The sequence below is a fragment of the Arvicanthis niloticus genome, chromosome 4 (genome assembly GCF_011762505.2).
Source record: "Arvicanthis niloticus isolate mArvNil1 chromosome 4, mArvNil1.pat.X, whole genome shotgun sequence".
In the NCBI taxonomy this organism is placed as follows: domain Eukaryota; kingdom Metazoa; phylum Chordata; class Mammalia; order Rodentia; family Muridae; genus Arvicanthis; species Arvicanthis niloticus.
The window spans coordinates 103422037-103494125 of record NC_047661.1 but is presented as its reverse complement, the minus strand read 5'-3'; the positions used below and the strand labels follow the sequence as shown (position 1 = coordinate 103494125).

Genomic DNA, 72089 nt, shown 5'->3' with positions numbered 1-72089 from the left:
CTTGATTGGGTAGAGGCAGTGGGTAGTTTGACCTCAAGACAATGTGAAGGTAGGATGGGTTTGAGGTCTCCTAACATACTGAATTTCAGGGACTGATTTTGGAGTAGTAAAAGTATATTCTCAGCTGAAGCACGTTCCATCCTCATAAACTACTGTAATGGGTTTACTAAAATACTAATGTTATTTGTAAGGTCCAGGCATCCATGCTGTTCTTTCCTGGCATTATCATAATGAGTTTGTTCCATGGGCAATGAAGTAGCCTCCCTTCTTAAAGTGTTCATAAACTAAGGTGGGTTCATTTCATTCTTTTTTAAATAGTCACTGGAGTTCATCACTGAAGCCAATCAACTTGAGGGTCCTTTATGGAAAGAATTTTAAAGCTAAACCTCAGACACTTAAATTAATATGAGACAGTTTATGTGGACCAGTGCCTCCTCAGGAGCTTTGGAAGCTTATCTCTCAGTAAAGTTTACGCAAGTTGTCAATTTAATTTTCATTAGTTTCTCCCAATACTTTGTTATTCTTTCAGCATCCGAAAGCCTCACCTCTAACCTTCTTGTTGCTCATTTGTGACTTCTTTGATTTTTTATGTCTGACCAGTCTCTCTGCACTTGTCACAGCTATTGATCTCACAGCATTCTGTTCCATTGATTTTTCTCTATTGTTTTTCTGTGTTCCATTTTATTGATCCCCTTGTTCCTTTGTTATTTACTTTCCAGCTTAATTTGGATTTAATTTCCTTTCTTTTTCTTTGCTTTTAGCTGAATTATCCACTGAACTGTTTTCTAATACAGACCTTTACTTTGAATGGCTTTTTTTGGTAAGCAATGATGTGTTATCTACTACCCACATACATCGTGTTTTTATTTTCACTTAGATAATGTATGCTTGCTTATTTTTATTGCAAGTTTTGCTTTGGCCCTTGCTTTGTCTAGAAGTCTGCTATTTATTTTCCAGATGTTAACAGTTTTGTTGATATCCTCAAATTTATTTCTAATTCAATTTGTCTTTATTGTGATTTTGTTGCAGTTTATAGCAATTAGGTAAGTAATAAAGATTTTATACATTCTGTGAAACTGTTATAGATACTGTGTCAGTCTTAGTTTTATAAGAAAACAGGAACGTAACATATAAGTTAGATCATGCATACATTGTTAATTTTCAAGAAATATGGAAGGTGAACTCGTAACAGAAAAAAATGATGTGAATTCTAGAAAAGCAATGAAAATATGTGAGTTTCTTACCACATGTAAGCAGTTGACTCATAAATAATTTAAAATTCCTTTAGAATCCTCTTTTTTTGTCTCGTGTGTGCACATTGCCTGGCTAAAGACAAATATTCCATGAGAATTCTCAATTATAAATCCAATTAATTAGATGATGAAATATAATCTAGGAAAATAGCTTATAGGCATTAAGGATTTAGAGAAACAACAAAATAAGATCACTTAAAATCTCTCTTCAAAATATCGTACAATAAGATAAGAAATCAACATCTCTTTCTTGTCCTACCAAAGGCTATTCTCCTGAGCCTTTATAATTTAATGACCATACTGTAAGAAACCCAATAAACCAGCATAACAGATATCTTAGTCAGTTTTCTATTGCTGTGAAGAGACATCTTAACCACAGTAACTCTTATATAAAAAAGCATTTAATTAGGGTTTTCTTACAGTATCAGAGGTTCACTCTTCCATCATCATCATGGTGGGGGCATCGCAGCACATAGGCAGACATGGTGCTAGAGATGGTGATAGTTCTACATCCACAGGCAACAGGAAGAGAGAAAGCCACTAGGCCTAACTTGGTTCCATGACCCTCAAGTCCCATCCCCAGTGACACACTTCTTCCAAAGAGACCACGTCTATACCACAACTCCTAAGCCCTCTCAAGTATTGCCAATTTTTACCAATCATTCAAATATAAGAGCTTATAGGGGACGTTTTTTTGTTTGTTTTTTGTTTGTTTTTTTTTTTTGGTTTTTTCGAGACAGGGTTTCTCTGTGTAGTTCTGGCTGTCCTGGAACTCACTCTGTAGACCAGGCTGGCCTCGAACTCAGAAATCCACCTGCCTCTGCCTCCCAAGTGCTGGGATTAAAGGTGTGCGCCACCACCCCCACCCCCCCCCCCCCAGTTTTAGGGGACATTCTTATTCAAACCAACACAATAGACTAGGTACTATAATGGTTAACAATACATTTAAAGTTTAAAGTTACTATGAAGGAGGAGAAGGAGAAAAAGAAGGGGGAAGAGGAGGAGGAGGAGGAGAAAGAGGAGAAGGAGGAGGAGGAGGAGGAGGAGGAGGAGGAGGAGGAGGAGGAGGAGGAGGAGGAGGAGGAGGAGGAGAAGGAGAAGGAGAAGGAGAAGGAGAAGGAGAAGGAGAAGGAGAAGGAGAAGGAGAAGGAGAAGGAGAAGGAGAAGGAGAAGGAGAAGGAGAAGGAGAAGAAGAAGAAGAAGAAGAAGAAGAAGAAGAAGAAGAAGAAGAAGAAGAAGAAGAAGAAGAAGAAGAAGAAGAAGAAGAAGAAGAAGAAAAGAAGATTCAGCTGCCTCAGAATCTCTGAATGTAAGTCTCCTACTGTGTACTGTGTGCTGTATCCTAGTGGTCCACTTCCTATTTTTCTTAGATATTGAGGACTATTGTTAAGCTGATTGATACTGTAATTTTTTTTTGTTCCTACAAGATAGTAGTTTATAAAGTTAATTGTTATTTGTGCCTTTGAAATCAAAATTGTTTACTCTCTCTGCTCAAAAGAAGATTTGGACAACTGCAAGACATATATGTTAAAACTAGACCCTACCATCTTGTGGATTTTGCCTTCATAAGCTACGGGCTGATATGGCTAAGGCTGAATTTTGGGAGTACTCTCAGGTACATTCCTGGCCACACATTTAGTGCCAGAACCTAACTGAAAACCTCTTTTTATTAAAATTTATTTATGGTCATTGTGAGACTCTGAGCAACTCTAGACCTAAAATCTTACAAACACTGCTATTTTTCCCCACAGTGCCCTAGCACATGTCCGAGTATTTCTTTTAGTTGAGTTATTGAACTGGTCTGCATATGCAAATTGTATGCTGTGCAAAAAGCACGCAATGCTTCACAGTTTCCCCAGTTCACAAAATAACAATCTGTACATTTAAAAAGCACTTCCATGGATAAGTTCTTTTTGACTCTTGAAATACTTCTTAATTTTAGCAAGAGAAGCATCACCATCTACTAAAACTTGTAAAAGTTGTTTCATATTTTGCTATAACATATCAGAAATATTAATTTAACCCCACATTTCTAAGTTATGATTTTGTGAGTGAATTGACTTCAACTTTTTAAATTTATTTCTCAGCTTCCCACTACTAATTCTGAGTTATTGGTCCTTCTCTGATAAATTACAGTTCTCTCTCTATTTTTCAAGCTTTAAAACATCAGATGAACCCGTTTATAATATATTTTTCTCTAGAGATGGCTAGCAAAGCTGACTGCTCTCTAGATCTTTTGATCAAGTACAGCTTACAGTTGATGAGAGCACAAAGAAAAAAATCAATCAAAAGAAGCAACTGCTTTAAAAGAATTTTTATATGGCTTGCATATCTAGGTATAAAAATTATTTCTTAAGTTTTTAAGCTAAAGATTTTTAACTGACTTTTTTTGAGAAATCAATGTCATTGTAAGGTTAAGAACTAGGCTGAAAATGCCTTGTGGAACTTCATGGATTGTGCTTGTTTTGATAATAATTATAAATGCTAAATTTTAAGGTATGAATAATAAACGAAAAATAAAATTGAACTCCTAGAGTAAATGGTGTCTAAATGAATTCTAAACTTAAATGATAAAAAAAACAAGGCCCATATTAATCTTTACTGATTAGATACTTTAGGAAACAATGTATATATAAAGCCTTTGCTATTCATAACATTGCCAGATTTTAAGGTCCATGAAGAGTAGCTTTAATAAGATAAAGATATCAAATTTTACATGTATTATTATATGTGACCTTGAGATAATGATGAATAATTACTAGACTATTTTTATTAGAACATTTTTGTTATCATTTTCTGTGAAATTGAGTTCATTTTACATGCCATTTTAGGGAAAGTATTTGGCCTTGAACCTTGGTTCTCTACCTTCAATTTTATAATAGCAGATAATGACCAATTTAGTGTGTATGGGGTATGTTGTTTTTAGAAATGATGTCAATTCCCATCATTAAATTTTTCCTACAGACTGGCTTTGCTGATTGCATTTACTTCAGCTGAGGTTGAGATGACCTTCTTGGGTACACAGTTCCTTCAGTAAGCCTCAGTCTGTTTACTGTGTAGCTGTAAAGGTTTGTATTGAATTCATAACATAAAAAGAGTTATTTGCTAAGTATTTTCCAGAGTCCCTACTGTCAGTTACCATTACATAACACCAACAGCAGGATGAGAAAATAAGAACATTATAGGAGAATTTCTCATAAGACATACCTCTAAAATAGTGAGACAAATGTTTTTGTGTAGGTTTTGTTCTGCTTTGTTTTTGTTGGACAATTTTCTAATGGAAATGGCTTGAGTTTTCAAGACTGTTATATAACATAACAAAACATTACATACACAAACTCTCATAAAAACAGAGTGCACAGTTTCAAAGATTCATGGACCTTCCTTGAAGCTTAAGGTAGATCCATGATTCCAGGTAAAGATACTCTTTACTGAAGGTATTCTAAGGTATATTAGTAACCTAGTAGACCTACATTCCCAAGCATGTTTGGCTCTCTAATTAAATCTCTTATATTATTAGTTGTGTCAACAGTTTGTGTTTATTCTTGTAGATGTTACCATCAGGGTGTGTTCTATTCTAAATCATAAATAGAGTCGATTTTTTTAGACTATGACTTGATTTAACAGACTCCATTTTACAAGCAGCGTTTAAGGACATTTTGAGGATGAAGGGTAACTCTGCACCTTGATAGACACAGAAACACCAGAGTCTGTCTGACATCACCCATATGGCACAAGCTGATAAACAATTTTATGCCTTGAAGTAGAACATATACTACCCTATAAATTCATCAAAGTAAATCGAGACTATTGGAACCCATGGGTGTATTAAAATCATATCAGAAACAAACACATGCCTGAGAACTTAACAGACACATCAGAAAAACCCACACCAGGGTTCCAGGAATGGGAGGATACCTGTTACTGTAATAATAACATCTCTAATAAGCTGTCATCTGCCTAGCCAATGGCTGTGCCAAGGGACTAACAGTAATGGAACTTCTAATAATCCCAAAGACTTCATCTCACCATGGTCTCTGCTATTGATTTAGTATACTCAGATTCCCTTCATCTATCTATATGCTTGTTTGTCCATCTGGCCTTACCATCCATCTTCCTATTAATCTGTCTAGAACCAGGCCTGCACTTCCTCTCTCCATCCTACCTCACATCTCACTTCTTCCGCTTCACTTTGACTTTGTAATCTGACTCTATGACAGCAACAGCAACAAGAGGTTCATTATCTTCTTTCTGCAGAGGCTCTCTCTCCCTTATGAGTTACTTCTCTTGCTATCTGTGATAAAAAAAAAACCCAAACAACCAACCAAACAACAACAACAATAACAAACATGATCAAGAGCAATTTAGAGAAGAGAAAGTTGTATTTTGTCAATTTTTTGTTACTTAATAAATTCTGACACAATGCAGAGACAAAGATGATGTTTGTCTTTATTTATCACATAGGACATCTGCAATAGTGAGAATGCAGTTGGGCACAGTATTAGTTTGTTCACTCTCTTGAAATATCCTCAGAGAAGAAACTTCTAATTTCAGAAACAATATATTATTATAGACAACACTAAAAATACAACTGTAACTCTCAGGCATTTGATTATGATTTAGTTCTAGAGTAGTTCCAAGACTGACTTCCATTATGCAGATAGTCATTCACTCAGTGTTTTGAACTTTGCCTCATTCGTGATCCCATGCTACATGGACCTTTCCTTTTCCGTTTCCTTTTCCACATTTCTTTCACCACTTCTCACTTGGGTACAGCACTGTAAATAGAAACAGCATCCTACACCCCATTTAGAAATGATATTTTCATTTATAAACTGGTGATTTTACTTTATTTTATTTATTTACTTTTGAGGAAAATAAGTCAGCTGTTTTCATTTTTCTCACTAAGCATCAGAACAGTGGTAGGATGATGATGACACAGATGATCTGGGTTCAAACATCATCCTCACCATGTTTAACAATCCGTAGAAAATTCCGTAATCTCTGAGAGTTCCATTTCTCAACCATTAAGTGGAGGAAAAAACTCTGCTAAATTTCTCTTACTCACCACACGCATGTTCCAATTCTTTGACAATCTCAAAGGAATTTATTAGGCGATGCTATAATTGTAGACCTTGATATGCTGAATTGTTAATAAACTTGGCAAAGAATAAAATGTTACAGGTTAAAATCTAGGCCCAATTCAACTCTAAAATTATCCACTATTTTTATTTAAGACATACTAATTTTTAATAAAAATTCATAAAAACACATCTAGAATAATATAATATATACTATTAAATTAAAATTAACAAGTAAATACAAATTAATTAGTAAGACTCAGAACTAAAAAAAAAAAAAATGTGTCCTATATTTAGGAATGTTTCCCACTTACGGCCATCATTTTCTCAATTTAACCAGGACCATCCATGCTGGGAGCATAATATTGTGGGAATTTTTATGAAAATAACACTTTCCTCTAATTTGAACATGTACAGTGCTTTCCTTTCTGTAAACAAATGCAATAGATTAAAAGAATTTCCTGTAAGGCTAGGTAGCTGGAAAGTGAGAAGTTGAGATTGTGTTTTAGCCATTAGTGTTAGTCTGAGCTCTTCACAATTTTAAAGCACTGGAAGAGAACAGAGGAAAACCCATCTCTCTGGGGAATTCCCTTCTGATAGAAGAAATAAAGTGTTCTCTCAAGGTTGAACCCCTTGTGTTTCACCTGACGCAAGGCAAGATATCACCCAGGGCTCAGGCTTCACCAGGGTCCACAGAAATATGGATCACTGATATATTGTGTGAGACTGGTAGTTGGGTGAAAGTATGTGTTTCCTTTCACCAAAGCAGACAAACAAATAAAAAACCAAACCAAAACAAACAGAAAAAACAGAAAACTTCTAATGTTAAGATTAGCTGCATAGGGGTGAACTTATATGTTGACAACATTAAACCCACAGACTGTAAATGTTGCTTTTATTTCCTCAGAAGAAGTGATACAATAAGTGATTTATAAATACATGGATAGGGCTGAGCCCAGAGTTTTTCTCTCTGATTATTCCTAAGCCTATGCTTGGAAGTTTCTAGCTTCCATGCAATCTAATCTTCTGCAAATCCAGACTTTGAAGGTTTCAGCTTCCAGCCTCTGTCTGTTTACCTAGGCCTAGAATATTTCAACCCCTGAGACTTACTGCTCCATAAATTCATTCTTTCTAGTTCTTTCTGAATTCTGTCTGGGTGGTTCAACTCAGCTGTTCTTGGTCAAACTGACTGATTCAGTCTGGCTTCTCTCTGCTTCTCAATGAATTGAGCTGACTGAAATTCAAAGAAGTTATTAATCCTTTGATAAGCCAGTGTGTAACTGATCCAGAAGATTAAAAGCATGAGATAACATGAGGAGTGTTGAAGAGTAGGGTAATATGTTTAGTCAGCAGTGTTAGAAAAAAATTAATTAAAACATGGAGGTCCTTGCTTGATGCAGCTTTAGACCCTAAAGTGCATACTGAATATATGTGTTTGGTTACTAGCTTTGGAACTGATAAGAAATAACGGTAAGAAAAATATGTAAAAATATCACTTGTAAACGAATAATTATAGAGCAATTAGACTATGCTTGATAAACATACTTATTCCTAAAGAAAAATTTCTGATGCTCAACATGCCAAGTTGCAATGTTAATTTTTAGCTATATAGGAAGTGGAATACATAAAATTGCCTTCTGTATTTGAAAATTAGGGTTATTCTCACATGTTTAAAATCCTTACACTACAGGAAGTAGACATTGATTTCTGCTTATTGAAGTAAGAACTTTGAGATGTTTTTGATGGCATCTTTTGAAAAAAAGGAATGGTACAGAAACCTAAAGTTTACAGATGCCTGAAATGATTATTCTTGACATGTTAACAATTCATTCCTGTATTCATTAAAACACAAACATGGAAGAGGGAGTCTAAAGGCAAAATAAAACGAGAAAATGAAACAGGAATGCTGGTCACTCTATTAGAAAGACCTTATATGCTTATTGTTAATATTTTTAGAGAAATTATTTTACCTTTCAATATTATAATAGAAAACATTCCATTTGTTGTTTTTTGATGAGCTGGACACTAGTAAGTTCAGACATACAGTCAATTTCAAATATCACTTTGCTCTATACATACAAGCTGAAGTTTAGGAAGTAAAAATAAAGAAGTAAATAAAAAGTATTGTGAATCTTTATATAAAACTTTAAATTTTAGATTTTTATCATGAAATTAAACACTGAGTAGTTAAAAGGCAAAAAAAAAAAATTAAGGGAATAAGTGTAAAATTCTACAAACTAGAACACTTCTAGCACAAGCCAAAAAAAAAAAAACAAAAAAAAAAAAAAAACAAAAAAACCAAACAAACAAAAAAAACCAATAACAGGGTGTTTTTACTCTCAAAACTAAAACATAAAATTTCTTCACTGGTTCATTATTTTGTAGGGCCCTTCATTCTCATTACATGGATGAATAATCAAATGTTCAACCAACATGTCTTAAAATATTTTATTACTTTTTAATAACTTTATACATTTTAGTTTGAACACATTTCTCCCTTTCCCTCCATTTCCTCTCGGATCCCCATCCCCATTCCATACCTATTTAACTTTGTGTCTCCATTTATTTTTTGAACCCATCATGCTCCATTAGTGCTGGCCTATATGGTTTTTGGTGCATTGGCATGCTCTGACGTGTATTAGACGTACAAGGAATAACATTGACTTTATATCTTAATCTCAAACTCCAATTCTGTTTCATAAATTGCCCGGTTCAGAAAATCTTTCCAGTGTCAAAACCACAAGTCCTTGTTTGACCTGAATCAAGACCCCTAAAAGCACAGGGCACCTCCTTACGGTTGCTGAATGTGGCAGTGTTGGAGCTATGTCTCTGTCACTTCACCCTGATAATGTCACCAAGAATCTCACAAGAAGAAAGCAAGCTATTATTAACATTAAAAGCACAAGGATTTCTATAATGGCATCCTTGAAATACTTTAGAGCTAACATTAGACCAATTTCAGTATTTTGTAATAATGCTGACCATAAACTGTATGACAAGCATCCTCTTTATCCTGGAGTCCTCCAACTGGGTGTTGGTTTGTTTTTAGTTTTTATTTTATTTATTTATTTACTAACTTTCCAAGTTCAAACTGCTAGAGTGATACCACCAAAGAAGTAAGACTGAAGACAGCCCTGGTAGTGCAGATGTGGAGCATAAACAGAGCTTTGAACAGACTTAGGATAAACACAGCTTTGCGCTTTCAGAAATTAAAGAAACAAGATTATATAAACAAGAATGTCATACCTGACTTTACATTTCCCCAAGTTTCCATAAAATAGCCAATGAAAGTTGAGCTGTTAGAAAGACAAACAAACCTCTGAGTAATAATTGTCCAAATATTTTCCCTCTTCCCCCAACAATTTCCATTTAAAATACATGTTGGGATGCCTAGTTGCTGTACTTGCATAAGCCACTGTACAATGTATTCATGCCCTCTCAACGAGTTGCTGTGAACCTCCTATAAGCCAACTCTTAGAGTAACCACAATATAGTCTCTTTTTCATGCTGTTCAGTCTAACAGAAAAATCATCAGAACAAATCTTAAGAAAACATGATATGTTAGATGGAAAGAAATACAATAAACCACAGCAGCAACAAGATAAAGCAAGCAATGTATTTAGAAACCAGTAGCCATAGAGTGCACTACTTTATGAGGGCAGTAGTGAAAGCTCGGTGCTGATGACGTTTTATGAGAGGCCCGGCAGGTGTGAGAAAGTGAGTCAGGCACATTTGGAGGAAAAATACTATTCATAGAGAATTAGAGGAAGTTCAAGTTGTTTGGCATGCTGGAGCATGCATAAAGAGGTTAGCTGATGAAAACAATATATAAAAAGTCATTCGGAGTGGTGGAGAGTGGTGGGAAGGTCAGTAGGAATTACAGACTTCTCAGGGGCTTTGATTTGCATTGTACAAGTGGTGGTAAATATCTAGTGCTTGTCAGGGAGGAAGTAGTGGTCCATCACCCAAGTTGCTACACTGAGAGCAAGCTAGAGTTGCCAACGTCAGTGGGAAGAATATTGAAACAGCTTTAGCAAAGATGGCAGCAAGTTCTTGAGGTGTAGGTGGGCACTTGGCCTGGGAACAGCAAAGGCAGAAGAGACAGAGAACAATGTTAAGGAGGAGTTAAAGGTTCAGCTAAAGCATAATCATAGTTTTAATATGAAGTATGAAGACAGAAAATATGAGGAATGTGGCTGAAAATTTTCATCCTCTCCCTCCCCAAACTGTGTGAAGAAAGCAGTATTTTAGTAGGATAAAAGAATGTGGATTTCGGGGTAAAGCGGATCATTAAATTATTCTGATTCCAGCATCTCAATTTTAAAGTACCCTCTAGTAATAATTAAAAAAAAAAGACAGTAGGAAGGAGATAGAAGTCAAACAGCAGTAATGCAAGGCACCAGAAGGATCACTGAGTATATGGAACATAGGAAAGAAAAAAAGGAAAGAATAGAATTTTAAAGTGATACAATTAAATCACTTAAATATATTAAATATATTACTAGTCACAGAATTGCGTTAAGTTCAAAGTACCTTCAAAATATTTGAATAAGCATTAACTTTTATGAACATGGATACATGGTTTATACTACAAACCTGTATTTTCAAATTGTGAAAGTTAACCTCCATAAATTATGGAGGTTAAAATTTTATGGTTAAGACTATAAAAAGACAGAGAATGTCCTTACTTTGGAACTATTACTTCATTAGCTCTTATAGTTCCTTGTAAATTAAGCATACTTAAATGAATACACCGCTTTGTCAGTTAATAGTGCAGAAAGCAAATTAAATCATTATTTCAAAATTGTTCTTCTGTTTAGCCACTCACAGGATTTTACCTGAGAGTTTCCAGAGAGTCAAAAAGTCCTCTCAGCAAAATCCAACTGAGAGCAATTAAAGGACAATATTTTCCTTATAAACTTGAAAGAATCTAGTGTTAGAACTACCATGAAACCCTGTCCAAGGGTGTACTGAGTAATATTTATAGAAAAGGCACACTAATTTTTCCTGAAAAGAAACACTGTAAAATAATTGCATGCTTATACCTAAGATTATTTGTTAATGACTAGAAAAATGTAAGAGAAATATCAAGTTGCTGGACCTCTACATATCTAAGCAAGTAGTCAGAAATGGCCATAAATATAAGCCCCTTTCATGGAGGGTTATTTGGAGATAGGTTTTTAAACTAGATTTAATAAGAACAACTTTTTTGTTGTTGTTGTTTGATTTTACCTTTTATTGTGAAACATCTTCAAAAACATGTAAAGGTAGCCATTACATAAACCCCAAGTACATGCTCCCATACTCAACAGCCAGCAGCACCCTTCCATCAGTGTTTCCCCTATGTCTCCCAACAGTCTCTGTGCTTTCTCTTTTTTTCCTTTTTTATTATTATCAAATCATACTTTTTACTTTTTAACACAGGAGCTATAAACAGAAAAATGCAGGATGTGGGGAAGGGGATGACACAGGAGCATAGGTGAAGAACAAAGTTTTAAAACAGTACAAACATACACCATGAATTACTTTGTTAAGCTATAAGCATACTTTGTTCCCATAGTAACAATTAAAACCAATACAGAGAAAAATGAATAGTTTCAGAGCTTTGGTATGAATTTTCTCCCCAAGTAGTTCAATGCAATTTGCAGTACTTTTTTAGATGTAAATACTAAAGTGAATGATATTGGTTAGGATGTCTCCTTTTCACAGTTAAATACATACATTCATTTTTCAAGCTGCCGCGGTTTAGGGAACATCTGAGAGAAAGTTAGCACTAACTAGAAACAAATCTGTTCTAAGAAGAAAAATGTGCAACTCATCATCATCTCAAAAAAGCCAGCATCCCAAGTCGTTTGTTTCCTCAATGGCCGGTCTTAGGGTTCAACTTACATCAGTGCCACAGTGTGCCACTACATCATAGAAACCTACTTGTCAGATGAACATTAAATGCATATTAGTTGGAATAACCCTCTGGATGTTCAATTTCTCAAAGGCAAGAATAGCCATATGGCTATATATCTACTGGACTTATATATTTCATAAATTCTTTTGAGACCTATAAAATATTCTTGGAAAAGTTCCAAAATTTATATTATGAGAATTGTGTGTATCTCCCCAGTCTTGGCTTCATGGGATCTAATATAAAGAGTGCTAGACATTTTCAAAGGGGATGAGGAGTTCTAGATAATTTCTTACACCATGACTTTACCTTCAATTATAAGGACATTTTGTAACATTCTAAATTTACTTCCTAATCTCTGCTTTGAGTGACATCACTGGACTCAGTAGATGGAAATGATAATTTGAGAGGAAATCATTTTACATGTAAATGTGAACCTTCTTGCTCTATGCTATGATCTACAGATAAGTGTACTTAGAAGTGCCTGGATCATGCATGCACGTAACTAGTCAGTAAATTCATGACTGGAAATTTTCAGCATACCTGGACATAGCCAGAATCAGAAAAGTTTGTTCTTGCAGTAAATCTGAACCATCACAGAGACCCAGAACTGAACAATGTGCAGAGAGTGAGAGACTTTGGAGCACTCAGTCCTAAGTGAGTGGCTTCATTAAACCTCTCCTCTGAGGACTCAGGGAGCTGTGTAGAAGAAGGGAAAGAGCCGTAAGAAATGGCCAGGGTGGGTACCAGTGGGACTAACTTACATATAAACTCATAGAGACTATGGTGGCATGCACATAACCTCCCCAGGTATAAGCCAGATGGGGTCTTCTTACAAAGGAAAAATGGTGTTTCACTGGGAATTCTAACCAAACGGTGGACAACCCCATGCCCAGCAATAGGTGGCCAACACAGAATGTACTCAGTGGGATTTTTGTAGACTTTTTCTCTCATATGACTTTGAGTTTTTTTTTTTTTTTTTTTTTTTTTTTTTTGTCTAACCCACATTTTGTTTGTATATTATGATTTTATGTTTTCTTGAGCTTTGGTTTTGGTATGTTTGTTTTATCTATGTGTGTCTGTGTTTCTTGTGCTTTTTCTTTAATTCTGGTTTTTGGTTGGTTTTTGTTGTTGTTGTTGTCATCTTTTTGCTGGCCTATTTGTTTTCTTTTGTTGTTGTTTTGTTTTTGTTTTTCGAGACAGGGTTTCTCTGTGTAGTCCTGGCTGCCCTGGCACTCACTCTGTAGACCAGGCTGGCCTCAAACTCAGAAATCCATCTGCCTCTGCCTCCCAAGTGCTGGGATTAAAGGCGTGCACCACCACGCCCGGCGGCCTATTTGTTTTCTAAGATAAAAGAAGAAAAGGCAAAGAGTTAGGTGGTTGGAAAGGGAGAAAGGCTTCGGGAGGAATTGGCAAGGTGTAGATATGATCAGAATATATGAAATATATTGTATTAAAAAGATTTCTTTTCAATATAGACATAAAGATTTTTCAGTATGAAAAAGTGCTTTTCTGCAAAAAATGACACTTTGAAAGTGAAGAATCAGAAGCAGGATGGATAGAAAACCAAAAAGAAGAAATTAGATACATGCTACTCCATTTGCTTCCAAATAAACTTCTATTGTAAACACAGTTGTGAATTCAAAATTCCCCAATAAGCATTCACTGATCTAGGTGTTTGAATTGGCTCAGAATTATTTCAAGGGACTACAATGTTCATTTAGTTTTGAGGATCTGTTATTGGGTTGTTTAGTTATAAAGCATATTGATCTTGTTCTAAATAACATATTTCAAGGAAAAAAAGGGAATGGCATTTTTTGCTGCATGTATGAATGTTTCCTTTTGAATCCACCAACAGCTTGAGGAAGGTAAAAAAAACAAAACAAAACAAAACAAAACAAAACAAACACCCTAAGTACATCACATCCCGCCATTCTGGGTAAGAGAATTTCCTGGGAATTTGTTTTTTTTCTCTTGCTTGTCTTGTCTTGGTAGCCAGTACAGCTCTCTAACACTGAAAACAAGTAGCTGAAGATTCTGTAAGAAACAAGCAAGCACTCTGCTGACTGATGGGAATAAATGGATAATGAGGAGGGCAGTCAGTCAAGGGACAAAAGCAAAATCTAGGAAAAGGATAAAAAATGGGTTAGCATCATACCATGAGGATGAACTGGTCCTGAGGATAATAAGCATAAAAGTATTCAGGTATAGCATCTTTGAGAAAGCCATCAGTGCTTCTAAGCTAAAACTGTTGCTCTTGGCATGGAAAACCCTAAGCTTGTGCTCAGCCATGCTTTTCAGAGTGAGGGAAAAATTTTCCACACCCATTTCTCTTTTGCTACCTTCTATTGTCGACACTTACACTCATTGCCTCCCCAGAGTATCACCGCACGTCTGGGCATAATGTCATTCAGGAAAATAACAAGGCCGATATTTCTGTGTGTTTGTAGCTATGTTATCTGTAGGAAAAATAGAAGTGTAACTTACCTTGGTTTTATGGCAACTTCTGTCTATACAACAAAACATTGACTTACTCTAATTTTAATTAAATCATGACTTTGTGCTTATTTCTCTACATTCAAATACAACTTAAATATGGATAGACATAACACATTATTTATCATTAATCTTTTATATCCCCTTTCTAAGGCAAATATAAATGACAATCAACAGAAAATAAAACATCGTAAAATACAAAGATGGGCAAAGAACATTATTGTTTGACTATTTATTGTATACCAGGTAGCATCAAAGACTTTACATAGGATGCTTCATTTTCTCTTGGCATGAGCCTTTACCTCTACCTTATAGGTAGGGGTATTAAAAACATACGTTTTTAAGAGAATCCTTAAAAGTCAACCTTTAGCTAGTAATAAGAATAGGATTTGTATAAAGGCCAGATTTCAAAGCCATGTGTTCATCCATGCATTAAATGATTCTCAGTAAATTTGAGAAAATCTCCAAATGTTAACAAAACCTACTAAATTAGAAAACATAAAGTATTCAGAAGATATAATGCTTTTGAACTGGATGAATCTTTAACTTCTACTTTTGTTTATTTATTTAATTTACTATGTATGTATGTATGTATGTATGTATGTATGTATGTATGTATGTCTTGTAGTTTGGGTTTTTATTCCTGTGAAGGGTCATCATGGCCACAGCAACTCTTATAAGGGAAATATTTAATTGGCGACAGCTCTACAATTTTAGAGGTTCAGTCCCTTATCAGCAGGACAAGAAACATGGCAGTACATGAGATTATCTGATGCTGGAGGAGGAGCTGAAAGTTCTACATCTTGATCTACAGGCAATAGAAGGAGAGTACGATCCATAATGACCATCGTTTGAATGTATGATACCTTAAAGACTGTCTCCACAATGACACACTACCTTCAACAAAATCACACCTATTCCAAAATGGCCACACCTTCTAATACCGCCAATCTCTATGGCCAAGTATTCAAACCATGAGTCTATGGGGGTCATTCCTTTTCAAATCACCATAGTTTGTATGCATTTTCTTATTTGACAGAATCTCACAAAGCCCAGGATATTACAAAACATTATGTAGCCAAGGCTGACCTCAAACTTCTAATCTTCCTTCTTTTACCTTCTGAGTGCTAGAATAGCAAGTTTGTGCCACACCCAACCCATATCCATGCCCAAATGGCAGCTACTATTTGTAAAAGATGCTTTTCATTAATTTTTATTTTATTAAATATTAAAGAACTTTCTGAATGTAATAATAAATATCAATTTCTTATTTATTCTTGTGTTCCCTTTGGTAAAGTAGTTAATCTTATTCAACTTTTATTCCTGGATTTGTTTAGCATTTTTTTTATCCCAGATTGAAAAGTATTACTATTTCTTATTCTCAAAAGGCCCCTTCTGATGCCATTCCTGTGATAGCTCAAACTTTTGTTTTTTTTACCAAGTGATTATGCAAGAAATGCCTGGTTTTCAAATTGGTCCTATTCCAAAAGGTTTTTCTGTAGGTCAGCTGGAAGCTTGGAACATTCTCACCCTTATAAATGAGGATGTAAGTAAGAGCTTGATTCCCAGGCCAGTTATTAAAGCCTTGAGAAGCCATCAGAAAACTGAATTACAGTATTGTACTGTTGGCTTGAGTTCCAAGTCACTGGAGCAGATCATTAGTGATTCAAAGCAGTCAAGGAAAAAGGACAGATGTAATTAAGGGGAGATATAAGATAGAGCTTCTCTATCCACAATAAGAACTAATACATGAAAGTAACCTTCAAGGATATTATTCAATGTAAAGTAAGATGCTGGATTCTCTGCTCTTGTTATAAATTCTGCTCAATACTTGCTGCAGCTTCTGACTTCATGAATACGGACACCTGCTTCCTGCACACTATCCACGGCAGAGATGGATCAAGACAGGAGCATTATGTATAAACAGAGAGGTGAGAGGAGGGCTGTGGTGGGCAGTATGGAAGACTTTATCCACTCAACAGGTCCCTTGTTTGTGAAAGATCTCCAGAGCTTAGTGTGCATGTCACAGCAAGGCTGTGACCCATGGGAAAGGGGTAATTCTACCTACACCCCCTTTTTTAAAGCATGTGAAGCTGGAATGGAACTCACAATAATTTTAGCTTCCTGAATGCTAGAATTACAGGCACGTAATTATATGGCATGATGCCCAGGTGGAAGTTGAAACTCACGTACCTTTGGTTAGCCTATGTATTGGAATTAAAGCAAGAAAGTAATTAAGCCCATTTATTATCTATACTCCATTGAACACAGATTACTAACTTGGTCTCTCTTTCTTTTATATGTATAGTCTTTGAGGGATGGAGGGAGCAAGGGGAGTCAGCAGTGGTACTCTCTTTTAAAGTGAACTTTTGTTAAAATAGGTTTAGAGGACATGATAGAGAATGGCGAATTTCTGCAAAGCAAATGCCGTAGATCAGTAGACTAGTTTCACCAGCTGCCCAGAAGCCTTCTTGGTGCATTTCCTTCAAGTTGAATTTAATTGAAAACTGAATAACTAAATATGTTTCAGACAAGGTCATACAGATAATAAATGAATTTGAATATTAGGAAGTAGGACATAGCTTTTATGATTTTGCCACTGAAAAATCTTAAAATTTAAACAAACTAACAAGCTAGTCTAACTTATTAAAGGCTTTGCAAATTAGTAGGTTTGGTAAATTTTTAACGTATGTGTAGCTAGTGCAAAGATATGAAACTTAATTACTTTCAAAAATAACTAATTGGCTTGAGGAAGCATAAAACATATGATGGAATTTTTGGCAAGCATGATTTATCAAGAGGAGCAAAAGAGAAATAATTTAATATAACAGGGTCAAGATTTATGTATCTTTGTAAGATATCTTCATCAGCTATCAGTAAATAAAACCAAGCACCAAAATGCTCTGAACTCAAATGTTCTAGTATCACCAAGAAATGGTGTTAAATCAAGGGTTATAAAGAAGTGACCAATCATATTGCTCTAAAGGTGTTGTTGCTATTACCTCACTTGAGCATATTTATTCTGATACACAGCGAACATGTGAAATCCAATAACTCAACAATATTCCTATGTTAGTTCATAGCTGTATAGAGTTGCTTGGCAGAATTCTTTGTGCAGGTCACCAAATCCTTTTGTTAAGCTGATAAATCTCCATTTGGAGAACTAAGTTTATTATGCTGGCAGTAGCTGCAGGACTAATGTCCCATTTCCTTACAGGGCTACTCTTTCACTCCACAGACACCTGTATCCCATGTAAAGTAGCCTCATCCATCTTGAAGCCTCCAGCTGCACAGTAAAACCCTCCAGTTATCTGAATCTGACTTTCTATTAATCAGAGAACACCTGTGCTTTTAAAGAGCTTATATAATTAGGTCAGGCTGGGCCTGCAAACTTTAATTTATATAGTAATTTAATTTATTAGTTTGTTATTCTGATATATTACTTCATATATTTAAGTTACAGAATATTGGGAAGCCTAAGATGAATGTACTTTTCCAATAATACCCTGCCTTTTTAAAAAGTTAAGTCTTAAAAGTGTTTATATGCAGAATATGTAGGTTCAAAAACAATATGTTCCCTGCTAGTCCTTGATTCTCATAGTTAACCTGTAGTGTGTTTGAGTCTAGTATACAGGTAGCATTTTCTAGGGAATTCTTTCAGGTCTCTTTCTTCCACATTCCAACCCTGAGCTTGCCTATATTGTTCAGTAAAATAAAGAAAATGTTCCATCCAGAGAACTGTGTTCCAACTAATTCTACTCCCTCAATAGTCCCATTGTTGCCACAGGTTAAAAGAGACAGTCAAGGGGACCTTGGTTCAAGAACTGTCCATTTGAAGTACCTCTGGTTTACCATATCATATTCTATTCTGAAGAGATCTATTATTAAAAAGTCTTGAAAAATATTTTGTTTGTTTTCTGTCCAACATAATTGTACTTAGGAACATTCCCAGCATTGGTTGACATGATTGACATGTAAGCAGCATGAGAGTCAAGTTCGTGCTACAAATACCTGAGGTAGCATCCTAGAACTCCCATTCTTTGTCAGCCCATAATCCTTCTGCAGGAGCCATATTCATGAGTTACAGAAAGGCTACTTGTCTGTTCTCTAACCTATCAAGTAGCTCATGAATACGAACCATCACCCAAAGGTCATATATTAGCTACATAGTCCTGAAAGTGAGTTCCATGTGGCATTTGTCAGCGGTAGTCCTATTTTTATACTGGTGACATTGGATTTGTAGTACTTGAGTTAGCCATAATTAATTCACATTAATTTCTCCTGCATCCCTCTGCCAACCTCCATTCCTAGAGTTATTATAACCAGTGTGATGTTTCAGCAGTCCTTAGTACAGTTGACTGAGGAGAATCTTGTTGACCAATCAGGTTTAAGGATGTGACCCACCTTTGTTCTCTGGTGGCTTAAATACAGGATTCTCAGCCCTTGGTTTCATACTAGTAAGAAACTTCAGTATGGAGAAGGTCACCAAAAATAACCAAGAGCCTAGTACAGATAGGACCCATGGAACACAATTGCCAAGCAAGAAAGAAAAGCAGTACCTCATGTTGAACCAGGTTTCATGCTGGAAGGAAACCAGAAGTCTGCTTTTTGAAATGATTTCCTTCTCACTCCCTATTCTTCTCTGGCCTATCATAATCCTCTCTCCCCAAAACCTACACCTTGTCTCACAAAACCTACTTCATGAGTATACTGAATTTTCTCCCAAGACAAGCCTTTATGGCCTACTGGTATAGTCTTTAGTGATGAAGAAAGAGAAGAGACCCTTAGAAAAATGAAGAAAGAGAAGAGACCGTTAGAAAAGAGTACAGTGAGGAAAGCCTCTGAGAAAACCCATTGCTTGCCATGTGTTTTATTCTTAAATGAAGAAGTGGAGGGAGATGGTATTGTTCCACCAATTGCCAGGAGCTGAATGAGGAGGCGAAAGTGCAAGAGTCCTAGCTAGAACTAAGAAATTTAGAAAGCTCCAGCTTTTCTACCAACAAGTTGGCCACCTCCTGGCTCAGTACAACAAAGAATCAAAACTCTGTTCAGGGATCTGGCAGTGGAGTCATGCCTAGTAACAAGGACATTGAATTTTTATCATAGAGTACTTTTAGGTTAACTGCAGTAAAGTCAACTGGTGTGTGGGGCATATTTTCTTCAGCCAAACAAAAAGAGAAACAGCACTGGATTCAATGTCATGAACAAACCAGTTTTCATTTTATTCAACCCGATGTTAGTGTATGTCATTCACAGATACAAAAAGAATGGCTTCCATTTTAATGCACACCTTGATTGTGTTGGAAAAATACTCCAAGGATCTGAGAATACTTTGTCACTCAATAGCACAACGCAAATGCACATCCTGAGGTGATGGGCATATCTGCACTATCCAGTGCAGTTCCATCCATGTCTGTCAACACTTGAAACATGGACAAACAGACTGAGAAATAGCATTTTAATTTTATTTCATTACAGCCAACTGCATTTCTATTTAAATCATCACATATAACTAGTCCCTAAGGAAGGGCCCAGCTCTAGACAAAACCCAGCAAGCAACACTCTGGTTTAAAATCTACCTCAAAATGATTCATATGCAGAGATGTGAAAAGCTTTTTGTTGGTTTCCAGTTCTTACTTTATTCTCTTATTCCCAGCTGGAAGTGAATTGCTGCCATAGAGTAACTTCAAAATAGTCCCTCAATCTGTTCTAGCTAATGACTAATCATACCCTAGCTATAGTTCCTGAATGGATCGCAAGTGTCCTAGAGAGAAGCAATACCATTTTAATATATATCTCTAATCTCCCATTTTAGAGACTTAAATACTTAAATACTTATTGCTAGATTTTTTTTTTTGAAAAAAAAAAAAAGCATGACAGGCATTTAAACAAATAAGGATAATTTAGACCAGAAAAGTAAGTGTGCATAGTACAAAAACAGAAATGTAGTTTGTAGCATACATTGCAAGTTTGTCCTTCTGAGGCTCTGTGGAGTTTGTGGTTCTGTCTCTGTGTATCTGCATGTCTCTCAGTATGTTTATGTATCTGTCTGCATATATTTCTGTTTTGTCTGTATATATACACGCATCTGTGTGTTTTTATGTGTGTCTATGTGTCTCTGAGTATGCCTATGTATATGTGTTTGTGTCTCTCTGTCTCAACATATTTCTGTGTGTTTGCATATGTGAAGCTGTGTAACTGAAACTTATATGCCTCTGTGTTTGCATATATGTTTGGTGGCATGTGTGTGTCTTTGTATATGTATCTATGCTATGTAGGTATGTGTTTATATTTGTCTGTCTTTGTGTGTGACTGTGCATATTTATGTATGTGTGAGTGATTGTGTATGTGTGTGTGTGTGTGTGTGTGTGTGGACATGCTGTTAATAAACAGCGGTTCACAAGAAGTAGACACTTTATGGAGACGCCCAGATATTTTTCTAGGTCAGGCAAAACTCTATGAGTATATTGGTGCTTAAAATGGGCACTGGGAAACATGGGAGTTTCATATCAAAATCAGACATCTGAAATAATTTTGAACAACTCATGAAAACACTGTAAGCACAACTAATAAAATAAACATTAGTCAAAGTGCATCTATTTTAGTTAAAACAAAAATTTATTGCCTCTTCTTTTAAGATTCATCTCTCCAAAGGAATGCTTTGTTAATCAGAACTTTAAGTGAGCTACAGTACTTCCCCTACCATAAAACTAAAGGTTTAACTTAATCCTGCCAGGGTGCAGTGAGTATTATCATTCTTTTATGTCAGTTTTGCTAGGAAGCAGCAACAGCAGAGTAAACAGAAATAAAAGACACATGAAAAGGGAAGACACGCAAAGGCAGTGGCTGCTCCTGAGCAGCTGACACTGGGCTTCAGATATTTTGCATGAACTTCCTTTGTTTAGGTGCTCTGTACCACTCCTGATGCAAAACAGGAAGTACCTAGAGCAATGCTTCTAACCTTCCTAATGCTGCAACCCTTTATTTAATACAGTTCTTCATGCTGTGTTTACCCGCAACCATAAAATCATTTTGTTGCTACTTTATAAGTAATTTTGCTACCGTTGTGAATCATAGTATAAATATCTGGTATGTGGGATATCTGATATGTGTCCCCTCTGATTGTCACACTCCACATGTTAAGAACCACTGGTCTAGAGGAAGAACTTCATGCCTTATGAAGCTTTATAATAGCTACACAGACAATTCAGTCTGTTTATGCGCAGTATAGCATTTCTCTGAGTATCGTACCACACTCCCACAAGTAAGGCTTGTGCCTTCATTTAGGCATTGCTCTCTGCTATCTGTTGGGGCTGCCCTATTACATTGTTGCCAGAATTCTACATCCAATAAAACCTCCATTTCCAAAAGCATATTCTCTATGACTAATGTTATTAAAAGCCATTATGCAGGTCATATGGAATGTTTTTCTTACATTAGTAATTAAAGATTTTCTCACGCACATATAAAACATATACATCTTTGGTGGTATGATTAAAATTAATGTCCTTATAAAAGAGACTTCAGAGAAAGCTCTCTCTTTTGCCTTTGTACTTTTCTGACATGTAAGAACAGAGTCTACTCCTGTGCAGGGTGGAAAAAGAGTGTTCCATTTGGAAGCAGACAGCATCTCGCTCTATAGGTATCAACAATGATATGTACTTCCACCCTTCAGAGATGTAAGGGAATAAAGATTTGTTGATATTAAAGAAAGAAAAATGTGTAATAACATTTAATGTTTCTTTCTTATTAAAGAAAAATAATAGTCCACAAAATACACATTTATATCTTTTGGGCAAAAAATATAACCTACGGGTCTTATCTTTGACAAACATTTTGGATAATGTTTTTTCTAAACTAATTTATATTACTATATTACTAATTATATTACTAATTTATATTCACAGTTTTATAGTATCAGACAAGGAACTTAAGAACCGAAGTGGTTCCCCCTTAACTTTAGCTCATGTTCATATTTTATGTTGTATAACAAGTGACTTTTTTGAGAAAATTCAATTCTTTTCCTTGAAATACATTTTTCTGATAATTTACTTGTCAGTACTCACTAAATAATTAAATTAATAAATTATAATAGCCAGTATTATTATATTGACAGCAATTACACTCTTATAAATAGCCAGCCCATTTTTAGGCAGAAAGGCTTTTGGGCATTTAACATATTAATATCAAGTCAGTGCTAGTTTAATTTTGTAGTTAAATATTTGACAAGTCAACAAGCCAGACATTTCAAGTATACACACGTTCAAGACAGTAGACTGAATTGAACTGAGGAGCAAACCTAGGTTCTGAAGTTCTCCGGTGTTTTATGAAGCAGACCATTAATGTCTTAATATTGCTACTGACCATTCATTGGAGGAGCTACTGAATTTTCTTGGGTCATGGCTTGTTCAACTAAAAATTTGTCTTGTTTAATTTGCTGGGAAATTGTATTTGAAGGAATGGTGTCTGAAATCTCCAAACCCGTTATAGTGTTGTTTTGAGCTGCTGTTTAATCAGGATATTTTCCTCCATCATATGTTTTGACCCAATTTGTCATAATTGAGGTTGGCAGAAATATGGCTTCAGTATCCTAATAGATCACTTGGAAATTGCCCTCTGGTAGACAAACTACAGTAACTTATAGGCTGTCATCAAGATAGCCGAATCTGCATGAACCCCTAATTGTTCTCTAAAAGGATAGCTTCAGACCTACATTAGAAAAAGTTTTCTTGGATTCTGCTTATTTGAGTAAAAAAAAAAAACCATAGTAAAATATTGTGTTGTGGTAAATATTATTCTGAACTTTGGTATTTTACTTAGAATAAAAGATACAAAATACTTTAGGTTTATCATAAGCATTAAAGCAGTAGTGCTGAGCCGATATCAACACTCTATGCTACTTTGTCTACTTCCCTGTTAATAAGTCCAAGATATCACTTGCCATATTTTGCCTGGGCTGCTTTTCATGAGGCCAGCCCTCATGGCCATGTGCTCAGTATCCATGCTACCCTACAGTGACTTCTTTACTCTGCCTTCCTTCATGGTTCCTGCTTGAGACTCCATGCCAGGGATCTGAAGTCCCACACACCTCTCTTCTGCCCAACATCAGGTTGTAGGCATCTTTATTAACCAATCATGGATAACTTAGGTGGTAAGGTTTACACAAGAAAAGTTGAGATTCATGACGATTTTCTTGTCTTGGAGCAAGCAGATCTTGGGGTATAGAATTTAGCAGTGGAATACAAGCAGCATCAGACCAACCCCCTACAGGCTTGAGGAATGGGGAGTTGAAATGGTGATAGTTTCATCACGTATAATAACTGCTTCAACAGTTTCTATTGAGAGTCAGATGGACTAGATACTGTGCAGAATATGGAACACATATTTCCATAAAACTGACAATAGGGAAGCAATAAATAGCAGATGCTGAGTGCTTAATTATTTCAAATAGTGAGGAAGAATATATATGAGGGAATATAAAATATAAGTTAAGTATAAGTCATGTCCTTAAGGGAAGGAGAATATGAAGAAAAATTTCTTCTTGTTTCTATGTATTATGAACTACACAGATATATGTACCCTGATATATATATCATGTGTGTATATATATATATGATATACATACATTCATGTTACATATGTATGTAAAGAAATGAGACAAACAGTATCTTTCTGGAGTTACCAGTAATTCAGTGTCTCTTGAAACTCATATTTCTAAAGAAGCTGTGAGACCCAGGCTGAAATGGTGGAGCTAAGAAGCAGATGGCAGAATTGCTTTGAATTTTGCATCGATTTTTAATTTTATTTATGGGAAATGGTGATAATTGGCATGCTCTACACACAGTGACGAGGTTTGTAAGTGGCAGGCAGCTTGTATTTTGGTACATTAATCAATATCTGACGTGCAGGCAGAGGAAAAGTAGTATGATCTAAGAGGAGGCAGAGTTAAGTTGATTGCTCTATTAATGCGGAGACAAATAGATGTCATGTAGGAGCATTTTAGATAAATGATTGGTAAAATATTTGAAGTACTAAATAAAGCTAAAGAAAATAAAAGAATCAAAGATATACCTGGGATAATATATTGTCAGAAGCCATCTAGGAAAGACTAATGCATGCATATGAGTTTTCTAGAGATGGCCCAACAGTTTGCATGGCCTGAGACAGGTGTGTTCTGTGATGCAAAGTCACCAGAGACTTCATCCCAGGATCGCATTTGCTTTCCTGTCACTATTACATACTCTAATGATTCCTGGGCATTAACCCACCCTATTCAGATCTCTTACAGATCATTATGAAGATGTACTCTCATTGAATAATCCTGTATAGATGAACTGATAAGTTCACAACTCTTGATAATGATTTTATAGAGCTTTTAAACTACTACAAGTAATTGCAAGCCCCCTACAGAATAAAGCTGAAAGTAAAGCTCTGAAAACTTCGATGTATCATGGGCAAATTGCACTAGGAGAAATAAAGTAGGCTTGAAACAAATTTGTGATCAAGCTAAAAGATTCATTCTAGGTCAGGTCCAAGGATAAAGCCACAGGTGGTCACCATGATAAATCAAGGCCACATGAAACGTTTACTTTTAATGTATAGTGAACTTATAGAATAAAACAAATCTTTAAACTTACTATCAATATTTTTCTGTAACTCTCCTTTTGTGTAATATTTCATCATAAAGAACTTTGGTCTAAAAAGGTATCATGCCAGAGAAAAGAAATAAAATCTGGCTCAGCCTGATCTACCAAATATATATATATGCCTGTAATATGCATGAATACTTGTGAAATTGTTGAGACAAGTAGTCAAGCCTAGCCAAAGTGTGTGTCTGTGTATGTCTATATGTGTGCTTGAATTCTCCCTTTCTTTCTTTTCACTATGGCTCACAAAGAGTTAATGGACTCTGAACATCTCGCCTGATCATCAAGAGGCCTGAGAGTCCAAGAACAAAGAGTAGTTAACTTTTTTTCTTAATACCTTGCTGCCAACAGCAGGAGTCAATTGCCAGAAACCAGTGGATTTTAGCCACAAAATAGCAGGAAATAGTTAAAATTCAATAGGCCATCAGCTTCTGACCACCAAAACAGTAAGAGAGAGCTTCAAGGCCAGAGATTATTAGTCTTTGGCCTTTGTCCAATGCTGTATCCCACCTCAGTACTTGTGATGATAAGAAGGTCCCTGGCAATATATTAGATAGCTTTGGTAAATGGGGACTGTCAACTCATTTGCATACCACATTTAAGATCTCAGCCTAGCCAGGTACTCTACAACTTATATCAGAGTGTGGCCAGGTGAGTCTCCCTGATTTTCCCCTTTGCACAGGTTCCCTAAGCCCACAGATCTATCCCAGAGCCCATGCACATTGTCCCACCCTAGTCTTGGCAGCTCTGCTCATATGGCCTACAATCCATGGGCACTTGTTGCACCAAGCCAACCATAGCTATCCAGATCCTGTGCTCCCCGAGCCTGGGAATGGTGAGGTGAATCTACCTTGCCCTCCTCATTATGACTCTCCTCAAATCCCAGATCTGTTCACAGATTCCAGGCTGGGACCAGGATGCATATCCTATGTATCAGGCCAGCCAGATGTGTCCATATGGCTTCATTCCATGTAAGGTATTATATCCTCGGCCTAGCTCAAACCTCCTATCTTATGTTCTGTCACAGCTCTTGCATCCAGTTTAGACACAGAATAAACACACGAAGTCAAATGCCCACATCTCATTGCAAAAATACAAACACAAAAGATCTAGGCAGTACTACCACCAGCCCCAAATCCACCAGTCCTTTAGAAATATTTTCCAATGAGAATTAGCTAGATAAACCCAGGGTACAGAATTTAAAAGAACAGTTATAAACCTTATCAAAGAATGCAGGGAACAGCTCAATAATGGTACTTCCTCCACAAATGTCATTCATTCTCGGTGACCCAACTGAGTTTCTTTTTCTCATCCCTGACATTTGAGATCCCTCTAAATAGAGAGACTGTCACTAAGAAACATATCACAATCCCTGCTGAACCTCATAAACTAGCAATTATTTCTCAAGTTCTCCATGTTGCTTCTGTATGTGAACAGAAGGCAAGAAGTGAAGCTAGCATATTTCCAGGTTGTTTATCACTTTTTTACTGGACAACATAACACAAGGAGACATGTAGAAACATATATCATGCCTCGATAATCACTTGATCACCTCTTGGAAAACTATCATGTTCCACTGTTATACTGTAACAAAATACCACCTACTATACAATTTCTAAGCATTAGAAATTTGTTTTATACAATAATGGAAGATGGGAAGTCAAAGATTAAGGGATCAGAGCTTCAAAGTCTAGTGGGAGCCAGTCACTACTTCCACAGCCAAGCCTCTTACTATCTTACACATGATTGAAGGTGGAAGACACAAATAGGCCCAACCAATTTCCCATAGATTCAGTTCTGTATCATCTCAATGTCTCAACATATATCTATAAGAATGCCTATGAACCACAGCTTACACATTGTTGGTTTGGATGTTCAATGGAAAGAGGTAGTGCCCTTTTTCTGGGAAGGTCATGGTAACCAGGCTTTGATAGCTAGAGTCTTCAGAGCTAGTGTTACATATTACAGACCAGAAATGATGAATTCATCCTTTCAATTTTGTGAAGATGGCCAGTATGTTTCCTATTGTCAACTACTATCAGATTCAAGAAACCACAACACTCAATCTCATCCTTCTTCCCTTCTTATCCAATATTTAATTACACAAGAATGTAGAAGTTCATTTTCCTTTTCCTACTTTAAGACAATAGCAAAAATGATAGTGTATGGACAATGAAGCCACCTAAAGCTACTGATGTTTGACATTGTTCCTTCTACCATCCTGTTTCCTGAACTCCCTTTCCTATGCATTGACTCCATGGCACATCTTAATTTGCATTTGTCCCCAATACTCGACCTAAAAGCATAGAGTATCCCTTTATAGTGGAATCTATTCTTCAAGGCACTTATTGAACTGGTGCTACTTCAGATATTCTGGGCATGTGCTGTATTCTAGCAGATAGGCTTTTCTTTGTAAATACTAAGGAATTCTGGATTCTAAAAAATGTTTAGACCCCTAGTTTTTAGGTAGATTGTTGCTCTTTATTTACCAAGCAAACTAAATAGACTTGGCAAGGACAAGACTATGGTTGTCGTCAACAACCACTCCTTTCCATTATGCATTCACTCTTCCTTTAAATGCTTAGCTTTTCTCTAACCTATGATTGACCAGCACATCCTGCCAGAGATTTACTCTTCAAGAAAACTTGCCCTTCTGTTCATAATATTTGCATAAATATCTTAAAGGTATAATTTCTATCCTTAATTTTTTTTATCAATTATGATTTGTTATACATTTACCATTCAAAGTGAAGACTTGACTCGGGAATTCCAGTATCCTCATGAAAAGGTCAGTGTGGCAGTGTATACTGTAATCCAGAAAGACAAATGACTCACTGGGCCTTGCTAGCCAGCCAGTCTAGCACAAGTGGCTAGCTTCTGGTTCAGTGAGAAATTCTGTCTCAAACAATAAGAAGAGCAACTAATGAAAGTTCCCAAGACAGACTTTTTCCACCTACAGGCATGCACATACATAATCATTTGTACCAGTGCTCACATATAACCTCACACACATGACTGCATGAGCAATCACACTCTAATTAATGTAAAATAAAGCAAGCTATCCTTTATATTAGTCCAAGATAATTTAAATTTTCTTTGTCATGCCATAGCAATTGCTCAAAGGAAGAAGAACGTGATCACTGAAAAAAAAAAAAAAAAAAAAAACAGTGACTAGGATAATGTATTTTGCCTACATTTCTCCCAAGGACTGTTTCTGTGAAAATAAAGTGGGTTTTAAAGTTATCTGGCATTATAGCTCCATCAAGTGGTAAAGTTGACGAGAAACTTTCGTAATTTTCTTAGTTCAAAAATGCCTTGTTTAATTTTTATGCTGCAGTTTTTCTCAGGGCCAAATCAAGTTTCACTTCATTTATGAGCCTCCCCTGCGTACTATTTTATTTGGAAATTCTGAGCACTTCATCTATGAACAGATACTATAGATTTGTATGTGTGTGGAAATGGAAGAAAACCTGTTGTTTACCTTTGGATTCTTTGAATATCTGTAAGCTTCCATTTGCCAGTGGATGTGTTAGGGCTGAGCTTCGGATCTTTAATGACTTGTGGCCAGAGGCATCAATTCCATGGCATCTGGCTTTCTCCAGGTGGCTGCTCATATGAAGCGTTATGGCATGTACACAGCATCTCTCCGAGCAACAGGCTGAGGCAGAAAGACTGAAAGAGGAAGCACAAAGTCCAAGTCTGTTATTTTGTAACTTAATTACCAAAGGAACATTGTATCACTTTCCCTGATCTTTGCATCTGTTAGAAAATAGCCACTTTGTGCAGCCCACTCAGGAGGTGGGATCATTGGAGTTGTCTGAGAGTTATTCTACAGGTTCTCTTCCTAAAAAGAATACACAACCTCTGAAATTAATTTACCTTAAAATTGTTTACTCTAAAAATAATAATCTTATAATAAACAATACAGTTTAGTATGTTCAAGGTAGCATCCAAATGTTACCTACATTTATACACATCAACTAATTAATTCTATAGTTTCTGAAATCTTATTCAGTTAAAAGTATTGCTAGTCCTTTTTTTTATCTTTGAGAATTTTCTGAATGCAAACTATGTTTTTGATCACATTCTCTCTCTATTATTCCCCTGTAACTTCCCTGTTTCCTCCTCCTGTTCTTCCAACTGAATACACTCTTTATAATCCAGTTAGTTTAGTAACTGCTGCCTATGTGGCCATAGGTTTAGGGTCATCCACTGAAGCATGAGCAACTGGCTATACATATTAAATAAATTTAAAAATTTTAAATATCACCATGCATTTGACCCACTAATGGACTAGTCAGATTACTTAGCTAACTCCCACATATATGTGTGGGAGTTTATTTTATTTTAAGCTATATTTATTAATATTTTGTTAAACAGCTAAATTTCTATAGCATCAATAATGCATATTAACTTTTAAAACATGCAAATAGTAAACATTAAACACTGTTGAAACATATTAGGAAATAAATCATTGAAAAACATCAAAAAGAACATTCAAGTTTCCAAATAATACCATTGCAATAAGAGTGATTTTGCTTTGATCTATAACCAGAAGAGGGCATTAGGCGACTGTCATAAGAAGAAAACCATTTATGGAGGGACTTTTGTCCCAGACTAATGAATTATAGCATACAAGAACTATATGCTGAAATGTCTTAAAATTTATCAGATTAGTCTACTTTAAGCCTGCAGTTTTCTTCCAAGCTGAGAATTTCATGACCAAATGGTTTAATTTTACAAATAGCCCTGTATCTGACAACAACCAAGGGTGTAAGACAGAAGAGTGATTCATTGTCAAAATTCACAGTGTGTTAAGACAATTCTTCGGACTTTCTTCTAGAATTATTAGGAACAAAGTTGGAACCATCAAGTGGCTTCTACTAAGGTTGAGTTCTCTTCTATTGTCCTTTTTGAGACCAGCTTTCTCTCTTCTCAGCCTTTCTTATGTCATAACATAACAGGGGTGCAGAAAGGGACATGATGGCTACTAATTGACATATTAAAACCATTGCAACTTAAATTTTTTAAAAAGTATTTATCACATTTTACAATTATTTGTATGTTTATGTGTTTTGTGCATGTGGGAAAGAGTTTTCCCATATCTGATGGTGTCCATGGTAACCAGAAGAGGGTACCACATTCTGCTGGAGCTGGAGTTGTAGGAAGTTGTGACCTACTTGACTTGAATGTGAAAACTAAACTCTTTTGGAGTATCAGGTGCTCTTAACCACTGAGCCATCTCTCCAGCCACATAACATGAAAATTTCTATCTCAAATAATGTTTCTGGTAAATATTTTTCTCCTTTTCCAAATGAAATCTAAATGACTTTCACCAGTACATCTTCACTCTATAGCACCTCCCCACACCACACAGTATTAGGCACACACACACACACACACACACACACACACACACACCATAAAAGTTTAAACTTTAAAAAGACTTAAACTTTTAAAAAGCAGACTGATACTAGAAAAAATTGATAGAAATCAATAAAATAGAACCTAGCATCCATATATTAACTGCACGTGGTGACAAGCACCTGTAAGCCCAGTACTCAAGGGCAGCAGTAGGTGGGTTGCTGTGAGGTGGTCTAAAAGAAATAGAAGGGAGAAACAAAATAGAGTGATAAAATGTTTGTGACGAAGAAGTAAGAACAGGTGTCAAGAGGGTTCCACAGATAAACACTCTTGTGACAAAGCCTGAAAACCTGAGTTTGATTGCTGACACCCACATAGTGGAATGAAATAATACCTCTGTAAATTTTCCTCTGAACCCCACACCTGCTCTATGACATGCACATGCATATGTATACACACACACACACACACACTAAATTGTTTTTTTAACGAAAGACTCTTTTGCATAGTTAAGAACATCAGGGTAGGATGGGAGAGGGCTATGTGAATAGTTGAACAAACTATGATGATGCATATTATGAAATGTCACAATGACACCTGTTGTGTTTTAAAATTAAGTAAGATAGGAGAGTAGAATACTGTATCTGACTACAACCAAGGGTTTAAGACAGAAGAATAAATTATTGTCAAAATTCACAGGGTCCTAAGAGGATCCAAGTAATACTGACTTCAAGTCACAAAAAGCTAGGACATGGCAGTCCATTTTTCTCAGATATAACATTTCATAAATGAATCCCAGGACTTTTAATATTAGCTGGTTACCTGAGAGAGACAGAAACTTGGTAAATGTTAGCATGGCTGGATGATGTAGGGTCTGTGGAAAGTAGAGAGTGGTGCTGACTTTCTTCTCTGGCACTACGGATTCTAGTCATGACACTCATATAGGTAACAAGAGAATTAGCCAATGGAGTTAGTGTTGCTATCATTGACTTTCCTATAAAAGTTACCAGTCAGTTTTGATTAACCACATGGTCTGTTAATACTATTTTTTAAAAGATAACTTGTTTTAGCTCTGGATATAAGAGGCAGTGAGTGGGAAAGGATTGGTGATATATTTCAGTCACTGTGTATCTGCCTATCACCAAGCCCAAAGTCCATCTTTAGCACTGTGGCCTGAGGAAAGAGAAGTCATCAGACTGTTGACAGCAAATCAACAGTAATCACAGGTCAAATCTGCATTTCCAAATTCATTCTTGAAGTTTTCATTCTGAAGATTTTTGTTGAGGTAGTCTCATTTAGTAGAAAAGAACTATTTAATGAGAACTACTTATCACAGAACAGTAGGTTGGGTCAAATTTGGCTGGAATGTGTCAGGGAAGACATCAGAACTTCCGTCACATTCCATAGTTCCTAAAATTGGAAGAACACAGTTTTCTGCTTTTCTTTATACATGTAGATGTCGACTATTTCATCTCTCCTACAGATTAGGCCTCATGTACATTCAGTGTCCCTAGGACACCACAGTATCCTTATCACTGCACTGATAAATCTTGACTTGTTGAAGTCATTCTCAGTTATTTTTTTCCTCAAGTGTTGAAACTCTTATGTTCCCATCTAAATGTGATGGTATGTCATATTTAGGTTTCAAACCAGGACAAAGAGCTAAAGCTCCTACTTAAAATATCAAAGGAGACCTGGATTCCAGGTATTCCCTAATTCTAATTGTTATAGGGTCCTCCTGGCTAGCATAGCCTCCACCTCCTCTTTATCCTGAACTTCTCCAGACCAGGGACTAGGTTGCCTTTCCTCTAGCTGCCCTTCCCTATGTAACCCAACCATTTTGGTTACCTGGTTCTTTTAGTCTACTGTCTTTTTGTGCCCCCTGGCTGCTGCACTTAGTTTTCTCTCTCCCCATTTCCTTTCCCTTCTCCCTCCTCACATGGCTCAGGGTCATGTCCACTCTGGACTTTTCCAGATGTCCCTGCCTCTGGCTATGCTCTCCCACACATATCTACAATAAATCTTCTCCTCCACCATCCTTAGGAACTGTCATATTCCTTTCCTTTTCTCATTTACATATGACAGTATATAAGCTGTAGTAATAGTTACTAAATGATGTCTTTGTGCTGTACATTGTTCTAGACGTAGGCAAGAGAGTGGTAAGCAAGATCAAATCTCTAATCTTAAATATCTCACTTTCTAATAACACTAGATATGAATATTTATCATTGCAGACAAAAGAACAGGAAAGAAGATAAATATAAACACAAATACAGGTCTCTCTCTCCCTCTCTTATTCCCTTCTTCTCTCTCTCCCTCCCCTCCTTCCCTCCTTCCATCCTTCCTCCCTTTTCTTCTAATATAGTGTGATGGACCCTAAAATCAAGCCTCCAAAATACATTACTAACACAAAAGCTGGCTGCCCTAAGTCACGTTCACTTCCTACTTAGCATTTTTTTTTTAAATTTGTGATAGTTCCATCCAAAGCTGATGTTCTCTAGTGCCTCACCATGTGACTGCATTTTTGGTCTCTTCACTTAGCCTGGTCAAGGACTCCAGATCATTCTTGATTTCTTCTAGTTTAAAAATGTATCTCTATACTCTATTTACTTGAGTCAATTCTAGATAATTACCAACAATATATATCAATTTGATAATGGCATCATAAGATTATATGGGGTTCATGACAAATGAATGAGAAACATAGAATAATCATTCTTTTAAATTTATTTGAAGAAGTTTGATACTAGTTTGAGTATGTCATATTACAATATATCTGTACTGTGTTAATATGTCTAGCCTTTTCTTTTTAAACTTGCCTGCACTGATATTCTATTAATGATCAATCTTCTGTAAACAAAGACTTGTAATGGATGAGATGAATAGGAGCTTCTTGTCTGCTGTTGGATGCACCCAGAATTATTGCTCTGCAGGAGAAGACTAAGGCAATACTTCCATCACTTATGCGGAACCAATGTAGTAAGAAAAACCTCATCAAGACAAAGCAGAGCACAGTGGTCTTGCAGAACAGTATAGAAAAGTTATTTGACATTAAATGTGTATAGGAAATGTTCAAGCAAGATTTATTATTTTCTTTATTGTAAAATTTATACTTTGTATGTAGACACAATAAATGTGTATAGGAAATGTTCAAGCAAGATTTATTATTTTCTTTATTGTAAAATTTATACTTTGTATGTAGACACAAAGAGCAGATACTCACTCACAAGGCTTTTCATTAACCTTGCACCCTCTCAGCATGTAACTGTCTTTTCCACTACCACTCAATTTTCTCTACACACACACACACACACACACACACACACACACACACACACACACACACACTCAGAGGGAACTATTTGCTCTCTCTATCCAATAATAATCCATGCATGGTCAGAAGAGATTATTTGTTCATTTAAACCTGATATTAGAGTGTTATACATGCATTTTGGATGAGCATTAACTGTTGAGGCCCACACTCTGCCTCAACACTTTGCCTCAACACTTTTGGGGCTAAGTGCTCTGGTCAAGAGAGAGTGTGGCTCTTGGGGCAAGAGACGTGAAGAATGGAGACAAGACAGGGTGTGATTCAGTCTCTTCTATTTTCTCAAGTCTCCCTTCTTTTTGAAGGGAATTCTGAGGTATTTATATACACAAGCAGGAGAACACAGGTGAAAACATTTTACCACGTGCACCATACAGCTGAGGTCACTAAACAGCAAAACAAGCTATGTGGGATAAACAATATATTTATCAGAGTGTGCTTCAGCTGTTATAGGCTTTTGACAACCAAGTCTTTCATCAGGGTATATGGTTCCAGCTGGCTGCAAAGTTGATCTAGCCGCTTTCTACTAAAGTCGGCTCCCAACAATTAACAACTCATACTTCTATTCCCTTACAGGCACAAAACACAAGTGCAGTTCTAGGCAGTCTGTATATTTGCTTTACAGGGTCACTTGCTCATATAATTATTAACTTTTATCCTCCTCCTTTCTCCATTGGAAAAAAAGTTAGCTTGCCCCAAGGGCCTGAGAGCAGAAGAACTACATGTGTTCTATTGACTGAGAGACAATGATACAGGTCTAAGAAGGAAGAATTTGTGATACACATAATAGTCTGGGGGATACAGATGTGGCCAAGCCCTACAGATAGCATAGATTACCAGATTATTAACAATAGCCACTTCCAGCCTTCTGGGTGGAAAACAGATATGTACTTTCTGTTGACAAGACAAGTCTGTGAGCTGAATATCTCCTGGTTTCTCTAGTGCATGTCTGTGAGCAGAAAGACGTCATGCCCTCTATAGATATATGTGCTATGCATGGAAGAGCTAGAAGAACAGAGCTACTCGGGTCCACTAGAGCCCACGACTCACAGGAATTGGACACTGAGTTATCTACATGGTTAGAGTTTTGTTTTGTATTTATTTTATTGTGACTATGCTTCTTCCTTTTCCTGCTTCTTTCCTCTCATAGAAAGAAAATATTTTACTTGTTTGTTTGTTTGTTTTTGTTTTTACAGGAACCCATAGTTATGAGACTTTGCATATTTTAGAAAGAATGTGACTTCTAAAGAAACATTGGATACTTTAAAAAAACTGAACTTTTAAAGTGTTTGAGTTCTTAAAGACTGTGGGATTTAAAGTTATACTATGTTTTATATTGATATTAATTAGACCATGGAAATACAAGAGGAAAAATGTTATGGCTTAATAGTGACGTTTATGTCAGACAAACACGGGGTCTAGTGTTCTGGTTAGTTGTTTGTCAATGCACACTAGGATAATCTAGCAAAGGGGGATCTTAATTGAAAAAAATATTCCCATTACATTGGCCTATAAACAAGGTGATAGGATATATTCTTGATTGGTTGATGTAGCAGGACTCATCCACTGTGGATGGTGCTACTCCTGAAGAGATGTTCCCAAGATATATGTGTGTGTTATGTATATACACATATAAACATATATGTGTATACATGTATTTATACATATATATACACTCAGTTATACATACATACATAAATACATATATATGTATACATATATACACATATATACACATATATACATATATATACATATATACATACATATACATATATACCCATATATAAATATATATGTGTGTGTATATGTGTATATATATATGTGTGTATATATACACACATACACACACACATATATATATATACACATATATAGATATAGATATATGACTGAGTAAGGCACGTGAAACAAATTAGTAAGTAACACTCTTCTATGATCTTTGCTTCAGTACCTGTCTACAGCTTCCTGCCTTGTGCTCCTCTCCCAATTTCCCTCAATGATGAACTATGAACAGGACTCATATGATAAACTAAACCTTCTCTTCTCAGGTTGCTTTTGGTAAGTATTTTAATCACAGTAATAGAAAGTAAACTAGAAGAGACATTTAGTATCAACACCAATGTTTTATTTTATTTTGTTTTGTTTTTCAGTGAACTTGCACATGACTTACTTACCTTAGTGGCTTTAGAATTTAGTGCTACACCAAAAATACTCCAGCAAATGCTAAGATATAACATATTTAAACACAAGAATATAAATGAAATTCAAAATTGCTGACTCCTTGCATCCACCTTTTCCCACTAGAGGACCAAGGCACAGATTCTGAGACCATTTCACTTTAACATTATCCCAGTTCTTGTGCTAGTGAGGAAATCTTTACACAGGAGGCCCACACTGTGCAAATGGAAGCAGAATTTAATAACTCCGTCGCTCATGTGAACATCTACACGTTCTGTCCACTCACACCAGTTATTTCAGTTATTGAATTTTAAATATTTATTATTACCTCTTCTCCATGTCTGTTTATTCTTGATGGTGGAATAAATTGACAAATATAGAGAAAGGAGTTGTGTTACATAAAAGGAGGCAGAAGAGAGAATTAAAGTTCATTGTTCTACAGTGAACACATTTCAGTTTAACCACCCAGAAGGCTAAAACATAGCCCCATGTTATTCAGAAGCATTCCTAACAAGAATGTCTAACTCAATAATTTATTTTCAAGTGAGAAGATATTTTCCAGGAAAAGCATAGCTAGGAATAGGATCATCATTAACGTTAATGCCAAGGAGGAACAAGGTCTCAGCTAGAGATTTTTTTCAATCTGATCCCAAGGGGATCTCTGAAAAACTTTTGTGATTATAATTTTATAATTATATCATGAGCTAGTAAATTGGGAGGTTAGGAAGGGTTTATTAAACTAGTTCTGTTTATCAAGCGATAATTCTTTAAAGATGATATCGATATCTGTTAGCTGCTACCAGTCAATACCCACAACACCTGGCTAGCATATACATCAACTAGGAACAGGGCACTGGAGAGAGCACAACACTCATCCACTATAGCTGTGTTACTTAGGGCTCCCATTACTGTGAAGAGACACCATGACCATGGCAACTCTTCAACAACAACAACAACAACAACAGCACATATTTGGTTAAGGTTGGCTTATAGTTTCAGAGGTTAGTCCATTATTGTCATGGCAGGTAACATGGAAGAGTGAAGGCTAGCATGGTGCTAAAGAAGGAACTGAGAGTTCTACAGGCAGCAGGAGACTCTACCATACTGGATGTAGCTTAAGCATAGGAGATCTTAAAGCCCAATCCCAATTCCTCCAACAAGGCCACACCTCCTAATAGTGCCACTCCCTATGCCTAGCCTTCAAACACAAGAGTCAATGGGGGACATACCTATTCAAACCACCACAGTAGTTTACCCTTTACCCATGGTATTCTTTCATTCAGAGCAATCCATGCAGCAACAGCTTCTGCAAAATGTACCTTAGTCATGGTTCCAGGGAAATCTTTTAAAAGGAGAGTTAGCAGTTTGGATTTCAGCTACACTTTTATTTTTAATGGTATGTAAGATATTCATCATGTCCATCTTCTAGAATACATTTTAGACTGCCTTTGCTACTTATCATCCTCACAAACTCGTGATTGTTAAAATTCAAGTTTCATTTTTTCACAGTTACTAAAGACCTCAAAAGACAGCCCAAAGGATCACTTTAGGATTCCAGATATTCTTATCTGCTGCTGCCACTCAGGAACAGCCTCACATTCCTGTGACACCTGTGTGCCAGTGTGGCGACTCTCTACTCACTTTTATTCTATTGGCTTGCAAACAACCAACAACAAAAGCAGCAAGCTCAGTGATCATCCTCTCTGTGAGTTGATCCCTAGAAACAGATTCTAAATATATGGGAACTGAAGTGGTTAAGTTGTTTAGATGGATTATACTGGCCTCTGATAAGCGAGGGTAAACTTGTCAATTATCAAGCTGGGCCCTATGATCTCTGCCTACTGGTGAGTGTTTAAATGTTTATGCTAGCTCCTTTTCAACGGTGAGTAAGGGATTGGATACTTCTTCCAGATGTGATTTATGGTAGAGCTAGCAGACTATATGGCTTCTTCGCAATATAATATGGCAATGTGCTAACATGTGTTTTGATTTACCAGGGCTGATACAGCAAATTACCACAAACTAGGTGGTTTTAAAACAACATAAATTCATTTGTCTTCCAGATATGGAGATTAGTAGCCCAACATCAAGAAGATATCATTGAAGCCATCCTTCCTTGGAGACTTATAGAAGAGAATCCGTTTGGGACTTTTTTGCTTCCTAGTTATTTCTGGTAATAGTTGACATTCTTTGGCTTGTAGCTGTATCATCCCAACTTCTGCATCACTCATCACATGCCCACCATGTGTTTTCATAGGGCTTTCCCTACCTCGAATGACTTTATCTTCACTAATTATATCTGCAAAGCTTCTATTAACAAATGACGCTCTAGAGACACATGACTTTTGAAAAGAGACTGTTCAATGGACATAGTTGCTATTTCCATGATTGTAATACAGAGATTTTAATAAACAGCCATTTGGAAAAAAATCATAGACGAGAAACCAAGCATCCTTCAGGAACTTTGGGTCACTATTAAGATCAAAAGGGGGGGTCTGGCTGATAGCTAGCATGATGCTGGAGACTGGAGCTTCCAAATGATAAGGAAATGAATTTAATAGTAACCTGAGTGTGAATGCTGTGATGCTGTGGGATAAATTCTGTCCTCTCAAACATGTTGAAATTCTCACCCCCAATAGCAAGAATGAGATGTTGTTCAGAACAGATCACTTTAGATGTCATACATTATCTCAGCAAAAATTTTAAACTATGTGTCTTTAATGAAGTATGACTAATGTCTCCATAAGAGTGATATTTGGAGAAGATGACTATGTGACGATCAGTATAGAAATTAAATAATGTGTCTACAGACAAAAGAAGAGCAAAGGTTATGAGGACCATAGTGAGACAGAAGATACAAATAAGGATTTCTGCTACAGAATATAGATGGAGTGTGGTCCTGCCGTCATTTTGATTTCAAACTTCTAATCTCCAGTGCTGGCAAATAAACTATTTCTCTTGTTTTAAGCAACATGGAAGAGTGAAGGCTAGCATGGTGCTAAAGAAGGAACTGAGAGTTCTACAAGCAGCAGTATAGAAATTAAATAATGTATTTGCATTAAAAATGATTTGCATTTTGTTATGGAAACCCATTTTTTCTTTTATTGGGTTTTTTCTTTTATTACATTTCAAATGTTATCCCTTTTCCAGGTCTCCCGTCAGAAACCCCCTATCCCATGTCCCCTCCCCCTTGCCTTTCCACCACCCACCCAACCATTCCCACCTTCCCCTATACTGGGGCATGGAACTCCTTCAGGCCCAAGGGCTGCTCCTCTAATTTATGTCTAACAAGGCCATTCTCTGCCATATATGTGGCCGGAGCCATGGGTCCCTCTCTTTTGTTGGTGGTCCAGTTCTCCCATGGGGCTGCAAATCCTCTCAGCTCCTTCAGTCCTTTCTCCAACTCCTCCATAGGGGACCCCACACTTAGTTCAATGGTTGGCTGTGAGCATAAGCATCCACCTCTGTAATCATCAGATTCTGGCAGAGCCTCTCAAGAGACAGCAATATCAGCCTCCTGTCAACAAGCACTTCCCAGCATCTGCAATAGTTTCTGGGTTTGGCAACTGTATATGGGATGGATTTTCAGGTGGGGCAGTCTCTGAATGACCTTTTATTCTGTCTCTGCTCCACACTTTTTCTCCATATTTCCTCCTGTTAGTAATTCGTTCCCCCTTCTAAGAAACACCGATGCATCCACACTTTGGTCTTCCTTCTTCTTGAACTTCATATAGTCTGTGAATTGTACCTTGGGTATTTCAAATTTTGGGGCTAATATCAATGAGTGTGTACCATGTGTGTTCTTTTGTGACTGGGTTACCTCACTTAGGATGATATTTTAAGTTCCATCCATTTGCCTGTGAACTTTATGAAGCCATTGTTTTTAATAGCTGAGTAGTGCTCCATTGTGTAAATGTACCACATTATCTGTAACCATTCCTCTATTGAGGGACATCTGGGTTCTTTCTAGCTTCTGGCTATAATATGTAAGGCTACTATGAACATAGTGGAGCATGTGTCCTTATTACATGTTGGAGCATTTTCTGGGTATATGCCCAGGATTTTTAAACTTAATATTATAAAATTTGAGACTATGTTATCTACTCATGACTACAAACAAAGCTACAATCCAGGTCATAGTTTCACTAGACCTGCATGAGATGTTTATCCTATGTCCTACCTAGCAGGAGCTATAACATTAGGCACATATAGTGACAATTTGGGTTTATTTATTGATTTTTATATGTTTTGCCCACATGTATTTATGAGAATCCAATTTGTACCTAGTGTCCACAGAAGTCAGAAAAAGACATCTGATTCCCTGGAACTAGAGTTATCAATGGTTGTAAGCTGCCATATGTGTTCTGGGAATGGAAATCAGGTTCTCTACAAAAGCAGCAAGTGCTTTTAACCACCATCTCTCTAGCCCCATATAACAATCATTTAAAAACACAGTGTCTGTTGGCCCAAATGTCCATGTACCTTTATTAACACATGCCATCTTCCATCTGGTGATTCCATGTGTCTTTAAAAGATTGGATGCTTCTTCCAGATGTAATTTATGGTAGAGCTAGTTGATAACATGGCTCATCTTTCCTGTAGTTTGTTTTCTTGGTCCAAACTAGTGGGTTACTTTGTTGTTGTTGTTTTGTTTTGTTTTTTGTTTTAATATTTTTATTGGATATTTTATTTACATTTCAGATGCCATCCCCTTTCCCCATTTCCCCTCCCTAGGAAATCCATATCCTTATGTCCTCCTCTCCTTTTTGCTTTTATACAATTTTTTAAAATATTAATCAAAGGCTTTATTAATTTGGTAATGCTCAATATCAATCAGAAGTGTAGCTTAATACCCAACTTAGATATATCAACTATCTTTGACTGGCCGAGACACGCAAACATCGGCCTCCATGTTTCTCTCTCTCTTTCTCTCTCTTTTCTCTCTCTCTTCTCTCTCTCTTTCTCTCCCTCTCTTTCTCTCTCTCTTTCTCTTTCTCATCACCTAGCTCCTCCTCTCCTCCTCCTCCTCTCCTTACTCCTCTATACACCTCCCAGGTTAGCTCCTCCTAATATCACCCTTCCTGTTAAAATAAAACTTTTCTCCCAAAATACAATTAGAGCATAACTATACCAATTTGTGTCAATAAGGTACAAGCTAGACCTAATACCCAGCCCGTCATTTTATTGATTAACCAGAACCTATGTCATCTCTCCTAACTAAAAGTCTTAGTTCTGAACCTGGCTTTTTTCTTGGCTTTAGAATGAATGTCAGCTGAAAACCATTCTCTCAAATCTTTTCTCTCAAAGTAAATAGCCAGGATTGGCTATGAGACTATAAGTTTTCAACCTCGTCAGAAATCCAGAATGACTGAGTTAACTGAAATTATAGGAAACACAAAGCATAGCTGCTGAAACTTAGCCAATTTATAGAGACCATTGAACACCTGGACAGTCCCTATCCTACAAAATGTTGGAGCATCTGATCTTCTGGCCCAGGATCATCTGACAAACCTAGTGACGCAGAATTATTAAGGGCTGATTACTGTCTTGGGAGATATAATCAGTCAACTATTCCACAAGTGTGTCCTTTTCTGGACAGTAATTTGTCTGTAGATGGAAAGAGGCAATTCTTGCCTAGTGGCTGTCTCACCACAACTGGAGTAACTCCAAAGATGCTCAGTTTTTTCTAAGAATCCAAGGTAGGAAGCTGACAGGAGCAGATAGGTCTCTAATCAAAATGAACATTAATACAGAAATGTTTGTAACATCAATTCTGTGGACTTCTTACATTTTGAAAACCAACTATCCTTGTATAGTAATCTGGACTGTTGGCTGTTAACTCTTCTCAGTTATTTCTAAATAAAATATAGAAAACACCCTAACAATAAACTCAAAGCCATGAATTTTCTATAGGTCCTTAACTCACAGGCTAACCATCTCAAATCAGTTAAAAAAGTTAAAGAAGAACTGGGTCTAAGCCTTGTATTCCTAAATGTGTTATACAGGCACAATGCCTATGAGAGTAACAATATTCATCTCACTTTTATGTTAATAAAAAGCTCGTACCAATGAAAACCTTAAATTTGAAATCAAAGTAAATTTTGTACCATTTAAGAAATTATAACTTCATATTAATAACAATTATGCATATTTCTACCAATAGGTTATGGCTATGCAGTAAATTCTAGCTAATTTTCCCTGTTCCAATAAAACCATTACCTTTCCCTAGAAAGACAGCCCAATATTAACCACCTCAGTCCCCAAGACCAGGGAATAGAGGCACCGACTCTTTATTAACATTTGCAATCTGATTACGGGCATTGAGATATTAGAAGAGGGGCGGGGGGAAGAGTAAATTGATAGGCCTCTGAGGCTGTGTCTTCACTGCATCCAGCTGTAATTCCAGGACATCAGAGGTTTGAGCAGGTCTGCTCAGCTTGATGAGTAGATACACCAAGGCTGTGTATTCTGCAATATACAATTCTCAAAGCAAATTTTAGTATTAAGATAATTTTTTGTTTGAATTCTGGAATGTAGTCTTCTGGCAGCCTGCCAATGTCATGTCTAATACATATAATTCTGGGAGTTGCTATGAGGGTGTGCTCCCACCATCCTCCCATTTCTGCCTCCCTGCTCTCAAATTCCCCAGCACTCAGGAATCTAAACTTTCACGCAATAAGGCCCTCCACCTCCACTGATGCCTAACCGCTTACCGCATCCCCCCTCCTCCAATTACTATGAGGGTGTGCTCCCCCCATCCTCCCCTTCCCACCTCCCTTCTCTTGAAATTTGCCAACACTAGGGAATCCAAACTTTAAGGTACCAAGGCTGTCCACTTCCACTGATGCCTGGCAAGGCCACCCTCAACTACCTATACAGGTGGAGCCATGAGTCCCTCCCTTTGTTTTCTCAGGCTGGAGATTTTAGAATGGCTATTCCAGCTTGTTTTTTAGGACCATTTGCTTGAAAAATTGTTTTCCAGCTTTTTACTTTAAGGTAGAGTCTGTCTTTGTCACTGAGGTGGGTTTCCTGTATGCAGCAAAATGCTGGGTCCTGTTTACATATCTGGTCAATCAGCCTATGTCTTTTAATTGGGGAATTGAGTCCATTGATTTTAAGAGATATTAAGGATCAGTGGTTGTTGCTTCCTGTTATTTTTGTTATTAGATGTGGAATTATCTTTGTGTGGCTATCTTCTTTTGTATTTGTTGGAAGAGGATTACTTTCTTGCTCTTTCTAGGGTGTAATTTCCCTCCTTGTATTGGAACTTTCTGGCTATTATTCTTTGTAATGCTGGGTTTGTAGAAAGATATTGTGTAAATTTGGTTTTGTCATGAAATATCTTGGTTTCTCCATCTATGGTAATTGAGAGTTTTGCTGAGTATAGTAGCCTGTGCTGGCATTTGTATTCTCTTAGGGTCTGTATGACATCTGTCCAGCATCTTCTAGCTTTTATAGTATCTGGTGAGAAGTCTGGTGTAATTCTGATACGTCTGCCTTTATATGTTACTTGGCCTTTTTCCCTTACTGCATTTAATATTCTTTCTTTGTTTTGTGCACTTGGTGTTTTGATTATTATGTGATGGGAGGTATTTCTTTTCTGATCTAGTCTATTTGGCTTTCTATAGGCTTCTTGTATGTTTATGGGCATCTCATTTTTTAGGTTAGAGAAGTTTTCTTCTATAATTTTGTTGAAGATATTTTCTGGCCTTTTAAGTTGGGAATCTTCACTCTCATTTATACCTATTATTCTTAGGTTTGGTCTTCTCATTGTGTCCTGGATTTCCTAGATATTTTGTGTTAATGATTTTTTGCATTTTGCATTTTCTTTGACAGTTGTGTCAATATTTTCTATGGTATCTTCTGCACCTGAGCTTCTTTCTTGTGTCTCTTGTATTCTGTTGGTGATGCTTGTGTCTATGACTCCTGATTTCTTTCCTAGGTTTTCTATCTCCAGGGTAGTCTCCCTTTGTGATTTCTTGTTTCTACTTCCATTTTTATGTCCTGGATGGTTTTGTTCAATTCCTTCACCTGTTTGGTTCTGTTCTCTTGTACTTCTTTAAGGGATTTTTATGTTTCCTCTTTAAGGGCTTCTACCTGTTTATCTGTGTTCTCCTCAAATTCTTTGAGAGTGTTATTTATATCCTTCTTAAAGTACACTATCATCATCAATAGAAGTGATTTTAAATCTGAATTTTGCTTTCCTGGTGATATGGGGAATTCAGGACTTTTTTGTGTGGAAGAATTAGGTTCTAATGATGCCAAGTACCCTGGTTTGCTGATGCTTTGTTCTTGTACTTGCCTTTTGCCATCTGTATCTCCTTAGTGCTACCTGCCCTGTCTCTGACTGAAGCCTGTATTTTCTATTATCTTGATTGTATCAGAACTGTGTGGGGTGGGTGTTACTACTGGGGTAAGAGCTGGGGCCCAAAATCTGCTCAGTGCTCAGGTGCAGACAGGAAGGAACTAGTGCTCGGGGCCAGGAGTGACTTCCTGGATTCTTGTGGGTCCCAGTTTCTTCCTTTTGGAGGCTGGCATTGCTGTCTGCTTACCTAAGATACTGTCCAGGTTAGAGCTCCTGGGAGGCCTGCTTCCTCTGGTTTCTATGAGATTGGAGGCAGAGCTGCCACCCTGCAACCAGGGATCTGCTCAGTGATTGAGCCCAGACCAGAAGGCTTTTTTTGTTGTTGTTTTGATTGTGCCTTATTCATGATTCCTATAACTGCAATGAAACATCATGACCATACAGCAAGTTGGGGAGGAAATAGTTTATTTGGCTTAGATTTTCAGATCAGAATCCATCACTGGAGAAAGTCAGGACAGAGACTCAAGCAGGGCTGAAACTTAGAGGCAGAGGTTGATACAGAAGCAATGGAGAGGCACTGCTAACTGGCTTGCTTCCCATGGCTTGCCTGTATTGGCAATTTATGATAAGCCAATGGCTTTAGCTCTGGTTTCCAATCCATTTGAATTGAAGAATATATCTAAAGTCAAAGCCATTTATAATCCCCATGAAAAATAGAACTAAAGTGCTCTGTTGTTCATCTTGATCTAGGCTTCATTCAGACAGATTTGTTTATTGAGCCTTTAGGTTTGATCTTATCCAGTTTCCCTGAAACAGTCAATAGAGTAGGTATGCTCTATTTACAGTGCCATTCCTTTAGGTGCATAACTTTCACTCCTTCATCTGCATCATATCACAATCAATTCTTGCAACATGTTTCAAGTGTTCCTGCCCCCAAGTGACAAATACTCTTACTCAAGTTGTGCCCTTGATCCAAACCCAACCCCATTGTAAAATTTCCTCCTATGCTGTCAGTTAATCATCACATGAATTTACATAACCTCTGGAGCCACTTGGCTTCCCTTTGCTTAAGTCAGCTATTTCTATTGAAAAGCAAAGCAAAGCAAAGCAAAGCAAAGCAAAGCAAAGCAAAGCAAAGCAAAGCAAAGCAAAGCAAAGCAAAGCAAAGCAAAGCAAAGCAAAGCAAAGTAAAAAGTGAGCTGGTGTTGCATCCTCAAGTACTGTGCAGCTGGAAAGTGGCAGGGCACCAGCATCCACATGTTGCTCTTTAGAAAACCTTCTAGCAAATTTCCTGGAGTAAGGACTCCTCCATTTCCTTACTTCAGCACATTCTGAATGTTGCATAACTGTTCCTGGAAGCTGAACTCACAGTGGTCCATTCCTACTTCTGTGTTTACACTTGCTAATGCACTGGGAAGCTTATTGATGTCAACTAGTACAATACTTTCTTGTAATAGCTGTCATATTGGGAGAGTTCCTTTTAATTGTTTCTTTTTTTTTAATGAAAACTCTCTTTTCACTTATCCAATCTCATGCCAGAATAAGTCTCACTTCACATCTCTCCTATAGCTCATAAAGTAGCAATCATCATATTTGCCTCTTAGAATATAATGTTGACTGTTTATTTTCACTTTTAAACAGCAAAAATGCCTTTTAAACTCTGGAACATTTCATTTTGATTAAAACACCTAAGTGTACATTCACTAACCAACCTGAGTTCTGCTTTCTTTTTGTTCTCTCTCTCTCTCTCTCTCTCTCTCTCTCTCTCTCTCTCTCTCTCACACACACACACACACACACACACACACATCTCTTTCATGATCCAATGAGTTTCATTAGGATTTCTTACAAAATCATAAATAAAAGTGTATTTACATGACTAAGGGTACCGACACAGTGAATAGACCACTAAAGAAAATGTTTCACCCACTCCCATTAGTTATTAACTGCATGTAACTCTTCAGGGTGTGCTGGAACCCTATGATTCCTTTTTTTACTTCTTGACACAATACTAATGAGATCTAATTTTCATAGCTTTTGTACAGATGATCACTGTTGCTATGAACTCAAGAACGCAAAACCATGCCATACTTAGAAGTCAGTGTTTTGTATAATCACCACCTTTCTTTGTTTCCTTTACTCATTGTCCCCATCTATGATATTCCTTGAGCCTTGGAGGGATAGTACAGATTTTCTAGGTATGGTTGAGCCATGGACAACCATTTATACTAGACATTATAGTGAACACAGTTACCATTAGCTAATTTTCTGCTAATACACAGCAGTAATTCTAGGTTTTGTATCTTGATTTTCATAGTCAAACACTGGTAATTTGATAATATTTTGAAAATTTTTAGTGGATTCTTTTCTATATATAGAAAAATGCCTCTAGCAAATTATGCCCTTATTGTTTTGAATTTAGGCATCCCTTAGTTTTCTTTTGCCTGACTAGTGTACCTGAATTTCTATCACTCTCTTGCATAAAATTAGTATAGCCAGGTTTGTTGAGTCTTGTCTGTAATCCCAGAATTCCAAACTGTGAAACATAATGATTTCCATGAATTTAATACCAGTTTGGGATGGAAAGTGAGAGCCTGCAGATAGATCTCATTGATGAAGATCTCACATACTTTAGACATAGCACTTGAAGGAATGAAGGTGGCTCTGACTTGAAAGCTGATTCTCTAAGGACTAGCTTGCAGAGTATCCCAAGGTACTATGTGAGTTGAAAAGGGAGAAAAACAATTAAAATTCCTACCACCAAGCTGTGTCACCTATGGACCCCAATGACGACTAGAAAGGAAAGGTGTCCCTAAGGTGCAAGAGTAGCATTCACATCTGTGTAGTAACCAACAGTTGTCTAATTGGTCCACTCCAAGGGGAAAATTTCCCCGGAACCTGCAACCTACCCAACTACCTATTGCTAATGAAGTCATGAGCCTAAGAAGAGACTGCAATACTTCAGTTTCATAAACTAGTGCAATTCCTAATTGCATTCTAATCATTTCTTTTTATGCCTACAAATTACTAGAGCTCTCTCTTGTTACAGTAAACAAAAAGCATTAAAAACACAAAGCCACAACTAGTGAAAAAAAACTACAGAGAACAACTGCTTATGGCATACCCAGCCCCAGTTGATACATCTGCAATTCTTCCCTCACATCTGAGAAGAAACGCCTTCAACAAAATTATTAAAAGCCAGAGGACCAGGAAATTTGCTGTAAAATTTTATCTTCTACATACTGACAGGGAAACTATAAACATGAAATCTCAATAACTGATACACAAACAAAACAATGATACCACCAGTTGGCATACTAATGTAAATGGGAGAATTTTTATAAGGAGTATCACCTTCCTGTATGTCATAGATTTTGCTGATCAGCATCTATTATTGCTTTCTAGTATTTTTAAATTTCTGTGTAATAGTAACTTATTCATCAGATGTAATTGTTGTATGTAAGTGTTGTATGTACTGCTGAACAAGTTCACCCTTTCTAGTTTTCTGAACTCCAACCAGCTGACTGGTTCAACTCAGTTGTTCTGACTAAAAAGTCCTCTTCAAGCTGACTGATTCAAACTTTCTCCTCTAGGCTTTTCACTGAATTGCTCTGCTTATAAAAACTGCCTCTGAAACTCACAAACTGAACTGTTCTGACTGCACTGACTACACTGACTGCATGAACTAAATGAAACTGATCAGAATTGAATGAACTCAACTGAACTCAACTGCATTCAACTGTACTACACCAAACTGCACTGTACTAAACACAACTGGACTCCACTATATTGCCTGAACTGAACTGAATTGCAATCATTGAACTGTCCTCCCTCTTTGGACTCATTCTGTGCTACTGTTTCCTGTCTATTTTCTGAGAGCTGGGTCTATCCTATCTCTGACTCATTCTGTCAAATCTTTCTCTGATTCTTTACCTTGTCTGCCCCTCAACTAGCTGTCACCTTCAAACATGGCTGCGTTCTTTTACAAATTAACATTTCCTTCATTGGTTGGGATTAAAGGTGTATACTAAGGTTGAGTCTGTATTTTATCCAGAGATTTTAAAGGTATGTCATTCTTGCCTGTTCACAGACCTACAAGGTCTTTGGACATGGTTCCTTGCCAGAGCATTTTTGTTGCTGGATTAAAATTCCTCTACATTCCTGTATTTGTTTTTTAATGGGTTGTGAATTTCATTTTAATTTTCTTGAAAGGAATGAAAATATGAAATAAATGCTAATAGCACTATGTTAAAAACTTCTTATTGAATCTTTGTGAGTTTTATGTCATGCACTCCAATTCTTCTCATCTCTCTGTCCATTCCTGTCTACTCTCTGCCCTTGCACCCGTCCTCACTAAAAGAAAATAAAAACAAAAATAAGCAAAGTGAAGCAAAGAAAATATCTCATAGTGGAAGCTGCAGGTTTGGATCTATAGGACTGGCCCTATCACAAGTTCCAGCAGAGTTCATAGATGACATAGATGTTGACATGGGACAGCTCAAAGCCCCAAATCTGGGCTTGGGTGGTAGCTGACTTGGTAAGCTCTCCCACCCTCCTACCACAAAGATAAGTTCTCTAGCACTACCAGGGCTAGCTTACCCAGCACAGCATCCATCAAGGGGCAGGTGTAGTTCATCTGCTCTCAGGCCCCTGGGGCAAGCTAACTTCTCATGACCCAGTGCCAGGTGACTTGCACCCATGCCACCAGAGCCATCTCTACTCTGCTGCCCAGGTGAGATGCAGGACCTGATCTCCCACGTGCTACAGTGGGTGAGGGGCAGAGCCAGATCTCTCATTCTTATGGCCTAGGGCCTACTCTCCAGAGAAATATAGTTGGCTAGAAGTCAGGTTACCTCTGCATAGCCCTTGGACACTAATGTGGTCCCAGGCAGAAAGCCCATACCAGGGATATCTGCATGGTCTTTAGTGGTAATATGTGTCATAGACATTAACACAGATCCCTGAAGCTGTATGGACATAGACCCATCTATGGCCCCCAGTTGGCAATGTGCACTGGGACTTCACGATGGCATCAGGTAATAGGGAAAGCTACTTACTACTGGGTATTCCTCTCTACCCTCATTTTTCACTTCTGCCTCTTTTCATAATGCTCAAACTCTCAGCTTCTCTTTCTTTCCTATCTGTACACTACGTACTTGTACACTGTAGAGGCTCAAGCATGCCACACAGCTGGAAACTCTGGGTATCCTCTACCCTACTGTGCTAAGTGATGTGGAGGGCCTCTAGGTGTCCTCTTTCCTGTAATTTTTTTAAACTCTGAATTATTTAAAGAACTTTATTAAAGCCCAAATATATTGGGTTTGATTTATCCACTAATCCCAAACTTTATTTTGTTAGGATCAGAAAATATATTCTGAAAATTTAGTCTTTAAAAATCACAGATAAGGGCCACCATGATAGGTGCCTTTAATTCCAGCATTGAAGGGGCAGAGGTAACATAACCTCTGTGAATTCCAGGCCAGCTTGGTTCTCAAAGTGAGTTTTAGGAGAGCTAAGGGTACATAATGAGAACTTATTTCAAAAGAAAAACAAAGAACTCTGAGGTGTACCCAAATGTTCTTTTTACTCTGGATGCCCGATGTGTGGCTGAGGACAGCTCATGTAGTCCCAATCTGATGCCCAGATCTGTCCCACTTTTCTTATTCATTCTTTACTAAAGGATAATAAGTGAGAGAAACCTGTGAAACTTCTACCATAAAAATATAACTTGACCAGTTACTTACTTAACTGTTCTGATGTACTTCATAGATACTGAAATTATCTCATTAGCTCTATGATATTTAAATTTTCTACCTGTTTCTAGTAAATTGAACTTTTTTAACCTTTTCCATAAAACATTGCATCTGTCTTGAGTCTATTTTGCTGGATGTGGTTTGGTTTGTATTTCTCCTAGAATATTCTATCCAATCTGTTAATTCCATTCTATTATCTTGCTTGTATCAGAACTGTGTGGGGTGGGTGTTACTACTGGGGTAAGAGCTGGGGCCCAAAATCTGCTCAGTGCTCAGGTGCAGACAGGAAGGAACCAGTGCTTGGGGCCAGGAGTGACTTCCTGGGTGCTTGTGGGTCCCAGTTTCTTCATTTTGGGGGCTGGCATTGCTGTCTGCTTACCTAACATACTGTCCAGGTTAGAGCTCCTGGGAAGCCTGCTTCCTCTGGTTTCTATGAGATTGGAGGCAGAGCTGCCACCCTGCAACCAGGGATCTGCTCAGTGATTGAGCCCAGACCAGAAGGCTTTTTTTGTTTTGTTTTGATTGTGCCTTATTCATGATTCCTATAAGTGCAATGAAACATCATGACCATACAGCAAGTTGGGGAGGAAATAGTTTATTTGGCTTAGATTTTTCAGATCAGAATCCATCACTGGAGAAAGTCAGGACAGAGACTCAAGCAGGGCTGAAACTTAGAGGCAGAGGTTGATACAGAAGCAATGGAGGGGCACTGCTAACTGGCTTGCTTCCCATGGCTTGCCTGTATTGGCAATTTATGATAAGCCAATGGCTTTAGCTCTGGTTTCCAATCCATTTGAATTGAAGAATATATCTAAAGTCAAAGCCATTTATAATCCCCATGAAAAATAGAACTAAAGTGCTCTGTTGTTCATCTTGATCTAGGCTTCATTCAGACAGATTTGTTTATTGAGCCTTTAGGTTTGATCTTATCCAGTTTCCCTGAAACAGTCAATAGAGTAGGTATGCTCTATTTACAGTGCCATTCCTTTAGGTGCATAACTTTCACTCCTTCATCTGCATCATATCACAATCAATTCTTGCAACATGTTTCAAGTGTTCCTGCCCCCAAGTGACAAATACTCTTACTCAAGTTGTGCCCTTGATCCAAACCCAACCCCATTGTAAAATTTCCTCCTATGCTGTCAGTTAATCATCACATGAATTTACATAACCTCTGGAGCCACTTGGCTTCCCTTTGCTTAAGTCAGCTATTTCTATTGAAAAGCAAAGCAAAGCAAAGCAAAGCAAAGCAAAGCAAAGCAAAGCAAAGCAAAGCAAAGCAAAGCAAAGCAAAGCAAAGCAAAGCAAAGCAAAGCAAAGCAAAGCAAAAAGTGAGCTGGTGTTGCATCCTCAAGTACTGTGCAGCTGGAAAGTGGCAGGGCACCAGCATCCACATGTTGCTCTTTAGAAAACCTTCTAGCAAATTTCCTGGAGTAAGGACTCCTCCATCTACTTACTTCAGCACATTCTGAATGTTGCATAACTGTTCCTGGAAGCTGAACTCACAGTGGTCCATTCCTACTTCTGTGTTTACACTTGCTAATGCACTGGGAAGCTTATTGATGTCAACTAGTACAATACTTTCTTGTAATAGCTGTCATATTGGGAGAGTTCCTTTTAATTGTTTCTTTTTTTTTTTTTAATGAAAACTCTCTTTTCACTTATCCAATCTCATGCCAGAATAATTCTCACTTCACATCTCTCCTATAGCTCATAAAGTAGCAAACATCATATTTGCCTCTTAGAATATAATGTTGACTGTTTATTTTCACGTTTAAACAGCAAAAACGCCTTTTAAACTCTGGAACATTTCAATTTGATTAAAACACCTAAGTGTACATTCACTAACCAACCTGAGTTCTGCTTTCTTTTTGTTCTCTCTCTCTCTCTCTCTCTCTCTCTCTCTCTCTCTCTCTCTCTCTCTCACACACACACACACACACACACACACTCACACACACACACATCTCTTTCATGATCCAATGAGTGCGCTGGGACTTCACGATGGCATCAGGTAATAGGGAAGGCTACTTACTACTGGGTATTCCTCTCTACCCTTATTTTTGCACTTCTGACTCTCTTCATAATGCTCAAACTCTCAGTTTCTCTTTCTTTCCTATCTGTACACTACATACTTGTACACTGTAGAGGATCAAGCAAGCCCCACAGCTGGAAACTCTGGTGTCCTCTATCCTACTGTGTTAAGTGATATGGAGGGCCTCTATGTGTCCTCTTTCCTGTAATTTTTTTTAAACTCTGAATTATTTAAAGAACTTTATTAAAGCCCAAATATGTTGGGTTTGATTTATCAACTAATCCCAAACTTTATTTTGTTAGGATCAGAAAGTATATTCTGAAAATTTAGTCTTTAAAAATCACAGATAAGGACCACCATGATAGGTGCCTTTAATTCCAGCATTGAAGAGGCAGAGGTACCATAACCTCTGTGAATTCCCTGCCAGCTTGGTTCTCATAGTGAGTTTTAGGTGAGCTAAGTGTACATAATTAGACCTTATTTCAAAACAAGCAAACAGAAAGAACTCTGAGGTGTACCCAAATGCTCTTTTTACTCTGGATGCCCGATGTGTGGCTGAGGACAGCTCATGTAGTCCCAATCTGATGCCCAGATCTGTCCCACTTTTCCTATTCATTCTTTACTAAAGGATAATAAGTGAGAGAAACCTGTGAATCTCCCACCATAAAAATATAACTTGACCAATTACTTACTTAACTGTTCTGATGTACTTCATAGATACTGAAATTATATCATTAGCTCTATGATATTGAAAATTTCTACACGTTTCTAGTAAATTGAACTTTTAATCCTTTCCCATAAAACATTGCATCTGTCTTGAGTCTATTTTGCTGGATGTGGTTTGGTTTGTATTTCTCCTAGAATATTCTATCCAATCTGTTAATTCCAACATTATATGATATGTTGCTTTTCTCTTTGTGTATTGTTTGATTTTCTGGCTCTTCAACAAGTCTGTCTCTAAGATCACAACCACTGTAGACTTCTCTGACTTCATTTTATTATAAGTTTCATTAAGGAAATTGAGTTCCCTCAGTGCAATGAGTTGTTCAGCTTCCCATTGAACTAAAAAAACAAAAAAACAAAAACAAATAAACTAACAAGAAACATTACTCATTTTTCTCAATCTGAAGCTATACCCTACCATTTAAACCACATTCCTAACTATTGTAATAAAATAATAAAAATTTAATTATGGGAGTGAGGCCAGGCACATGCACCATGGTATGTATGTGGAGGTCAGAAGACAACATGCAGAAGTCAGTTCTCCGGTTCCTCCAAGTGGGTCCTGGGAATCAAACTCAAGTCTTCAGTCTTGACACCAGATATCTTGACCCAATAATTCATCTTTCTACCACCTTTGGCCTACAACCTTAATGGTACCTTTAGACTGGAACTTTTAAAAGTTCAAGTCAAATTTAGACTTTTCCTTTACTGTCGCGAACCCCCCACGCTTGGGCACCAAACTGTTGCGCTTACTGGAACCCGATGTTGGACGCCAAACTGTTGCAGCCCGTACTGCCCGTTCCGGTCCGAGGGTCAGGGTCTAGCGAGAGAGAGAGTGGGGATAAAGGGGAAGAGACGCGAAGAATGGAGACAAGACAGAGATTCTGATCAAGTCTCCTTTATTGAAGGGAATTCTGAGCTATTTATAGGCTTTTGCCACGTGCCTTGTAGGCGCGTGGATACCACGTGCCTTGCAGGTGTTGATATGACGTAAGCCTTACAGGCGTCTATAGCGTGGACAGCACGTGCACCGCAATGCCTTGCAGGCGTGGATAGCATGTGTGCCTTACAGGCATGTATGGCGTAGATAGCACGTGGACAGCACGTGAACTGCAATACCTTGCAGGCGTGGCCACCACGTGCACCTTGCAGCTGGGGGCAGTAAACAGCAACACAAAATATGTGGGATATCAGAGTGTGCTTCAGCTGTTGTAGGCTATTGAAAACCAAATCTTTCGTCAGGGTATATGGTTCCAGATGGCTGCAAAGTTGATCTAGCTGCTTTCTGCTAAAGTCGGCTCCCAACACTTTACTTTTTAGTGTTCTCTTAGTTCTACCTGCTCCCTCCCCCCCTAAAGCATCTATAAGAAGGTTGAAAAAAATATTTTTTGTTTTGTTCTGGGAGTCTTATGATTTTAATTTGTATATATAAGTACAAATCTTAAATCACTCTGTCTTTATGGATATCATAGAGAAATAAGCTTTCCTTTTTTCCCCTTTGTTCATCAAGTTTTCCCTCTGAATCACCAAGGAATTCATTCTAGTATATGCTTCAGACATTAAACTAGCACATACTCAGGTCCTTCTATAAAGTATTTGCATATAGTCTACAGAGTTCCCTATATTTTAAGGTACTTATGAATTGCTTATAATGACCAAAAATGACATATAAATAATGACCATGTCGCATTATTTAGGAAGTGATCACAAGAAAAAATGTACATGCTCAGGACAAACACAGTCATTATGAGTTGACCTCATTTTGGATCCTTAAATGGAGTGATTAAATCATCCATGCAAAATCCATAAACACAAATACTTAGCAGTCAATTTTCACTTTTCACTAGAATGCATGGTCCTGTAACATTAATATGACTATTAATCTGGTTGGATTTAGTTGTTCTTATTTTGGATTTGTTTTTGTTTCCCTACTTTCTCTGCTTCCCCCTTTATTTTTTACACTTTACCATTTCCTGAGTAATGTCTTATTAAAGTTGCTTTCTAGAGACAATGTGCCCCCTTTACACAATCACTCTAGGCTTGAAGCTGTGTCATTTCACATGACCTGTGAGGGGTTGCAGCTGTATGGGTCCCTGCAGTCTGCCACCTTTATTCTGATATATTTGTTGTACATTTTATACAGGGTGAACATTCCTAAACTGATCAACCTGAAATCAGAAATGCCCCAGATTCTAAAGCATGTTGAGCACGAATTTCAAGCCATAGTGGAAAATTCCACATGTGACCAAGTGTACTGGTTACAGTGGAAAGAACAATACACTGGAGACAATGGCTTAAAGCCATATTTGGTGCATATGTGTTATAAATAAATGTCAACATTGAACCACGAGATACATCCCCAAGATATGTTTTACAAATATCCCAAAACCTAGAAAGAAAATGAAATTTCTACATGCTTTTATCCCCAAGCAAAATTAGTCCCTGATAAGCAACATAAAAGTATCTACATAAGTTAAAAATATATAAATATATGAAAATGCCTTGATTTTTACTTTTAAAATGTATAAAATTTAAGAAAATTACAGGAAAAATGGTATTTATACCTTGCCAAAAATTCAGTACTTCTGGTGCAATTTTTTCCCCAAAGCTGTTTCTGTCAGTGATGATATATTTTCAGATTGGAAGTTTAAATTTATTATTCTAGTACTGTGAATATGATGGTGAATTTTTGTGGTGTGTGTGTGAAAACATAATTTATTCTTGTTCTTTAAAACTAGTCTGGGGATGAAGAGTTAGTTCAGTGGGTAAAGTCTTTGCCTTGTGAGGATGAGGGCTGGAGCTCAATCCCAAGAAAAGCTGGGCATGGGTCATGTATTTATAATCTCAGCATTGGGAAGTGGAATAGGAAGATCCCTGGAGCTCACTGGGTAATCAGCCTAACCTAATGAATAAGCTCCATTGTTAATGAAAGAGCTTGCTTCTAAAATATGGTTGACAATATTTCTGAGGAATAACACCTATAGTGAGTCTTGGGATTCTACATACATGCATACTCATGGAAGTAAAGGATACATACACATAAATATATCATACATGCACAAATAAATTCTGTTAATTATTATTTTTCAAGGTCTTGGGATTCTACATAAATGCATACTCATGAAAGTAAAACATATATACACACAGATATTCAACACGTGCATAAATAAATTTTTATTTCATTATTTTTTCCAGATCAGATACTATGTTGAGCTCAGTATTTCACTGTTAATTTGCCGCTGCTGTAATTTATAGTCAGAAAATAGCAATAATTATATTGATTAGTATTCCATATATGGTATGCTACATTTTTGTCCAAGTAGATTGCAAGTTTTTCTCTTTATATTTTTATTCAGCTGTTAGATGTATCTAAATCCAGTTTCTTTGTTCTCTTTGGGATATTTATCCTGATTGAAGTTCACTAGCCTCCTCAATACCCAAATTTGGTATTTCAAAAACCTATGGATGGTTTCAGCTATCATTTCATTCAGATAATTTTCTTCTTTCACCATTCCACTCTACAACTCCAATGAAAGGATACTTTTTGATGAATTTATGTTTCTTAATGCTTTTTCTACTCCATTCATTTGTACTCCCCTGAAACTCTGGTGATGTTGCCTTTTGATATTGTTTCACCTGGCCTCAATGCTGTGTGCATGTTTGTATGTGTATGAATGTGTTTTCAATCTATTTAAATTTTTTCATTGAAACAGTGGCTTTAATAGTCATATTTTCAAATTTGGTGGATATTCCCTCAGTCAATTCCAGTTTATTGTTAAGGTTGCTATTGCTTCATTTATACAAAACATTCATTCCATTTATGACAACAGACAAGACATACTTTTATATCTTTTATATCTAAAATCCTTTTATATCAATTTTATTAGGTATGTCATTGTAAAGTAGCTTTATCTTCATAATAATTTTTCTTAATAATGGTCAATATTCTACCTTGGATGGGAAGAGGAGAGGCCCAGGAGGTCTCATTTCTTTCTATTGGCATTTTATGGATGCTGAATAAAGGAGTGATATTTCCTTCAATGATGTGGCCAGTGGCAAGCTGATCATGTTCCAGTAAATAACTACCCAATCACTCAATATGGAAGTAGGAAAACTAATTGGGCAGAAGTGGGTGGGATGACATGATAAACACATAGGAGTCATTTTGTGTAAAATGAATTCAAATCAATACTGCTGACATTGAATTATTAATTTTCGAGAATCTTGGTTGAGGTCTAATCTTCTGCAAACATGATTTTGGCTTGGATGAGTTGCTTTTATATTTGATTTATTAATTGGCAGCCTTCAATGAATATTAAAGGATTTCAAAATGTTTCTTAGATGACAGAAAAAACTATGTATAATTTAGCTGGGAAGCTTGGGATTTTCCCCATTTTCCCTCCCTAGAAACCCCTATCCCATTCCCCCTCCTCCTTTATGCTTTTATACCATTTTGATTACATGCATGTATTAAGGTCAGTTCTAAGTTGAGGGTCTAGCAATACAATAGATGCAAATAGTCAAGGAAAAAGCAAGACAATAAACACAAATAGTCAAAGAACAAGCAAAGCAATAAACAAAGTTCCATGAACACTCATGTGATCACTGTTTGTAAGGGCTTATCAGCATGACCAAAATATCTGAACTTACTTCTCTGTCCTAGCCCAAAGTCATTCTCATGTCTGAAGCCTACTTCCTTGTTCTATCCTAAGATTTAGATTCCTGCCTGAAAATTACTTTTTGTTCTAGCCTAAGATTTAGTTTTCTGCCTGAAATGACTTTTTTTGTTCTAGCCTAATGTCAGAATCCTGCCTGAAACCCACTTTCTTGTCCCTGGCCAATTTCATATTCCTGCCAAGCAGCCCATTTCCTTGTTCTTGGCCCATGTCAGATTCTTGTCAAGCAGTCCCAAAAGCTCTCCCTCTCCCTCTTTTTTTTATTTCATAAACAAGACTGAGCTTGTCTTGGTCATTCTGACAAGAATGCCTTCCTTACCTGTCATGGAATATGCATTATCAAAAGCAATGCACTTATAACTTAGGTTGGTAGCACTCTGTGCAGAATCTTACCCATCCTTGGCTTCCCAGCCTGTTAAATTAATAACTCTGTCTCGGGGTGGGGGGTTATTTTCAGTTTCAAGCCATGTACTTTGTCTGCCAACATGTTGATGTTGTTAAAGACAAGCTTTAACACATCGGGCAGGAATAAAAGTATTCTCAGGAAAAAAAAAAAAAAAAAAAAAAACAAAGGGCTAGCATGATCAAACTATATATGCCATTCTTGAAGCTTGACCAAAATAGAAATACTGACCTCAGGTCATGGGTAATTTTATCAGCAGTATCTCCTACATCAAGGCTCAGCAGAACAGCAGTCTTTAAATTGATAATCTCACTATGCAAATTTAAAACATCTAGAGAGGTGTTAGAATTATGCCAAATACACTGCAAATGTCTTTAAACTTTTTCTTAATTATAATGACTACCACTGTAAATTTTAGAACTAACATGAATCCAATAGTATTTGGCATGACACTCAAGACGGTTCCTTACTCTGAAACTCTGAAACTCCTTCCAATAATTTGAATAGAATAAAGAACATCAATCCATTGTTCCAAATGCCTGTCTAAATCCTCTTGTATATTCAACACATTAGTAACAGTTTTTGCTAAATTATTAACAAAATGAGGTATCATAACTTCTTGTGTCAAAGCAGTTGCAGAAGCAGTGGTGCTAGCAACTAATGTAATTAAAGCTGTTATACCAGCAATAATTAAGTCCACTACCCTCTTGCTTCTGCTTAAAGCCTGACTCACTTTTTCCAGTAATTGTAAACATTTTTCAGAATACCAAGGTTTGGTGATACTCAAGGCAATAAAACAACAGCTGGTTGATAGACCTCCATAATAGATGTACCAGGCTTCAACACACTAACACAGATAGAAAGTGTACAATCAATGCAACTTACATTAAATACTATAGAAGAAACAAAAGTAATTTTAACTTGACAATTAAAAGAGTCTTAACACATGTACTAACACTTGTTTGAAACTCAGATCCTGTCCTGACTTTATCTCTTGCTAACATGACATCATAGAGATCTCTACCTACCTTCCAAATATGTCTCTGAAAGTGTCCAGGACCAGCCTTCCAAATGAAGACTGTTATTTCCAATATTGGGTTGGTTTCTAGACCAGTCCATGGTTAAGTCCAAATAACTGGTCACATCTAATAAAAAAAAAAAAAAACAAGAGTCATTATAACTTCTCTTTTTGATTCTGTCCCACAAGCTCTAGAAACTTGAGGCAAGGCAGCTTGTCCCATCTGGGGTATAGGTAAGCAAAGGTAGGTCAGGAACATATGTCCAATACAGCTTCCCAGTCACCATTGTCAGGGCACTCAGTAAGCTCACAGGTCAATATCATTCTTTGACCCAGCAACAGCATATCTCACCGGTCGCTTTGGCAGCCACCATGCTCTTTCAGCATCCTGCAGTAAAAATACAAATGTGCTCTCTATGATCCTGGGTGTGTTAGAGCTCCTGGGAGTCCAGCCTCCCCTGAGTTTTGGGGGATTGGGTATAGAGCTGGTGCCCTAGGACTGCTCAGGGCACAGGTGCAGACTGGTCCTCTCTTTATATTTTAATTTCTCTATGATTTTAATAAGCTTTATTGTAGTAAAACAAAACTGATGGAAAGTTTAATATTTACATTTATTTTTCCAATTTCATGAAAAATAAGTTGAAAGATATATTGATATCTATATTTATGATATATATTGCTATAAACCACCATACTAAACAAGACAAGATTACACCAACCACAACTTGTTTGTTTGTTTGTTTGTTTGTTTGTTTGTTTGTTTTTCAAGACAGGGTTTCTTTGTGTAGTCCTGGCTGTCCTGGAACTCACTCTGTAGACCAGGCTGGCCTCAAACTCAGAAATCCACCTGCCTCTGCCTCCCAAGTGCTGGGATTAAAGGTGTGCACCACTGCTGCCTGGCTCGCACCAGCCACAACTTAATGACTATTAATACTAATGTTTAATAATATATTTGAGATAATATTTGTAGCAAATAAAATATTTTAACTTATTGTATTTTAGAAAAGTTTGCAATGTCACTTAATACCTGTGTTTTGATTTATTAGGAATGAAGATAAGAGAAACTATAAGGTTGATATATCATATATATGTGTATGTGTATGTGTATGTATATGTATATGTATATACAGCATTCTGTCTACATATATGTCTGCAGGCTAGAAGAGGGCATCAGATCTCATTATAGATGGTTATGAGCCATCATGTGGTTACTGGGAATTGAACTCAGGACCTCTGGAAAAGCAGATAGTGCCCTTAACCTCTTAGCCATGTCTCTAGCCCATGAGATATCTGTAAAAGATGGAGTTATTTGAACTAAATGAAATGTTATGTTTTATATTATAGTTCAGGATATTGTTACATCTTTGGCTCCCAAATTAGGCTGAAAATTCCTCTAAAGCTCTTTAATTAATTACTTAATTAATTTCCAGTGTATGAGTGCTTTCTCTTTATATACATCTGCATGTAAGAAGAAGACATCAGATCTCTTTATGGATGATGGTCTTGAGTCACCATGTGGTTGCTGGGAATTGAATTTAGGACCTCTGAAAGAGCACCCAATGTTTTTAAACACTGAGCAGTTTCAACCAACCTCCATGTAGGTTTTTAGGCCTCTGTGGTTATCTTGTCTAGATCCTTTCTCATGGCCTTTTTTGGACCAGAGGGTATATGTGTCTCCTCACATAATTCCAGTTCAAGTCTAAGTCTCATAGTGAGCAGGCTCAATAAAGGATTATGTAGGTTTTTATGGCTTCTGTGGATATCTTGCCTAGATCCTTTCTCGGGGTTCTAAAGGCCAAGCAGAACAGCTATTCTTCTGTTTGTTTTATTTAATTTTTTGTTTGTTTGTTTTTGTTTTGTGTTGTTTTGCTTTGTTTTGTTTTTTTGTTTTGTTTGTTTGCTTGTTTTTCTGAGTCACTGGCCTAGGACTTGACAAATAGAGTAGGCCAGTGACTTATTCTTGGAGCAGTTTGAACATATGGAAGCCCCAAGTTGATTCCTCCACTTTCCTTCCTGTGTCTTCCATCTGTCTAGTCTATCTTCTAGCCTTTCTTCTGACCCTGTGTGTTTAGATGTCATCTTCCTATGCCAGTGCCTTCACATTGTGCCCACATGCTATTTCTGTGTTTATAACAAAGAGTTGTGGTCTATATTTACTGAAAAATACAGATAAAATGGTCCAGAAAAGAAAAGAGGATTTTTCTTTTTTACAGAAATCTTTTAAAGAGTTTTACAAGTTTTACAAAGTTGTTTCAATGACTTCAACTCACCAAGAACAACATTCACAATCGAAAACAGGTATCGACCTACATGCATATATTGTTCTGACATTTATGAAATATCTGTTGTCTGATCTTTTTCTTTTTCGTGTTTTTTGAGAATGAGTTCCAAAACACACACACATACACATGCTATTCTAGGTGAGGCCCATGGAAAGGGACAAAAGTTAAAACTAAAACTATGTATTTACCCTGAGTAGTTAAGGTTGATTACATACACACAAAAAGCTAAGGTGTAGCAAAGTTGGTTGTATTCTTCTTTTAAAGGTAAATTAAGCTTAAAAAGGCTAATCATATGATAAGCTAGGATGTTAAGAACATAGTCTTCAAATTATTAGCTTGGTTGCAAGTCTGACAAAAGTTTAGTCTCTTTGGTGTCAAGAGATAGTTTTAGGAAAATATATCACCGTACCCCAGTCAATGACTAGATGAAAGGGGTATTCTAATGGCCTGCTTTTAAAAGAAAAGCACAATCCAGGTATGACACATGCCTTTAGTCCCAGCACTCAGAAGGCAGAGGCATGCAAATCTCTGAGTTTGATGCCAGCCTGGTCTACAGAGTAAATTCCAGAAGAGACTGGACTATTCAGAAAAATCCTGTCTCAAACAAACAAATAAACACCCCACCCCCCAAACAAACAAACCAAACCAATAAAGCACTTGGCAACTTTTAGGATATTTGATAGTATGATCATTGTAATTTTAATTATAATATTTAGTGTGAAAGCCCACAGGCTTTTCAGAGCGGGAACATGAAGACAATGTTGGTAGACTCAAACCCTGATTTGCACTTTACTCACGTGTCAGTTACTTGCATGTCCAATTTAAATTTCATTCTACTTAGAAGATTTAGTAGAGTGACTTTTATTGCAATAGTATTTGGTTTAAATTTAATTGCATAAGTCACTTTTCTATTGCTTGGACTATTTGGGCTTCCAGGGATATAAGAGTCTACTATGTCACCACAGCCTAGTGGGAAGAAGTAGGCATGGTAACAGTAACTGGAAGCTAAGAGCTCACTTCTCCAATTTAAATCACAAAGCAGACAGAGTGAACTAAAAATGGAGTGACTCTTTAAACTTTCAAAGCCCATTTTCAGTTGATAAAAATTCACCTAGCAAGGTACCCTTCCTAAACTTACCCAAATAGGGCGACCTACTGGGGACCAGGTATTCAAATTATACATACATATACATCATATACATAAACTTATACATACATATATATTTTAATATATATAAATAATTATAAAGTGAAAAGTCAAATTTCAATTTTCAACCTTAATTTCCCTTTGTCATAATATTCATAGGTTCCTAGGATTTAGACAAGGTCATCTTGGGGTGGGTCATTATTATACCTGCTAAAAATATTTTCTTTATCAAATTTATTTTGAAGTAATTAGTACTTCCCCCCCCCTCTCTCTCTCACACACACACACACACACTAGAAAGAAAGGAACTGTGAATCAAAGTGTAAGCTAGGCAACATGTGCATTTTCCAGGTGTCACAATAAAGACTCTAGGACATAATTTCACTTGCTCAGAGACTGAATGCATTTAGACTCGGATTTGGCACACATTGTAGAATGTACTTTTTCCTCTAATTATACCATGTTGTATATAATATTTTATTTACACTTCTAAATTTACTTATTTATCAATGTTCTAAAGAAATATTGACTAACTTCTTATTTTCTTAAGACATTCTTGGACTCCATAGCCCATCATTACTTATATTAATAGCAATGATGATTTCTACATGATTAATCTTAGTGATGCAGATGGGGCTTTTAAAAGTAGATGTTTTTGTTTAAAATCCAGTCTTTTAATGTCTTCATGTAATAGAAATGTAACATTTTAATTTTGTCATATACACAATGGCAACTCTGTATAGAATGATATAAAATATCTTTTTAGTAAGAGTTAGCAAGTATTCTGGGCTTATCTCTAGTTAACTTTAGTTAACAGGGTATTTTCAGACCTGATTGGCTAAAATGTAACAAGTAGGCATTTACTTGCATAGTGCATTCTACCAAATTTATGTGAACACTAGGACAACATATTAGAATACAGTTTAGTGAAATAAGAAATCCGAGAAATTAAAAAAAAAAAACAAAAACAGTTTCCAGAAGAAACATGCTATCATATATAATTCTCATTACTGCAATGATTTTTAAAATTCATCAAAGAATTCTATAATGAGCCTAAGTTGTATAAACAAATAACGTATCTCATGTTTAAGTCAGTCATTTATATCTGAAATCCGTTCATTTATCTGCTAATTAGAGGTGTTCTGAAATTAAACTTTGCTCCTCATACATGCTTGGCAATCACCCTAGTGTAGAGTGCACTGAGCCACATCTCTCTCAACCTCATGGGGCTCGCAGCTGCTCTACCATGGTGCTCACTGAGCTGCACCTCTTACATCTCACTAAGTTGCTCATGCTGGCCTTGAACTCACTCTTGAACCCAGGCTTAGCTTGATGGTGTAATTTTCCTACTGAGGAGTTGATCAGAGTTCCACAAAGTCTGAGTAGCTTAGCAAAATCTTGCTCCCTGTCATGTATACTGTAGGAACTCCATAAATGTTTCTTCAGGTAATAAGTAAAGGTGAATGGAATATTCTCGACTATAAGTCTAAGAAATAAGCATTCAGAAAAATCCAGTTAAGATTTTTATATAAATGTAAGATGAAAATAATTCTGTTTAGTTCTATACCCTAGTTTTTATTGTGTTTGCTCTTTATGGAGCTAAGTATATTTATGTTTGTTACAGAAACTAAAAGAATAGTGTTTAGAGATATTTAGATATTGGATATTTAGACAAATATCCAATATTTAGACAAATATCCAATATCTAAATTTACTCGCATTTGACAGAACGAATTTTCAGTCTACAAAAAGCTCGATGCTAAGTAGGAACTAAGGTGATAGTAATATGACTTTGAGGATTCTTGTAGCTTTTCAGCCAAGTGTTGGGAAATGATGGTGGTAGTGCAGTTAGACCACTTTGAGTTCTGCAATCTGTCAGCAAAACACAGCAAGTAGAATAGAAAAATATATATGCTGGCTGTGAGATTCAACAACTTTTGGCCATCTACCACAACAAGGACTTTTTAATTTTTTTAGCCCAGTCTATCCTCGGCTTCCTATGTGTCCCAGGCTGCCTTTGAACTCACACTGATCCCACCAAGTGATGGGATTACCAGCATGCACCACCACAAAAGTTCTGCATAGTGTTTGAGATTAAATTTAAGATTTTATACAAACAAGATAAACACTATAGTATTTTAGGCATATTGCTAGCCCAGATCGTTTAAACTAATAAAGCTTTGGTTGGATTCTTCTCTATTAAAATAAAAACCTATAGTATAAAAAATAAGTAGAATCTTGTCGTAAAGTAGAAAAATAGTTGTGAGTTTCAAGTAATAAATTTGAACCAAAAATTCCTTGTTTCAGTATATTAATGTTACTTATAGAAAGATTGAAAGAAAACTTCACAGAGACATAGGTCAAATGATACTTTATGCTGGGCTCTTAATGTACTTAAATTGATTCTTTGAAGGAAGGAAAGACCAAAAAGAAGAAAGCTTAAGATAGGCATTATCTATGTCCTGGAAACTATGATCTTCCATGGGTGTGTGTAAATACACAATATAACTGATAAACATGGTGCTTAATAGCCCATAAATTTGCAAAGTAGTATTTTAAATGCTAAATGTAAAAAAACAAACCAAACCCTTATCTTACAGAATGGATAATAACTAGATGCCTACCTGGTCACAAAATGCTGAGAGAAGCCTGTGACTTTGTCCTTCTAATCCTTAAGGAATCACCTTGAGAGATTACCAGGAAAATTTTTAAATAGTTGTCTTTGGACTCCTAAGCACAGAAAGTAATACTCCAAATGGAACAGTAGGCAACTTCTCAACACCTTTTCCCTCTGTGCAGCTCCTGAAACCTGACTGAGTCCCACATGCAGGAATTTCCTGCAGACATTTGAAGAACATTTCCTCATTGTTCCACACCAGTTTCTTCAAACAATGTTATAGTTGATATACAGCACACAACTCTGCCACTCCTTAATCCTCCTAACTCCTATCCCGTGCGTGATGAATGAAGCCTTCCCTGTGTTTAATAAGCAGTTTGGTTTATGGTTTATAGTCTTCTTTCCCTCTCAATTTCCCTCACTTTTCCCTGTAGGTTTCCTGAAAGAAGCTGACCCTGCATATTACTGTAATCTTCAGGTCCTGCCTTCTGTCTTTGCTTTGGTTCAGCACTTACTCCTGAGGCAGTGCTAAGCACCAATATGGGGGGGGGGGGGTCTTATCACTGAGCTGGGAGATAATGACTCTTCCTGTCAAGCCAACTCCTCCATTCATGAAGGACCTTCCTCATTATCCTTTTCCTAGAGCCCTTGCCTTCGAATCTAAAATGCATAGTCTCTCTGTAGGAAACTGCCTGTTTTAATTCCTCCTCTATGCTTTGGACACCTGAGGTTCCTGATTTCCATACTTTCTCCTAAGTCCTTCACCCTGCTCTTTCTTGTTTCTGAAAGCCCATGTAATTATTGACACTAAAGGGCACATGATTTCCCTCAGATCCAACAGACCATTCTTGCTTAACCTGCTTCTCCCTTGTCTGCCCTTCTTCCAGCTTTAACAAATGCCGAGATAGTCTCCCCGCTGCCCCATCTTACTCCCTGCACACCTGGCTTTAGTTGGCCTGGGAATCTGCTTTACCCTCAGAAGCCATGCATCTTCTTTACCACCTTCTTTTCTCCTTCACAAAAGGATTCGGGGCCAGAGTCTGAGGCCAGTTGTTTCTATATGTGCTAGCAATCATTTTTTAAATTTATTTTTAAATAAAAATTACTATATTTATCATTATTATTAGTAGTTATATTAATAGTAGTAGTTGTAGCAATAGTAGTAGTTGTTGTTATTGTAGTTGTAGTAGTAGTATTTTGCAGTGCTGGATGTCTAACTCAAGGAACTGCACGCATTGGCAAACATTCCACCTTTGATCCATACCCCCCACTTCAGCTTCTATTTATAATACTTAAATATGCCCATTGCTTTTGTTTGGGGAAAGTTCAAAATAAACCAACCCAAAACAACAACACATCCAGACCTTAGATATCACAGTTGCCTGTTCGTCTTTGTTTAGCACTTGTATTCCTTTGACATATAACTTACGAGTGCTTTATTTCTTTAAGTTTTCACTCCTCCGTTTCTGAGAATGTGCCCATGCAGTGCATCGTAGCACCTTTCAAATTCTTTTTGTTGTCTTTACTGTCCCTAGGATGTTTCTTGATCACCGAGACCACGTTTGGATTTAAAAATTAATGGCCACAGTGTTCTGTAACTACTTTTGTATCTATAACTTAATAAATACTCGGGGATCGTGTTTTTCAAAATGGTACTGACTGACAACGTAAAAGGTGAAGAGAATGTATGGACTACTGTAGGTAATAGTACATATCATTCTGTGAATCCACAGAAACCTATAATCGAATCTACGATATGTTCACTTAATGTAACTTGTAAGGAAGGTATTTTAAAGAAATTACTTCTGCTAACCATTCATTAGAAAACTTGTGTAGTCATTTCCTTGAGGGTCTTCAATGATAACATAAAACAATTATTCTAAATCATAGTTTGAAACTATACATTGAGATTATATGAATGCTTGCCACGTGATGAGTAAAAGCTAGTACTTCCAACTGAGCAAGGACACCCTGTAATCCTTTACTGTACTTTTTGATTCTTTCCTTTGGAATTGCTTAAAACTTCTAAGAATGAGTGAGGAGACTCTAGATTTAATAAACTTTCCTCCTTTGTTTCTTTCTGTCTTTTTTTTAATAACAAGCTTTCTCTGTGTAACAGTCCAGGCTGTCCTGGAACTTGATCTGTAGGCAAGGCTGGCCTCTAATTCCCACAGATCTATCTGCCTCTGCCTTCTGAGTGCTGGGATTAAAGATGTTCATGACCATACCTGGCTCTCCCTTCATTTCTTATTATGAGTGGCAACTAACAAGCAAAACTATTATTTAAAGCTTCTATAATGTCCCTGGGTAGATGAGAATAATTATGGGAGATGTCAGAGAATCACAGTAGTATGCCAATTAAAATATTGTGATTTAAAGGCTTTAGTTTTGAGCAAGTATGCCAAGAAATAAAAATAAAAATGAATTAGAAAACTTTCCCATAGTGTTTGAGATTCATTCCACTTCAATCTGGAATTAGGCATGATTCTAGTTTTTACTCCTCAGATTATCAGTTTCTTAAAGTGGCCAAAAGTTGACTGGGTGTTTCTTTAGATCAGTGGGGTGGGGTAGAGAACTAAACCTGTTCACACCGCTGGCAGATCAAGCAGGACAACATTCTCAAAGCTTCCCTCCACCTAGGCAGAATCTTTACTAGGAGAGTAAATCAAAAACACCATGTAGCCATCTATAGCGTTGTCACACTCATGGGGAGCCCGGGTAAGAAAGCTGTGTACTTATGATGGGAGGGGCAAAATGTTTTTCTCAGAAAAACATAATAAATTAATGGCTTGAAAGCAAGGGCATGAAGGGAATGCCCTGTCATGTTTACATTATCACTACAGAAAAGGCAAAGACTTGGGAGGGATATTCTGGGCTTTTTTTTCACATGACCAAACATGAAAAGACGTAACACCAGGTGTATTCCCTCACTATACCTGTATTTCCTTAAATTGCATCACCTCATGCTTTGCTTGCTTTAGTAATACAAATGAGAAGTGCTTTGTTTTCCCTACATTTGAGCTCAAATGTTTGGAGTCTCCTAGCTAACCCATGCAGATCTTTTGGCATCCACAGATGCTTAGCCTTGCTTGACATTTGCAAATCAGTGTGGACTTTTATAGAAGAGCCTGAGTCACTGAAGGCAATTATGGAACAGTTATAAAGTCTGTGCTCCACAGTATAGAACTCAGATGTCTAATCCCTTCACTTAAAAAGAACCGCCATACTCAAATGTCAAAAGCTTAAACAAGCTTGATGGCCTACAAGTTCTTCAAGCTCTTATGAGAGTTTCAAGTGCTATATTTTGCTACCCATAAAATACTCTAGTAAGTTCTAGGAAAGATTTCAACTAGAAGGTAAAAGGTCTTCTGTGAGGGATGTGTTCTGCTTAACCAATCCAGTTACTCACACAACTCATTTGACCCTAATTGCTCATTTTCAGGTTTTATCAGGTTCAATATTGTCAAGCTTAAGATTTGGGAGGAAAGGCTGGAGAAAGTGAAGGAAATGTTGTTGGTTATAGACCTGTCTGCTAAATTTGTATCTTTCTGGGCCATTCTTATTTAAGACAAAATATTATTTAAATAGGTCAGAAACATAAAATTCTATACTTAAACTTATAAAAAGCACCAGGAATTTTCATTATCACTAATTCTTAATACTTCTTATTCTAAAGGCAATTCCTCTTCCTCTAGTTGGCAGAACACAGTGAGTCAACATCTGTGATAGTTCAAAACTTCATTCTCCTCTCAAAATGTTCAGTATCCCTGAATGGTGTTGTCTCAGAATCTCTCATGATGTATGACAAAGGACCCATAACACAACAATAAACAATTATTTGAGTTAACAAATAACATAATGTGAAAGAAGTTAAAATGAAAGAACACTAATATTTTGTAATTCAATTACTGTCACTTTAGACCAATAACTTTTTCAAGGGGGCAGATATTTTGACACTGCATTTTTTTGAGTATTAGGAAAATTAGAGTTCTTCACTGACATGAAAACAATGAAATATTTAGTTATCCATTGCCTGTTTTGACACCTACAGTAGTCATATAGTTTATTACTAGCTGATAGTCATCTGTTCAGTTTAGGTGTCTAGTTTGAAAGATAAGAACACAATTAACAACTGATGTTAAGCTCAAAATAGCCTGACATTTTAATGACATTATTTACCTGTTTTATCTAGTTTACATCAATAATATTAAATCACAATGGAAACTGCAAATGAAAAAAAGACAAGACTTGAAAATCCATACTACTTAATGCTTTTTCTATGTAACATAATTTATTTTAAGGATATACAGGCAAGTGTTTTCCTTGAAAATTGTGTATAAAACATAAATTAAGCCAGTTTCAGCACACAGAAACATACATCCTAAAACTTATATTTCATTGCTTTTCTTTTTTGCAATCTCTAATCATGTTGAAATTAATGTTTTTTTGTTTTATAAATAATTTTGCTATGACCAACATATTGATGGATAATGTTAGTATATTTAATAAATTCCAGAATTTTCCAAAGTTCTCAAAATGATTAATCATCTAGACTGAAAGTCCTAGTCATCAAGGTTTATCTTCCATTTTTCCTGTGCAATGTTTATTGGAAAAGTTAGTGTACTCTCACTGGATTTTAAATCTTTAGAGAAACCGAAGCACACGCTGGACACAAGACAATATCTTGTGATGTGCACTTTGTAGTCTTTTTATTTGTATACTCATTTGCTTGTTTATTCATTTATATTTTGATTTTTATTGGAAATGGATTCTTTTCTTATACAAAACATCCAAGCCACAGTTTCCACTCCCTCCACTCTTCCTTGCTCTGCATCACCACCTCCCCTCTCTTCCAGATGTACTCTCTGTTTCCCTTCAAGAATCAAAGAGCCAAACAGGACAGAACAAGAAGCAGCAAGACAAGGCAAAAGCCCTCATAATGAGGCTAGACAAGCCAATCCACTATGTAGAAACAAGTTCCCAGTGCAGGCCAAAGAATCAGAGATGCATTTCTTCCCACTGGTAAAAGCCCCCCCCCCCAAATTAATTAATATGTATACAGAGAGGACCAGGTGCAGACTATGCAGGTCAGGTACTTGCCTCTTCAGACTCTGTGAAGAGGAGATTTGGTGAGCCATGCTCCCCTGGTGTCTTTCATCCTCTCCAACTCCTACTATCTTTCCTCTTCTCCCATGGTATTTCCAGATCTCCAAGGGAAGGAAGCCTGTGGAGAGCTCCAATTCAGACTCTCACTCCACATAATGTTTGGCTGTGGGTCTCTGTATTTGCTCCCATCAGATGCTGGCTAAAGCATCCCTGATGCCAACTAGACGAGGTACCAATCTACGAGTATAGCAGAATATCATTAGGAATCATTTCATTGGTTTATATTTATTTTTGTCTGTCTTCTTAAAAAGATGTCTTCAAAGTCTATTTCAGTTTCCCACATTTTTAGAGATGATGGACTATGGCTTGTTAACTGTATGTCTTATGGAATGGTATTACAATTGATTCTGTTTTAAAAATTCAAGGACAACACACTTTACTTGGGCATATGGGGTTTAAACTATAACAGTGTTGAGATTATTTTCTACATCCCAGAGATATCTGAGCATAAGTTTTGGTGTACAGTCACCATTGATAATATAAAACAAACCAACAGTAATTAAGTCTTGCCTTCTTTTTTTTTTTTAATCTTATTTTTAAATTTTTATTTAATCTTTTTTTACAGTCCAGATTTTATCCCCATTCTGGTCCATCCTCTGACTGTTCCACATCCCATACCCCATCTCCATGAGGATGCCCTCGCACCCCGCACCCCATTAGATTTCCCCACTCCCTAGGTCCTCTCCAGTCACTTGAGGGTAAGGTGCATTTTTTCTGACTCTGTCCGGACCCGGCAGTCCTCTGCAGTATATGTGTTGGGGGCCTCATATCAGTTAGTGTATGCTGCCTGGTTGGTGGTCCAGTGTCTGAGAGATAGCGGAGGTCAGGGTTAGTTGAGACTGCTGGTTCTCCTACAGGGTTGCCCTCCTCCTCAGCTTCTTTCAGCCTTTCCCTAAGTCAACCACAGGGGTCAGCAGCTTCTGTCCACTGGTTGGGTGTAAATAAATATTTGCATAGGAGTCTCAGCTGTTTGTTGGGTCTTTCGGAAGGCAGTCATAATAGGCCCCTTTTTGTGAGCACACGGTAGCCTCAGCAATAGTGTCAGACCTTGGGGCCTCCCCTTGAGCTGGATTCTATTTTGGGACTGTTCTTGGATCTCCTTTTCCTCAGGCTCTTCTCCAGTTTTTCAGACAGAAACAATTATGGGTCAGAGTTTTGACTGTGGAATGGCAACTCCCTCCCTCATTTGATGCCCTGTCTTTTTACTGCAGGTAGGCTCTACAAGTTCCGTCTCCCCATTGTAAGGCATTTCATCTAAGGTCCCTTCCTCTGAGTTCTGAGAGCCTCTCACCTTCCAGATCCCTGGTACATTCTGGAGGGTCTCCCCACCTCCTACCTCCCAAGGTTACTTCCATTCTTTCTGCCGGTCCTCAGGGCTTCAGTTCTGTTCCCTCCACCCAATACCTGATCATGTTTCCCTCTTCCCTTCCCTATCCCTTTTCCCACCCACGTCCCTCCCTCTCTCCCCCCTCCTTTGATTGCTTTGCCATCTTGAATACAATATGTTCTGCTAAAGCAGAAGCATGATACTTACAAGTAATATTAATAGCAACAGATTTAGACCCTTTTAATGAAGATGAGAAAGTACCATTGGTCATTTTTAATAACTTAGCCATTCAAGTGTAGGTAATATTAGACTTTCAGTAAGTTCTATTCTGGTAAACTTAACCTAAGTTCAAAATACCGTAAGTTGAAAATGAATTTAAAACCCAACCA

At 37.0% G+C, this 72089-nt stretch overlaps 1 long non-coding RNA gene across 1 annotated transcript; it reads right to left on the bottom strand.

Annotated features, from left to right (window-relative positions):
• Window positions 1–28862: 28862 nt before the first annotated feature.
• Window positions 28863–65279, bottom strand: LOC143441912 (uncharacterized). Its single transcript, XR_013109664.1, has 3 exons — window positions 65215–65279; window positions 59172–59288; window positions 28863–29047 (listed from the first exon to the last, which is right to left on the bottom strand). It is a non-coding gene; the product is annotated as an uncharacterized LOC143441912 (long non-coding RNA).
• Window positions 65280–72089: the final 6810 nt, after the last annotated feature.